General features: G+C 38.3%; 2 protein-coding genes across 2 annotated transcripts; both read left to right on the forward strand.

Moving 5' to 3' along the window:
- The first annotated feature begins 30,413 nt into the window (after window positions 1-30,413).
- On the forward strand, window positions 30,414-38,883 carry LOC128855425 (probable protein phosphatase DDB_G0279461). Its single transcript, XM_054090318.1, has 2 exons — window positions 30,414-31,443; window positions 38,084-38,883. Exons 1-2 carry the CDS (start codon window positions 30,414-30,416, stop codon window positions 38,650-38,652), a joined length of 1,599 nt encoding a protein of 532 aa, XP_053946293.1. The 3' UTR covers window positions 38,653-38,883.
- A 10,892-nt stretch (window positions 38,884-49,775) lies between these two features.
- On the forward strand, window positions 49,776-57,762 carry LOC128860078 (uncharacterized). The gene is made up of 2 exons (XM_054097329.1): window positions 49,776-49,966; window positions 57,213-57,762. Exons 1-2 carry the CDS (start codon window positions 49,795-49,797, stop codon window positions 57,749-57,751), a joined length of 711 nt encoding a protein of 236 aa, XP_053953304.1. The 5' UTR covers window positions 49,776-49,794; the 3' UTR covers window positions 57,752-57,762.
- Window positions 57,763-72,089: the final 14,327 nt, after the last annotated feature.

Here is a 72,089-nt window from a genome sequence, read left to right on the forward strand (position 1 = left end):
AAACTGAGGAAATTAGTGTTGGCGAGAGAAAAATTATCCTCAAACTTAGAAATGAAGGCAGATCTATCCGCGTAATTGGGCAAATCATAGGAAGAAGTCACTCTTCTGTGCAGTATGTCGTGCAAACATACAATTCAACTGCTTCAATTGTGTCAAAGCCACTTTCTGGTCACTTAGCAAGTTAACCGTACGTGAAAAACGAACCATGTTGCAATCGCTGAAAAATAGTCCTCGAATTACGGCTTCTCAAATATGTAAAAACATTTCAAATTCCTTTGGCAATGAGTGCAAATTTAGTCCTAAAGTTTTCCCCATAGAAAGGGTAAAAATTTCGAAGACTTCTTCGGGCAACATTAAAGCTTATCCACTCAAGTAGATCTGGGCAGTCGACGATGCCTTTAACAACACTGAAAATTAAGGAAAGTGAAAGGACTGTCCTTCTCTTTTTAAGACATTCTAGATTAATTAGCTTTAGCCGAGAATTATAGGATGGAACGGGCGACTCAAAGGGAACGTAATGATTGCTTAAGAAATATTTTTTAACGCGTTCTATTCTCTTAACCGAGAGTTGGTCGTATGGTCTCCAAATTAATGATAACAGCGAACTCTATGTGAGAATGAACAAGAGACTTAAACAGCTGTTTGTAGGTATACAGTTAAGAAAATTCAGTTGTATTCCGACGGATGAAGCCTAGAACCGAATACGATTTTAAAAGAATAAAATTAATGTGGCCACTGAAGGAAAATTTTGTATCGAAAAAAACTCCAAGAACCTTAAACTCTGGCACACTTTATAGACAACATTTGAAATAGTGCAGGATGTCCTTAAATGCATTCACGCCTCGAAAATGTGAAATGAAAACAATTTTTATTATTTAAGGACAGATGCGATCTTTTGCACCAACGATGAAGATTGTTAAAGTCGAGTTGAAGCTTTTGAGCATTAATTTAGAAAAGAGCAGAGAAATTAGAAAAAGTAAAACATTTGCTTATGTCATTGATAAAAATGACAAAAAGAAGTGGCACTAAGATGCTCCCTTAGGCGACACCTGAAGTGGCAACAAAGTGGTTCGCTAAAACTCCATCAATTTGTATCACACACCATCTGTCCGTCAAATATGACTTAAGCCATTGCAGAAAGGTGGAGTGAAAGCCCAAGTAAGCCAACTTGTTTACTCAAAAATCTCGTGCGACACTTTGTCAAATGCCTTAGAGAAGTCAGTGTAGACGCAATCAACTTGGAGCCCTTTTAAAAACAATGAAATACAAAATTCGCTAAAAACAACAAGATTAGTAGCTGTAGAACGGCCAGTTACAAAACCATGTGGATTTGGGTTAATAAAGACTTAACCGCAAAATAAATCTTTGTCCTTTACAATGCATTCAAGCAGTTTAGAGATGATTGATGAATTAGAAATCGGCCTATAATTACGAACATCATTTTTTCTTACACTTTTAAAAGAAGCTGTAATGATTGCAAACTTCCAGTCATTTAAGAAAGTGCCCGTAGGTAAAGATTTATTAAAAATAATCTCTAGAGGAACTGCTAACGCTGGACAATTCTTAAGCAAAATAGCTGAAAGACCATCAGCATCTGTATGTGACGACGGTTTAAGAGGAAGCATCCTCATGTAAATGTCATCAGATGAGATGTGCAAATTGCCAAAATTTAGAGATTAGGATATCAGGGCAAGTAAGTCAACTTAAACTTAATGAGACATAAAAAAGTCTGCAAATAAGTTAGCTACTTCAGCAGCTGTACTTGCTAATTTATTATCCAGCATCATCGAAGCAGGAATACTCGAACTCGACTTTTTAAATTTAACAAAATTCCAAAGTGACTTCGGATTAGCTTTGATGTTTCGCTCAGTATTAAGTATATAATGGGAGGTTGAATTAGTTTTAAAGGTGACACACAGATGGCGCTATTTATCACTTTATCGCGTTGGCAATACTGAATATATATTCATGACAAAGCCTCATCCCTAGGCTTTGTTTATCAGTATCTGTCATTTCGCTGAAGTATAAACAACGCAGTGTTTTCGTGCTCCGAGTATGTCAACTTTCGTGCCGTCGAAACGCAATTTGCGGGAAGCTTTGCTTTTCTGCTTCAATTTGAAAAAAAATACAGCCCAAGCCCGTGAATTGCTGCAGGAGGCCTACCCAGACCATACTCCGTCGATTTCAATATGTGAGTACTGGTTTCGACGATTCAAAAGTGGTGATTTTCACACCGAAGACAAGGAGCGTCTTGGCCAGCCCAAAAAGTTCGAGGTCGCGGAATTGGGGGAATTGGTAAACGAGGACCAGTGCCAAACCCAAGAAGAGCTTGCTGAATCATTGGGCGTTGATAAATCAACCGTTTGCAAGCGTCTAAAAGCGATGGGAATGATCCAAAAGCAAGGACATTGGGTCCCGTACGAGTTGAAGCTGCGCTACGTCGAACGGCGATTTTTTACGTGCGAATTGCTGATCGAGCGACAAAATCGGAAGGGTTTTTTGCATCGGGTGGTAACTGGCGACGAAAAATGGATCCACTACGATAACCCAAAACGCAAAAAATCATGGGGTTTGCCCGGCCACGCATCAACGTCGACGGCCAAGCAGAATATTCACGGCAAGAAAATCATGCTCTGCATTTGGTGGGTTCTGTCCTATGAACCAAATATACTTTTTCGGAAAGGGGATAAAAAATAAAAATACTCGTGTGTCGGCGATTTTCATGTACACGTCACAATTTTTTTTTTTTGTATTTTATAACTTTAAACGAGCAATTCTTGTATGCATATCTGTATAGCCACACGATCTCAGGATTAGCTTAACGGATTTGAATGAAATTGGGCACACTGATAGTGTATCACATTTCTAGACTTTTCACCTAGGTGTTGCCACTGACAATGATTCACAGGGTTGCCACCTGTTCGAAATTAAAAAAAAAATTCCATGAGATATGCCGATGTGGGTATCAAAAGAAAGGTATTTCACTCCGCATTACAATAGAGATATAAAACCCCGAATCTTTTTATTAATTTTATTATATTAAAATTAAAATTTGTTACATTAAAAATTGTAATGCTTTTAAAGAAACTTAGGCCTTTTATTTTTGCGTTTGTAAGCATTTGTGTCAGTATCGCGACAAATAGACCAACAGTATTCGCCAAGCATATGCGTAATGTCTTGTCCTTTAAAGCGCTTTCCAATAGCCGCAATGCCCTGATGGAACCTTTCGCCATGTTCATCGCTTCAAGCTCCTAAATCACCAGGGAAACAATCTAAATGATTGTGAAGGAAATGGATCTTTAGCGACATTAATATACCCATTTCGCCGAAATCATTTCTGCAACAATATTTTTGTAATTGTCAGCTCGTTTGTTGCCAAGAAACTGCTCAATAACGGCAACTGTGCCTTTCCATGCACGTTGTTCGATAGCATTCAATTTTGATGAAAATTCATAACTTGGAACTATTTTTTTTATCTGCGGACCACAGAAAACACCTTAAATTATGCACATCATTAAAAAAACAAAGTTACTAAAAGCCTTCGTAAAAAAATACCTGCATGAGTCTTTGCGCCGCTCAGTTTCGGAAAAATATTGTGCAAACTGGCAATCGCCTCGCCCTCACGATCCAGTTTTTTAACAAAATTTGATACGACACCGAGCTTAATGTGTAGTGATGGCAAAATGATTTGAGATGGCTGCACTAATGGTAGATTTTCTATACTTTCTACGCCTACTTTGTAGCATGTTCGCGGCTTCCACTTAAATTCAGTATAATGCTGATCTCTTTTGCGACCTTCCCATGTACACAAAAAGCACTGGTGGGTTGGCAATCCGCGCTTAACACCCATGAGTAATCCGACCACTTTTAGATCGCAGCATATTTTCCAATTATGCTGTTGGTAGTTTATCAGCTGTAATATTAATTCCATGCCTTCGTATGTTTCTTTGAGGTTGGTGGCATATGCGATCGGGACAGCTGGATGTTTGTTACCGATATGAAGCAGCACTACTTTAAGGCAGTTGACCGATGTATCGATGAAAAGTCGCCACTCCTCTGAAATATGAGGGTAACCAATTTTTTCAAACATCGAATCAATATCACAACAATAAGCCAGGTTTTTTTCCCGATCTTCGTGCAATTTAAAAAATTCGTCATATGGAATACTGCTACGTCGATCACGAGCGGCTGTTATTTTAAAATCAGCCGCCACTATATTCCACTGCTTAAAGCGTGATGCAAAGAGTTCGGCTGTTCTCTTTGACAAATTTCCTTCTCGTACAAGGTCATTGAAGACGGCTTGCGTTACTAAATGCGGCACTGCAGTCCCAAATTCACTGGGTGTTGGTACAAATTCCGATACTTCTGGTTCCCCGCATCTCGCATTCGATGCAAGAAATGTTGATAGCATTGTTGGTGCTACTGTTGGTTCTCCATCCCTTAATTCGGGAACATCATCAAAAATCTCCATTGAAGCCGCTATACGTTCTTCTGGTGAGTACAGAACCGCTGGAATAACCGATTATACATTAGAGTAGCAAATTTTGTTGCGGCGAAAGTATTGGTACCCTTTAGTTTGAGTAAAAGATACGCAAAAGTAGCACAGCTCACTGCAGTGCTCCGTACGTGGTAGCCAAATTGTTGGTACATAGTACTTTATTGGAGGATGGTTCCATGTGTAGAAGTCCACGCAAGTGGGGAAAGTTACTGATCGCCATTCACTTGGGAGTGGCCAGGACGATTCTTCTACATATGGTTCAAGCAGCTCACAACGGCCGGGATTAGCCCACGTATCCTCTGGGTAGCTTCCGAACACCCGTTCGGGAGTGAGCTAAAGTGAGAAGGCGAAACATTCCAGGATAGCTGGTTGTGCGTTGGGTTTGGGACCCGCCACTTAAAAATCGCCCCCAATGAAAACTTTAAAAAAGCCTCGGATGAGACCTCCCTATACTGATGACGACCCCTGCAAACGAACTAAGGACTATGATTTGAGGGCATGCACCTGGAATGTCCGGTCCCTTAATGGGGAGGGTGCCTCTGCCCGGCTGGTTGATGTCCTCGTGAGAGTAAAGGCTGACATCACTGCCATCCAAGAGATGCGATGGACGGGGCAAGGAAAGAAAACCATAGGACCTTGCGACGTCTACTACAGCTGCCATGTAAAGGAGCGCAAATTCGGTGTCGGATTTGTTGTGGGAGAGAGACTTCGTCGCCAAGTACTGTCGTTCACTCCGGTGGACGAGCGTCTCGCAACAATCCGCATCAAAGCCCGTTTTTTTAACATATCGCTAATTTGCGCCCACGCCCCGACGGAAGAGAAGGACGATGCGACCAAAGATTCTTTCTATGAGCGCCTGGAACGTTCCTATGAGCGCTGCCCCCGCCACGACATAAAAATCGTGCTTGGCGACTTCAACGCCAGGGTGGGCAAGGAGGGAATTTTCGGTCCCACAGTCGGAAAATTCAGCCTGCACAACGAAACATCCGGTAACGGACAGAGGCTGATCGACTTCGCCGGGGCCCGAAACATGGTAGTCTGCAGCACCAGATTCCAGCATAAAAAGATACACCAAGCTACCTGGCTGTCCCCTGATCGAAAAACGCGAAACCAGATCGATCATGTTGTGATAGATGGAAGACACGCTTCTAGTGTATTAGATGTACGTACGATCCGAGGACCCAACATTGACTCGGATCACTACCTTGTTGCAGCCAAGCTGCGCACGCGCCTCTGTGCAGCAAAAAACGTGCATCTACCTACGCAAAGAATGTTCGACTTCGAAAAGCTGCAATCACAACAGACAGCCAGAAGATTCGCCACTCGACTCTCACTCCTGCTCTCAGAGAGTACTGCCCAACAAACCGGCATACACGAACAATGGAGCAACATTTCTCGTTCACTACGTACCGCCGCCGAAGAAGAAATCGGATTCCGGCGAGCCCGAAAAAACAATTGGTACGACGAGGAATGTCATGCTGCCGCAGAAAGAAAGGATGCCGCCTATAGAGCCACGCTGCGATCGGGCGCAACGCGAGCCATGTGGGATCGCTACAGAGAGCTGAAAAAGGAAGAGAGACGTATTATCCGACAGAAGAAACGAGAGGCCGAAATACGTGAGTGCGAAGAGCTTGAGATGCTGGCCAACAGGAACAACGCCCGAAAATTCTACCAGAAAGTTCGGCGGCTTACAGAAGGTTTTAAGACCGGGGCGTTTTCCTGTAAGAACAAAGACGGCGAACTGGTGACCGACGTACAGAGCAATCTTAAATTATGGAGGGAACACTTCTCGAACCTATTAAACAGTGACAGCTGCGCATGTCACCGAGAAAGTGAAGATCCCGATACCCCAATCGTTGACGACGGAATTGTCGTTCCGCTACCCGATCATGACGAGGTGAGAATAGCGATAACGCGGCTAAAGAACAACAAAGCCGCGGGCGCCGACGGACTGCCGGGTGAGCTATTCAAACATGGCGGCGAGGAGCTGGTAAGGTGCATGCATCAGCTCCTATGCAAAATATGGTCGGATGAAAGCATGCCTGCCGATTGGAATTTAAGTGTGCTCTGCCCAATCCATAAGAAGGGCGATCCTGCAATTTGTGCCAATTACCGCGGGATTAGTCTTCTAAATATCGCCTATAAGGTTCTAGCGAGCGTATTGTGTGAAAGGCTGAAGCCCACCGTCAACCAACTGATTGGACCTTATCAGTGTGGCTTCAGACCTGGAAAGTCTACCATCGACCAAATATTCTCAATACGCCAAATCTTGGAAAAGACCCATGAAAGGAGAATCGACACACACCATCTTTTCGTCGACTTCAAAGCTGCATTCGACAGTACGGAAAGGAGTTACCTGTATGCCGCGATGTCTGAATTTGGTATCCCCGCAAAACTAATACGGCTATGTAAGATGACGTTGCTCAACACCAACAGCGCCGTCAGAATTGGAAAGGACCTCTCCGAGCCGTTTGATACCAAACGAGGTTTCAGACAGGGTGACTCCCTGTCGTGTGACTTCTTTAACCTGATGTTGGAGAGCATCGTGCGAGCCGCAGAACTTAATCGCTCAGGCACAATTTTTTATAAGAGCGTACAATTGCTGGCGTATGCCGATGATATTGACATCATCGGCCTTAACAACCGCGCTGTTAGTTCTGCCTTCTCCAAACTGGATAAAGAGGCAAAGCGAATGGGTCTGGTGGTGAACGAGGACAAAACGAAGTACCTCCTGTCTTCAAACAAACAGTCGGCGCACTCGCGTATCGGCACCCACGTCACTGTTGACAGTTATAATTTTGAGGTTGTAAAAGACTTCGTCTATTTAGGAACCAGCATTAACACCGATAACAATGTCAGCCTTGAAATCCAACGTAGAATCTCTCTTGCCAACAAGTGCTACTTTGGACTAAGTAGGCAATTGAGTAGTAAAGTCCTCTCTCGACGAACAAAACTAACACTCTACAAGACTCTCATCATGCCCGTCCTAACTTATGGCGCAGAAGCTTGGACGATGACAACATCCGATGAAGCGACGCTTGGAGTGTTCGAGAGAAAGATTCTGCGTAAGATTTTTGGACCTTTGCACGTTGGCAACGGCGAATATCGCAGGCGATGGAACGATGAGCTGTATGAGCTTTACGACGACATAGACATAGCGCAGCGAATAAAGATCCAGCGGCTACGTTGGCTGGGTCATGTCGTCCGAATGGATACAAACGCTCCGGCTTTGAAAGTATTCGATGCGGTACCAGCTGGTGGTAGCAGAGGAAGAGGGCGGCCTCCTCTGCGTTGGAAAGATCAGGTGGAGAAGGACTTGGCTTCACTTGGTGTGTCCAACTGGCGCCGGTTAGCACGAGAAAGAAACGACTGGCGCGCTTTGTTAAACTCGGCCAAAATCGCGTAAGCGGTTATAGCGCCAATTAAGAAGAAGAAGTACTTTATTGTTGACCTTCCATCAGTAAACTTGCATAAATTTCTATAGCAATAGTCGCACACGACTGCCGGAGTATACCACAAGTAAGGAACATAAGCAGTCTTGAATATTTTCTGAAAAGAATTAACCATTGTTTTCGTAATATTTTTAAAATTTTTACTTGGTGCGAATAAGCCACAAACGTAACAAAAGTTATTTCGAGTCGGGCACTGCATTTTTCGTAAGATGAAATATACAGAAAGACGTTTTCGCGCAATAGAACTTAAAACAATTGTCAAGTATACGTCTCCTAGTAGCGCAACTGTCAGATGATCGGAACTTCCGGAACTGGAACAAACACACAAACGGCACAGAGTGTGTTGTATGAAACAATAAATTAAAGGCTAATAAGTTGTTTAAAAATTTGGAGTCCCTTCAAGTTATGCCGAAAATTTAGAAAAAAATTTTTTTTTTTTAGAAAAAAAAATTCAAGAAAATCTGAGAATTGATAAAATTTTTTTTTTTATTTTACATAATAAAAACATTTCCACGAGTCTGCCTGCAGAAATTCAGGGCGACTGGATCACGGAAAAAGGGTTAAAAATTTATCCAAAGTTTTTCACACAGGCGGACTACAAGCTCTATATTTTATACATAAAAAAAAAATTCTGACGTGTACATGAAAATCGCCGATACACGTGTATTTTTATTTTTTCTCTCCTTTCCGAAAAAGTGTATTTGGTTGATAGGACAGAAAAAAAGTTCGTTTTTGTAACGCAGTGTAATGATCCCAAGCCTTTTGCATATAATGTTAAGCCCTGGTAGCTGTAGGTATAACGCAAATCACCCACCCCAACCCCCATTGAGCATTTGTAGGACTTACTGGAGCGCAGGCTCCTTCAGCTCAGGATAACCTCTAAGGAAATGCTTAAAAATGTAATAATTAAGGAATGAATCAAAATTTCCAAAGAGGATACTTCTAAATAGGTCCATTCCATGCCACGTCGACTTGCGGAGTTCCACAAGTTACTAACACTGTATTTTTTTTTTTTTTGTTAAATTGGAATACTTTAACTGTACATTGCAACGTATGAATACTTTTTCTGTTTCGTTGGAGCGAAGTTTATCCTTTTTGTTTTGTAAAATTTAATTTTCAAAGATGTTCTTAGGAAAAAAATGTACAGAAATTGTAGCAAAATTACTGACTAAAGATTTCTCTTAAAAGTTTAAAATGCTTCGTTTTTGTTTACCATGAATTTCTTAATTTGTTGCTTTCACTCCTTTGTGTACGGGTCCTTTTTCTGGTAAGTGTATATATCTTGGTATATATACAATAATATAATTGTGCGTTTCTTTCTCTTTATTTGCTGAATGCGGCGTTTTGACCGCAAGGTTTTAAAGAAGTAAATTATACACGAAGTTAAAAATAACAACAACATTTCCTAGAAATTTAGTGCCTAAATTCTGCTAGTCCTTGAAAATTATGCAGGACATATGGCAGACGAAACTAAGTAGCTAATTATGTTTTAAGCTCATAACAAAAGTTACTGACCAGAAATGGTAAAAGTTCCACCATTTCAGCGATGTGTTTGGAAGGGCTGTAGACAAATGTGTGAAGGAAATTTGCTAATAAAGCCAAAATATTCTATGAAAACAAAAAATTGTGTACCCTGTTACTGTACCATCTACTTGTATGAAATCCATTATAAACTTCGTAGTGACTCCATAAACTTTAAAGTACTTTTATAACAGCAATTTTGCAGTACAGGTATGAGTTATTTGGTTCAACCAGCGCCTGTTTGCATGCTATGTTATACTTTGTTATTTTTAGGTAATTTTTGGTAATGTGGGCGTAAGTAAGCGCCTGAAACTACGCTAAGTTAACAGAGTTAATACTGTGGGAGGCTACTCAAATTGCTACCTACGTTGGTATTTCGCATTTGTGGAACGTAACTGTAGTTGAGTCTCTCAAAACGCAACCAAATTGTCCGAATAGTGGGTGCAAATAGCGAAAAGTTGCATTTATTGGACGAATTTAAAAAACATTTTTTAGTACAATCGCTTTTTATTGATAAAAAGGTGTATTTTATATTTAAAACGGGAGAATTTCATATACAAAATTATTCATATTTCACTTAAAATAAAATCATTACACAGGAATATAAATATTTCATTAAAAAGTTACTATAAATTGTAGATCTGTCACTGGGTTGAAGCAGTAAGTAAGTCTAACTTAGGTTTTTGATTTTGAGTTCGAATGAGTGTTAACAGTAGAACTACCACGCGAGGCAAAATGACTGGTTTTGCAATTTTGTTTAAAGATTCCTAACATTTTTCTGGCAACAATAAAATGTCAATTTTGATGGAGTTTTCGGTAATTACTGATTTTTGGCGGCTCGTATGTTCATTATCATTTATGTCCTCACAACCGTCTCTGAAACGTGTAAACTACTCATGAACTCTGGCACGAGATAGACTTTCCATAAACTTTTTTCGTCAATTCAAACGTTTCGGTAAACGTTTTACCGATTTTAAAACAAAGTTGTTAATAGCAAATCTTTGTTCGAAACTCATTTTTGGACCGATGACACAAATATACTGACACTTTAGACGCAATAACTTCGCTTCCATGGAACCGAATATCACCATGCTTCAGCTAGGGATTAACTTCCAACGCACCAACTCATTAAAAGATGGCGCCATCAAAAACGTTTTTATGACACCAGTCTTGTTTATTTTGGACTTCATCTTCTATACTGCGGCTGTTTAGTTCACAAATGTCAATGTGACAAATATGAGTACCGTACGACGTATTTGCAAAAATTATAAATCCAATAGAATTATTGACTTGACCAAAGTAGTTTGATATATAAATTGGGCGAAATCTGTCAACAGCAACGGCCATATTTCATTTCCGATAACCTCAAACACATCATACTCGAATATAAATGATTCAAAATCACTCATATTTGGTAAATTTAAATAATGAGCTTAAAAACATAAATACAATGCAAGAGAAAATATTGGAAAATGGGAGGTGACATAACCACTTTTGGGTTAACATCTCAAGAAGATTTTCCCAATTTCATACCCTTATTGCTTCCCACCTGATTTAGACGTGACCTAAATATTATTGAAATCGCTTTTAACCACGCCTACTTTTTTATATCTTAATATTAAATTTCCATGGATCTGTAAGTTTAACTCTTACTGTCTTTGAGTTCATTCGATATCAAAAGTTTCAGATATCAAAAAGTAACAGCCAGCTCAAATTAAATTGTGCGCTTGTAGATAAATAAATCCCGATCCGGACTGAATTCAGCTCTTCTTCACTTTTTTCGCATATTTATGTAAAATACATTGAACCAAATTGAAAACAAAAATAATCATCAATAATCGAAGAACAATACCACAAAACGCATTGGGCTGTAAACATATGTATTTGTGTATGTATGTACATATGAAATGCTTGCGTGTATCCGTACATGCATGTGTCTGTATATGTATATGTACTCGTACGTGCACTCACACATGAGAGAGTTTCTTCCAAACGGTCAATCTTGTTACATCAACGGCGCTTTACAGTTAGTAGTAATAAAATTTAAATGCGATGAACCGGCGCAATTCGTCAAACTTCTGTATTGACAGTATGAAACGGAAATATTTAAATGAGCATAAAAACGTTTATACATACACATACACATATGTACATATGTACGTTTACACGAATGTGTGTGTGCGTATTAAAGCTTCAACTGAACGGGAGCTGCGGATAAATATAGAATAAAGAAGCTGCAGTTAGCGCGTGCCAATAAATATTACGGAAACTATTAAAGAGACTTGAATGGCTGTGCTGAAGAGGCAGTCATTCTATACTTCAAGTCTTTGCCCTGCTGAAAAATCCACTAGCGAATTTTGAACCAAGACTAGTTAGCTTATCATCTACTTTTCATATAAGTTATGAGTGAATTTCTTGCGATGTTCTACTCTTTGGTCTTTCACCGAGATTCGAACCTATGTTTTTTCTGAATTCTTAATGGTAGTCATGCACCAACCCATTATTGAGAGGTCTTAGTATCTTAAAAATGGCACATTCAAAGAAAAAATGCTTAAAAATTTGGTGCATTTTTAGCTGCATGAGAAACTTCGATATCGATAACGAATGGCTGAGAATGGCAAACTATGTTGATATTTCGTGTCCTCAAGATCCCTACAGTCGCTGAAGAAATTAAAACCAAGCAGTCGGCCACTCCCTCAGGCTTCAAAGGCAAGTGAATGAGGAAGCTAACAAACTCCTCAACACCTCAGGTCTAACCCGACGACTCCATCGAATCAAACCACATGATCTGGCATGATGGCTGTTAACTCAAGGAAGGGACTATGAAAATCTCTTCAACAAATTCTCTTTATGTTCCCAAAATTGTACTACTCGTTAGTTTATGTGTAATTAGTTGCGGTGTCAACAAGCAGTGTTATGTTTAATATTTTAAATATATTTAATTGTTTTTACTAGAAAAAAAACAAAAAGAAATGTGTGATAAGTCATCATGAATAGTTTAGTGCCAGAACAACGCTTCTAAATTTCGGAAATTTGTTTTGAAAAAAAAAAAAGCAAATCTCTTCGCGACGTTCATAGCGCACTGGCGGCCTCATCGGTATTTATTTCTTTCGCAATGAGGAAGAAGCTGCGATTACGGTGAATGTAGAGCGCCCTGGAGCCATGCTAACTGAACTTTTTTTCCCAAAAATTAAGTAGTTAAACATCCACAATATTTGGTTCCAACAAGACGCGCCTGGCCATGCAATGGATTTATTAAACTATTCAAGGCACCAGATCTACCAGATTATTATACAAAAAATCATTCCAACAATATATTTTTGATATTTTTGTACAAGCGGGTTTTTCCAAATATTTCGATGTATCAAACAACGCTACTTACACCTATAAATATTTTTTTTATTTTTTTAGTTTTATTTATCGGATTGCTCAGAAGTGAGAAGCCCAACGATAAGTGTTTTAATCGTAATCTAATTTGGTAAATTAAATATTTTCCAAATTTTTATTGATTACCAAAATTTGCTTGTCAAATTCTTCTTAATTCACTAGCAGTTCATATTTATTATTAGAAAAAGTTGTGTTGCCACTATAAATTAGAAATTGCAACTGCTTCATCGAAGAGAGTAGTGTAATAATACGTTCACATATAAGTAGATGATCTACTTTTTCGGGCTTAACTGAAAATCCGCGATTAAAAACCGCGATTTCCCATACAAAATTTCTCTCCCACAATCTGAGACTCTAAAATAATCCTAATCCAATAACACTGAAATATTCCACCAAAATAATTTCTATGAAGAAAAACCTCTGAAAGCACTATTGACAGCTGATTGTCAATTTTGCAGGTAATCTGCCATATGTGAACGGGTAGATTTTAATTTGGTAGATGTATAGGCGATTAATGCATATGTGAACGTATTATAACCGCCACTATATTTGTATTATTTAAAAAAAAATGTTTAAGCGTAGCAATAAAAGAGTTTTTTTAGTATTTTGATTTCATTTCTTCCGCAACTTAAATGTCCTAACCTCTTGAGCTAGATTAGATTTTCAAAAAATGGAAATAAATAATCTTCTTATTCCGATCAATGTTTTAGTATTTTTGAGTGTTGCCTCTACATCCCCGGCATGAAAGAAATTACAATAACTCTAACTGACTCGAAATTACATAGCAACCCAGCACGAAAAGGAGAATGCAGAAAAGGCATTATAATCTGACCAATGTGAATGCCCTCTGTCAGGAGCGGGAAGAGGTGCATCACTCTTATTGTTGTTACTTTAATAAATCAAGGAACTGCATAATCATTAAACCGCTCAGACTTCCAAATGAAATGCTTAGAATTTTAACCCTGCCCTGTTATCGCAGAAGCGAAATATCAAATATTAGAGATGTTTCGATTGTATTGGCTTATATTTGAATCCTCACTTCGTCATATCAACCGTTTGCACAGAGGGCGCCCTTCCTTAGCTACGATCACACTTGAGAAGCAGATAGTTTTTCGGTCTTTTTTTTTGCTTAAACGAGCTCCTATAGATCATGCGATCACGAGACTACCCAATCTTTTCTTGAGTGCACAAATCATGTTTTACTGCTACGGTATATATTCGTCAATCTTTATAGCGAGGTTCCTCTCTTCATTTTCAGCATTTCGATATCCAGTTAGGAAGCGACACCTTCCAATATTTCCTAGTCGATATTCTGGTGCAGCAGTATCCTCATTTAACACGTTGGCTGCCACGTATCACATGTGATCACAAAAAAAATCTACTGCCCAGGTGCCAAGCAAAAAAAGTCATGTTCCCGTTTGAATTTTAACGAGATATTTTTACCAGGAATAAAAGTCACGCTCCTGACACGTATGAGCACTTTTTTGTGCTGTGTTCACCGGTGACCACTTGCCGTTTTTTAAAACTATTCTTATTTTTTTTGAAATGTGATCACCGGTGACCACATTTCGAAGAAGTAAATCAAAATAAATCAGTATCAAACTTGAGTTCATAGCGAGCAGTTGGTTGCAAATTACAGTGAAAAATGGTGAAGTGAAGTTGTGAAGTTATGTATTCCGATGAAATACGAGACGCGTTGAATTCAATGGAAAATTCCTGTGTTAGTGGCCGGGGATTTTAGTCCAGATTCAGGCAGTGATACAAGGAGTGATGACAGTATTGATGAAGACCTCAATGTTAGTGCTACAAATGTTAATAATACTGCTGATGAAGAACAGATGGAAACTACGACAGCATGGACCTCGCCTGCTATCGGAGAGATTTTGAAGAATTTAGAAGAATTTACCAATCCACCCCAGGTTTTGCAATATGATGCCGGTACGCCATTTCAATATTACAGAAAATTTTTGACCGATAAGATATTGGATATTATTGTTGAAGAGACAAATAGGAATGCAAACTCTCAAGTAACTGGCATCGGTACTCGCAGCAGCAGTAGGATGAATATGTGAAAAGATACTGATCGCCAGGAGATCATGGAGTTTCTGGCCATAGTCATGTACATGGGAATGGTAAAATACCCTGCAATAACCGACTATTGAAAACCAAGCACATTGTTCATAAATGCATTCGTCCCACAAGGTATGGCTCGTAACCGGTTCCAAATCTTGCTCAAATTCATTCACTTCGCAGATAATGCCCAGTCCTCTGAAACAGTGTCAAAAACTTATAAAGTTGACAAGGTCTTGCAGGAATTAATTCTGGCCTTTAAACAAAATAGACCAGCTAGCCAAAAACTAGTTATCGAAGAAAGTATGATACCTTTCCTTGGTCGTCTGGGTTTTCGACAATACCTTCCTGGTAAGGCCCATAAATATGGTATTAAGGTGTTCAAATTAGCAGACACTACCGGTTACATATATAATTTGAAACTGTATACCGGAAAATCAGACACAACAACAGGGTTTTCTCTTGCAACAAATATTTGTCTTCAACTGATGGAAGGTTATTTTAGACAGAACCGAACACTCACGGTGGACAATTATTATACTTCTATCGAGTTGGGCAATAATCTGCTAAGAGCAAGACTCAAATGTAACAGACGTCAACTGATAGCTCGACAGTTATCTCTGTAGCGTTGCATATGACAGATGTTTCTCAAACTGAAGAGAACTCTTTACTATGTAAGTATCTAATTTCTTGTTGCAAATAATAATAATGGCGCCGAAAATAATTTTTCTATTATAATATGAATGTACTCAAACTTATTAATCTATATTTTTTCTTGCATAAATTTAATAATTTAAATTTTATTAAAATAAAAAGGTGCAAAAGAACTCGAAATCCATTTCAGACTATTTCCAGCTGCAAACGAACCTCCGTCAACTCACGAGTTCACGATCGAAAAATGCTAGTTTTTTTTTTAAATACTAATTCACTATTTGTGGAACAACATCACGACGGTCATCACAAATAGGACAAGGAGCTCAATCAAACACCTAGAAAGGGTATAAGTGCCAGTTATATATTTATAAAATAAATATTTATTTAAATCGATAGTACAGTCCATATAATTTAATGTTTGAAGATTATTTCATAAAAATGTTGACCCCGACTGCGCTTCAAATGGTCCATCCGCTTAGTCCAATTTTGGCGTACTCTTTCCAATGTTTCGGACGGTATCTCACATAAAAATTTAATTGAAACAGGCTTGTCGGAATAGACATGAGCTTTAACATAGCCCCACAAAGAATAATCTAAAGGCGTTATATCGCACGATCTGCGTGGCCAACTGACAGGTGCCGAACGTGAAATAAAATGTTCACCGAACTCGCCTCTCAACAAGTCCATTGTTACGCGTGCTGTGTGGCATGTGGCACCGTCTTGCTGAAACCACATGTCGTGCAAGTCAAGCTCTTGCATTTTGGGCAAAAAAATTGGATCTCATTTCACGGTAGCGCTCACCATTCACAGTTACGTTACGATTCGCAGCATCTTTGAAGAAGTACGGTCCAATGATACCTGCAGCCCATAAACCGCACCAAACTGTGACCTTTTCTCGATACATTGGTAGCTCTTGCAATTCTTCTGGCTGATCTTCACTCCGAAATCGACAATTCTGCTTATTTACGTACCCATTGATCCAAAAAAGAGATTCGTCGCTGAACACAATTTTTCGATAAAAAGTGGATCTTGGCCAAATTTCCAAGAGCCCATTCACCAAAAATTCTGCATTGCGGTAGGTCGTTCGGCTTCAATTCTTGCACCAGCTGTATTTTGAAAGGCTTCACACCTACATCCTTTCACAAAACTGTCCACGTTGTTGAGTAACAGAGGCCCAATTGCTGCGAACGGCGACGAATCGATAATTGATGGTCATCATTAACACTGGCCAATACAGCTGCGATATTTTCTTCAGTTCGCACTCTATGTAAGCGTGTTGGTGATTTGATGTCCAATAATGTCAATTTGGTTCTAAATTTAGTCACAATAGCTCGAATAGCCGCTTCAATGGGTCGATTAAACTGACCATAAAATGAAAGAAGCGCGCGATAAACTTTCTTAACAGAATACGCATTTTTATAAAACAATAAAATTCAATGATTTGCGAGCGTTGTTCGTTTGTAAGACGATTCATGGTTAAATTATAGACCAAACTGAAGATGTTTGACAGTGAAACAAAACACGAAACGTGCGTCAGCTGTTCAAACCAACTGGTTAAAAAGATAATTGGTAAAAAATCACTCGTTATATATATATGTATATAAGTACGTAATTCACTGTTTACCTGCAGGCTGAGTATACGAGTAGTCGCACATGCACACACAAATACCGACTGAAAAATGTTTTCCACGCCTTGTTATTCAAATTTCACGTCAAAAAGATAAGTATAAAATATTTAACATTTCCAACTATACGAACTTTCAACCAACAAATTACCAACAATAACTCCGCGCAATAAAAATAAATATTAGCGTATTTTCCCCAAAACTATGGTAATTTGGCGACAGTTGCATTCATTTTGCACTTGGGCGGAAAAGCAGATCGCAATTTTCCGCGGTTAGAGATCTCCACTCGCCTTCAATTATGCCCATTGAGTAATTGTCGCCTTTTGCAAATAGACAAATATGTTTGTAACTAATTCCCTTGCCACTCTGCGTTAGACAAACCGCCACAAATTGCTGCTCTGTTGTGCTCAATTGTGGCCTGTTAATGACTGCTTGTGGTACAGTGGTCCAGCTAGGCGGCTGTATTTCGTTTCACTTAATTATGGTAAAATATTTCATAAAACTAACTTACGTACACACACACATAAATACATATAAGCATATGCAAGTATTTATTTCTTTTTTTCGCATTTTTGATACCTAAACTATTTTCCACGCTTTTACTTGCATTAGGAAAATTGCAATACCAAATATAAAATGCAACTCAAAATTTCAGTTCAGTTAGTTGAATATTAGACGTTGTAGGGTATTGAAATATGGTGTGTCATATACCGTTATTGGCGTTTGAAAAATTCGAAAACATTTTTTTTTAGTCTGAAAGTCTACGAAACAAATAAATTCTACCTTTTTCAATTCGTTCAATTGAGGTAAAAATAAAAAAAAAAAACTTTACAACCTCAAACGAGGCGAAAAATGTAGAAATTACGCCGACAAGTGAAACTTAATTTTTTTACACATGAATGAATTCTATGCATTTGTGATAGGGCATAAATTCTCTAAACTGTTATTAAAAGTGGAAAAAAATCAGATCTTCGGCATAAAAAATTACTGCATACCGGTGAAATTGCTTTAAAATTGTGAAGATGAATTGAAAAAAGGGTTCACTAAAATGAAAATTTAAACTAATGAATGAAAATTCTAATGCACCAACATAAATTTTGTAAGTTGATTTGAATAAGTGTGACGCTGACTGTGTTAAAGGGAATTTCAGTTGAAATTTTACTATCAGGTCAGTCCATTAGTACGTGCGTTTTTTAAAGGTGGTTTTAAAATTAATAAAAAAGATGTTTAACGTATTTATTAATCAATAATATATTTTCCCTCATTATTTACAATGTCTTCCCAACGTTTAGGCAAATTTTTACAATAATTCCCTGCTCAAAAAACTGTTTGTCCTTGGAGCCAAAATACGCTTCGATATCCCTTTTTATAGCTTCTTTTGAGGAGTAGTTCTTGTTGTTCATATGGGATTGAAGTCCACAGAAAAGATGATAATCACAAGGTGCAATATCCGGAGAGTATGGTGGATGCGGCATTAGCTCCCATCCGTTCGTTCAGCTTGCCTAATGTTTGCCTTGCGGTATGAGGTCTTGCGTTGTCGTGGTGAAACAAAACTTTGCGTCTATTCTCCAAAGACGGTCGATTTTTGTTAAGTGCCTCATTCAGGTTTGGTAGCTGATGGGAATAATAATCAGCAGTTATCATCTGGTTTGGTTCCAGAAGTTCATAACAAACAATATCCACCAAATAGACAGGAGAGTCTTCTTGGGGTGGAGCCCATCTCTAGGGGTCGGTTCTGGTGTTTCATCTTTATCTAACCATTGGCGTTTGCGAACAGTATTATTGTAAAGGACACATTTTCCATCACCAGTAACGATACGGTTAAAAAAACTTTTATTTTCAAGCCGTTGCAGCAGCTGAGAACACACATTCACTCTCTACTGAAGGTTGGCGTCGAAAAGCCTATGCGGAACCTATTCTCCCAGCTTTGAGACCTTTCCCAACTGAACCAGGTGCCTGTGAACTGTTCCATGCGATGAATTTAACCTCTGAGCTATCATATCGACTGTCAAATTTGGCTCAGCTTTCACGAGTTCGAGCAAGGCGTCGGAGTTAAAGACTTAAGGACGACCAGCGCGCGGGGCATCCTCCACGTCGCAGTTACCACTTCGAAATATTGGAAACCACTTTTGCGCAGTCCTTACACTCACGGTATCCTCTCCGTGAACAGTATTTATTTCTGCAGCAGCAGTTGTTGCATTTTTACCACTTTTAAAAAAAAAATGCCGCTCCTTCGATTGCTCGCTGAAATGAAATTACGAGTTTGGAAATCAAGTTACAAATTTCCAATATTTAAAACCTGTGGTAGGTTCTCGATTAGTCCATAGAATGAGTAATCGTATTAAGGACTAGATTGTCGAAATATGATGAAAGGGTGCCAGATAAAACTGAAATTGACATGGAATAACTTTTAGTGATTTTCGAACGGCCAGTCCTTGGTTGAGCAAGCAACAGCGATTCTCCTTATTGAAGAACACCGATGCGATGTTTGCTTTAGGCTCTGTGAAATTTTTTGTTCAACAATCGTTAACAATTTTCAACTTCTAATTAGGGAAAATTCCGTGCACACCTTTGTCAGTGATTTTGTGACTTTGATTTAATTATTTTATTTTGCTAAAATGTATTGGCGGCTGCGGTGAATTACTAAAAAAAACGTGGAGGAATACTTTTAATATAAAACAGCTCATTACTTTGTTGTCATTTGGAGGTGATCAGTATGAAATCGAAATTTACTGAACCATGTACCAATAACTACCACGTCTGGGTTAAAATTGACTTTAGACAAACTCATCACAACTTTTGTAAGGTTAAAACGAATTATTACGAATTAGGTGATCAGACGAAATTTGTGCAACAAACTTTTAATTGGAAAAACTTCCACTACAAAAGAGAATTTAATTAGAAAATTTAGGGAAAAGATGTTTTTTGTTACTCTACCTTTTTCTTGCAAATATTCATATATGTAGAGATATGTAAGTATGTAATAGAAGTTTGAAAACTCTTGACTCGACTTCATTGGCAAATGAGGAAAATAAGTAATCGCAGCTCAGTTACCAAATTATTAACCTTTTAAATCCACTTTCCATTGGAAACAACACAACCCTTCTTGCTCACCTTGTAATTCAAGTAACGCATGCACCCACCTTCCTAAAAATAAATTCATTCATTACATTTTGGGCAAACTAACCAACAACAAAGCTGATTCGATAATTTCCATGTCTTTTGATGAACGCTTTCAAGCTATCTAAATATTACCACAGAAACAATAAATAATGCGGATTGCCTGTATTCTTCTCCTCATCACAGCATCAGCGGCAGATTAAACATCATAAGTTTGTGCTTATTTTTAAATGGCCCGCGAAGCATTCAACTGTAAACAAATTGAAATTGAAGGATTTCGTAACGGCACGCAGAAGCCATAGCTATTAGGGTCAAGCGCCAGAAAACAGAAACATAAACATAAAAAAGGAAATTAGTGAATAAAAACAGTTACAGAAATAAACAGCTATTTGGTATAGCGAAAAATTAAAAGGGGTATTCACGAAATGACTTAATTATTTAGATGAATATTTCATTGAACACAAAAAAAGTAGATTTGTTTTTATATAAAACGTATGCGTGTGAATGGCACTGGACTGGAACCCGCGAGGGAGCAGAGGTCGTGGTCGCCCAAAGATCACTTGGCGAAGGTCGATGTTGCGCGAATTAGCAGATGCCGTCATTATATGGGACGACGCAAAAACAACAGCCCAGAACAGTGTACGATGGAGTAGTCTTGTCGAGACCCTAGGCTTCCGAGCGGAGTGAATAAGGATATAAAAAAATGTGGCAATAATATATAAAAAAATGTCTGAACTCGTCTATGAGATCTTTAGACTCAATTAAGCACAAATTATAAGCACACACATTTGTCTAATCTCTGCATCTTAAAGCAATCACCATCATAGCAATTACAGCTCGCGGAAAGCCAGTGCTTCCTTTACAATATCTCTCCATACGCCTCGGTTCATTACATCGCTCCTTCTAGCATTTATGCGCGGTAGGTCTGTAGGTGAATATCATCAATCCATCTTCTTGGAAGTCTTCCGCATTTTCTACTGCGCTTCATATAAGAGTTAAGGGTCTTTCTCGTTATCCTGTTGTCGTCCACACCGAATAGATGTTATCGTAACCTCTGTGCCTTAGCAAAGCGCACAATGTTTCGGCCTGTTTTCAGTTGCCCTATTTCGTTTTTGTATCTTGTTCTATAAGCCCCATCAGCTTCCTTTACTGGACCAAACAGTCTCCTCAGTATCTTTCGCTCAACGCGTAGGAGAGAGTGTTTAAAGTTAGTAGTCATAACCCATGCTTCGCAGCCATAAATTGATATTGGTCTTATTAGGCACTTGTAGACCTGCAGCTTAAATAGTACATAGGAGCAGGTCGTCCATAGCAGCTGTTTGTTTCTGAGCAGTGTAAGATGTAAAAAATAACTTACACTGGCAGCTTGAATTCCATGGCTTACGCAGATTAGGAGGTCCGCTATGCTGCTAAAGCTTATTGCTTTCTTGCAACAATAGCAAGATCTTCAGCATAGCCACAAATCTGAATGCTCTTCGTGAGCATTGTTACACCAGAGCCGATTTCGCAGATAACAAAGGCTAAAACCAAATTAAAAAAAAGAGTCGTCGGTTTACTGACGATAGTTTAACGTGACAACGTCATAAGAAAATATTGATGTAAGGGTTGCAATTTTCAAAACAAAATTTTAATTTTATTTGTTTGATAGATATTTTGTATGGATATAGAGGAGGGGATAAATTGAATTGCAATGGAATAGGTCAAGTTACATTTACACAAACGTGAAAAATGACGAAACATTTATCAAATTCATGAAAGATATCTCCAATTTTGATTGTGCATCAGACGTTAATAAGTCAACAACACTAAGAGGCACCATCATCGATTTGCCTTTTTCAAGACACTTTACACTCGAAACACTCCCTTTCATTTCCTACTTTTTCTATCATCGTCCTATTCTCAACAGAGAAATGGTTCATTACCATGCACACAGGAAGAAGGCATATGCAAATACAAGTATGTGAATTTATATACAAAGGCGCATATACATACATATACATACATATATATACTCACTCAAGTAGGACAGAGCCAGATGTCGAGCGTTGCCGAACGCGGGGGCCGATTGTGCTCTTGGTCGTTCGTTCCGCGCTCTCGCTTGCAGTTCAAGCACATTAGCTTACATTTGCTTGCGTACGGAATAGATTCGTATATTTGATATGTCCATATGATTTGTATGCATCTTTGCATATAGATTTGTTCTTTTTGAAAATTGCGCGAAATTCTATATGTATATGCATGTTTATATACATATACTAGCAAACCCCGCCCGCTTCGCTGGGCACACTAAAATAGAATAGATATGGTTTAGAACAGAAAAGATATGGTTTTCATATTATTTATTTCGTTATTCTTTATTCAAGCGCTTTGGCATAAACAATATTTTTTGTTTTTCTATTTGTTTTTGAGTAAATATATAATGCTGTTGGCTTCCCAACACGTGAACGGCCAACGTATAGTTGACCATGGGTGAATACTGGTTCTTCTAAATTCATCCCGCATATTTCTAAAGTTTGCCCTTATGATTTATTGATAGTTATTGCAAATGCTAAACGAATGGGCAGTTGCAAACGCTTGAATTCAAATGGCAATTCAGGTGGAATCATTGGAATTCTCGGTATTAGAACGTCTTCATTCTTGAATTTGCCAATTAAAATAGTTTCTTCGATAACATTATTCATCAATCGTTTGACTACAAGTCTAGTTCCGTTACATAGCAGCTTTGTTCAAATTGATGTCCCTTGGTCGATTTGATCTGGACCGTGCCATTCGTTGCCGATTTGCTTCATTTTCTTCTTGACGTTCTTCTGATGTCGCGTTATTCCGAGCATTTCTCATGCGCCTATTATTATTTGTCAAGCGACTAATATGAATACGCAATTGTCTTGGCATTTGTACTGTAATAAACATTATTGTAATTATGGTATTCTGAAATTTTGTGGATTATATTTTTTGTTTTTTTATCTTTTTTTTATCATTTGATTCACTCATGGTGCAACGTAGTTTATCGCTTATGAACCGAAAAAATAAATCCTCTAAATTTGATGAAAACTTACATTAATTAATTCCAATTTACCACGTGAAAATTCCTAAATGTATAAGAAAAATATAAGCACGTGAGCGATTGTCAATTGCAAAAATAAATTTCTTTTTTCTTTTCGACGATTGTCTCTTAGTATTAATTTGCGTTGATTTGAAATTTAAAAAAAATCTTCTTTTTTCATGATCATCAAGTGTTAACAATGTGTGTAAGTTTGGTTTAATTCGGCGCAAAGACACGGCGGGTCCACGTTTTGGCATATATTTCGAGACCCTAGTCATCAATAGGTATGAAAATTACCCCGTATTAAAGCACTTATCGACAGCTTTCATTTGATGCCCATATTGTACATACACAACCAAAGGTTTCCCGGCTCCACGTTTTGACCTATATCTCCAGACTCCAGTTACGGAGCGGCATGAAAAATACTCTGTACTAAAGCATTCACCAACAGCTTCAATTTGATATCCATATTGTACAAACACATACTAGGCTCCCCGTTTGGTCTCTATCTCGAGACCCTAGTCACGGAGCGGCATGAAAAATACTCTGTACTAAAGCATTCACCAACAGCTTCCATCTGATACCCATATTGTACATACACATCCGAAGGTTACCCGGGTCCACGTTTTGACCTATATCTCGAACCCTATCCACCAATAGGCATCCAAACTATACGTAAACCATCTTCAATACCTACTTAACAATGTGTGTAAGTTTGGTTTAATTCGGTGCAAAGACACGGCCGGTTAGCGAACACACACAAAAAGTTGACTTTATTTTATATATAAGATTAGTATACAACATATCTTATACGGTATATGGTAAATATTACCATACATTTTTTCCTTCATATATAACAATAATAATAACATTAAAACAACAGGTATTATTAACAAACTTGGTTTTATTTTAAATTCTTCAAGTAAATCAAATTAATAATAATCAATAAGAAGGCATATGCAAATACAAATACGTGAATTTATATATGTACATATGCGCATATACATACATATATACGCTCACTTAAGTAGGAGAGAGCAAGATGTCGAACGTTGCCATTCGTTTGCTTTGTTTGCTTTGTCGTTCGTTCCGCGCTTTCGCTTGCAGTTCATTCAAGGTAACGGCAATAAGCAAGGTAACGACAAATGAGCAAGGTAACACTAATGAGCAAGGTAACACTAATGAGCAAGGTAACGACACATTTTTTCGTGCGTGCAGCCTGTTAAATCGAATTATAAGACGTTATCACGCCAAAACTATAGTAGATAGCGTACATTTGGGCTTGACACCAGTGTTAACATCGAAAGAATCCGTGGTTTTTCCTTGTATCATTACATTAGACACTGTTCCTGCCAAGATCATAGATACCAGCGAAGCGAGTTTCATTAGTACACCGTGCCGACGAAGAACTTAAAAAATAAGGTCCCAAAATATGTATGTATGTATGCTAATAAGTATGCATAAAATGCTGAGATCTGCGTAGGTACTTTTACATTTTGAAGCTAGTCTCTCTTGAAAGGTTCTTATCAAGAAAAATTGCATAAAATTGCAAAAAAGGAGCGTCTAAACCAAAATGTTTTAAAAAATCATTAATTTACTGTTCAAACTACAACTTATCAAAAATGGCTCAATCGATTGAAGGGCAGAAATCTGCCCTAATACTTGAAATTGCTAGCAATAATTTTCTGTAACTGTAAAAATTTTGTAAGGAAAAGGCATATTTGCCCAAAAAACTGTTGTCGTTCCATTAAGCGAGAATGGACTGCCAAAGAAAAGATGAAAGATGTATGCTTTCTGATTAATATATATCTGCTGATTTGTTACGAGGGTTAACTTTTATACGTCTAATATATTAATAAAAAAAATACGTCAATAATAAAAAAAAAAAACAATATAATAATAATGAAAATCGCTTTATTTTTATTTTTTTCTAAATATTTTCCGCGGAAATCAATCCACTTCCTCTTTGCAAAGCTTACGCTTATTCCTTTGTACTCCTCAACTAAGTACCATTCAAAATATAAATATAATACAATATATGTATGAAAAAATGTAAATACTTCACGGGTTTTTACCGTTTGAACGCTATAATAATGAGAACTTCTCTATTGTATTGTAGTTGAATTAAATCAAGAATCCGAAATGCTTAAAGCTCTTAGGGTGAATAACGTCCGAGCCTGTCATGAGATGGAACTACAAACTGTCAACAGAAGCTACTAAGTAGCCAGCTAGGCAGCTAAGGAATACATAAATGAAAATTAGCTCATGAAATAATATAAATATAAGGTGGCACAAAATTAACCATCCTATCGGAAGATCTATAATTTTTGCAAATGCGTCGTACGTCACTCATATTTGACAGTGCTGCAGTGCACAAATGGACAAGCAATAAAACGCGTCAAGTCAAAATTAAGATTTCCATTAAGTAGGTAGGTAGGGGAAATGGTTGAAATGCTGCTCTGGCCCTCCTCAAGTAGTTTAAACCACCGTTTTCATATCATTATGACAGATATCTGCAGCCAGCCAGAGCTGTTGATGTAATGGAGAAATTGATGGGATTTAGATTGGCGCATTGCCCCAGGCTTACGAAGAAAAGAGCACCCAGTGCTCTTAGTCGTCTAGCTGCCAAACCCGCACATTTACAGAGAAAGTGCTCAACAGTCTCTTGTAACTTGTGCAATTCCCCTTTAACAACAGTCGGTGGGATTCCGATGGCCGGGAAGAGACCTCCCCTGATTCCAATTCGGTGCCCTTTCTGGCAAGCTCATCAGCAATTTTATTTTCCTCCATATTTCTATGTCCTGCAATCCAGATCAGAGAAATGTTACCTACACATACAAGAGATTTGATCTCCTCCTTACAGGAGTTGACTAGTTTGGATCAACCCCATGGCGTCGTCAGAGCTTTGTTCGCGGTTTGACTATTGGAAAAAATGTTAATATTTCCCTCGCTCCTACCTTTCCTAAGCGTTTTGCGTACCTGCATGATCGCAGACTTCTGCCTGTAAACACTAGAAGTATTCGGCAATTTTAAGGAGATAGATAAATTGGCTGACTTAGAGAAAACTACTGCTCCGACTCCCAATTCCATCTTGGAGCCGTCAGTGAAGACAGAAGTACCAGCTTCAATGCAGACTTTACGCTCGTTCCAATCCTGCCTACTTGGAAAGATAGCCCTGGCACGACCCTCAAACTTTAGTTTGCAGATAGAGAGATATATACGAAGTTGCGAGAAATGCGGTATTAACTGCCTAAAAATTCTACTATGTCCCTTGAGAGGTTGCTTCAAGAGGGTAACCTCCTTCAACCTGATTGCACTTTGAGGAGCGACGGAGATAAAGTAAAAGTCGATGGGAAGTAAATGTAAAACACTATTCAGGGCAGCATTGGGGCAAGTTCCACATGCTCGGGTGATGCCAATATAAGAAGTCATTTGCACCCTCTCCAGTTTAGTGGTATTATAGCTTTTACAAAGAACTTCGCACGACACCAGGCATCCATACGTTAAGGTATTCTATTACTGAAAATCATTTTTTTTTAGTAAAAAAGTTATTCAGAAATAAAAGTGGATGGTTAATTGTGTTCCACCTTTTAATAAAATTTTATGGTAGAGTATAATTCTTCATTAAGTAATAACTACGACATCCGTTCAAATTTGGAAAATATTTTTTTGGGACCCTTTTGTATACTCGAATCATGTGATTATTAAATTGTTTTGCTTAAGTTTCAAGTTATAAATGAAAAAAGTGACTTACTTATTTTGAACGGAAAGTGAAATAAACCCTTTTTACGGAGGTGGCGGTGATATTTTTAATATAGCCATAATATTTTGACAATAAGTTACTTTTTTTACTTTTTTTTTATACTCTCTTACTGTATGTTTCTCTCCAAATATTGATATATTGATACTAATATTCACATTATTATTCACAATATTACTGGTTGGATGTGCAAATTTGAAACCTTGTTGCTTATCCAAAAGTATCATATCTAACTTTTAAATTCGAAGTAAAGGCCACTGGCCCTCCTGCCACACTCTGGCTATGTCATTTTGCATAAGTATTGCGATACATTTTTACATGTTAGTAGTTATGCAACATTTGCGCATCTCCAATCAATCAATAAATTAGTCAATCAAAGAAATGAGATCGAAAATATTATATAAACAAAGAGAATATACAGGGTGAGGCATTCAAAAGTAATGTCAATGAGAATTAACCTACTTTTTGTAAATAGTGCCTAAGGTTATTATCCTTTGACTTTTATGTTACAGACAGGCATAAAATTTGTGCAAATTAATTGTACCAATTTCCGATTTGTTGTCGGCGTAAAGTTCGTCCAAGTTTTTCTGATTATTCTGCAATATGCGCGCACACAATCGATCATATGGCTGAAAGTTTTGTGAAAATTGGATCCACTAGAGATGTCGCAAGAATTGATCAGCCCGTGCTGCTTTTTTTGGCACAAAGTCGACAAAAATCGAGTAAAAGCCTACAGACAGTGGCCACAAGCCTCGACCATAAAACAAAGCAAGCAATTTGGGATTCGCTACCGTTCATTTCAACCAATTCTGGTGGAAGAGTTGAATAAGTTTGCTTACGAAATGGAAACCATTCACTTATTGTCGTCTGCTGACCGTCGAGTACTGTCAACAACTTACTTCCGCGCTCTGTTCAAACTGGTAAAAAACATTAAATCTGTCCCACCCTATATGAAATGGTACGCGAAATTTATTTGTAATTGCGATTTCATAACTTTTTCGTACATAAATATTTTTATTGCCTGCTACTTTATCACTTAAACTGTCACAAAGAATATAATAACAGCAAATTTTAATGCCTTTCTCAAAATTATTGTATTTTTTTCAAATATATACTTAGGCATGCCACTTTTTATTATTATTGCTGTTTTTTTTTTTCTTATTTTTATTGACAATATTTTGCTTTTACTTGCTCATTCGTAAGTTCATTTTCTCACAATAATATATTACAATAATAATGTGTAGACGGCGCATTCAATTATGAAAGCTTTATATTTAGTTCACAGTGTTGCCAGATGTAAGGAATTTTGCCCTTAATAATCCATAAAATCTGAAACACTTAAACATTGAAACGAAAACAAAATTCCATGCAATAAGGTTTTAATGGTGCACATGTCTCGAAGCACACGGATACGTTTCCAATAGTAGGGAGAAATTTCTCCGTTTCATCAACTGCGTAATAAATGGTTCAATGCGAAATTAGGGCAGCTAGAAATCTACATAAGTACTTAATTTTACTTATCAAAAATTGAGATCCCGAGCTTTTGTAAATTTAAATCACCGGCCACCGTAGCCGAGTGCGTGATCTCCGTGCATGAAACAGTAAAATTATAGAAAAGTTTTCGGCCATGAAAAAGCTCTTCATAAAAACATAATTTGCCGTTCGGAGTCGGCTTAAAACTGTAGGTCCCTCTATTTGTAGGACAACATCAAGACACGCACCACAAACAGGAGGAGGCCAAGTCCCTCTCCACGTGATCCAACGCAGGGGTGGCCTTCCTTTGCTTCTGCTTCCACCAGCTATTACCACTTCGAATACTTTCAGAACCGGATCGTTTTTTGCCATTCGGACGACATGACCGAGTAAACGGAGCCACTGGATCTTTATGTACCTAACAAAGTCTAAAAGGTCGATAGTTCAAATCCCAAACCACCTGCAAATTGTCTAATGCATTTTCTGCTATGACTATAGCAGATTCCTTTTTGAGCAAATTGGACTTTAGCGGGGTGAATATCATTCACACTCGTCTGCGGCGGTTTTTTCATCAACTGAATTGGATAGTCTTTGAGTATTATTATAAGAATATTTGAGGCTTTTAAGAACACTCTAACTAGCATTGCAGCCTATGAAACCCATAACACACCGGTAACACATGAATTAGATTGAATTTTTTATTTTTGAAAGGTTTAAAAGCAAAGGGGATTTATTAATGAATGTTGAAAGTGTATACGGACTTTTCGTTATCAATTAGTACAGTAGGAAGATATGAGCCCACCAGGACGTCCAAAAACAGCAACAACACCAGAATTCCCAAAAAAAATACAGGGAATACATAAAGTGCTTTTCAAATAAAAATCATTGGAGAAAAGAACATTCAAGCCAATAAAATTCATCTCTTTTGCAGGGCGACGGAACCCAATTAATGACCGCTTCGCTAAGCTCGATTGACCCATTTATATCTATGAACCAAATACAAATGCGATTGCGTGCGTATGATCAGAAAAAAAAAGAATGAATTATATTGTGAATCGAGGTGGTGACTGGCCGCTTGATGGAGTACGAAAGATACAAATACTAAATTAGATTTTCGATCATTACTATTTCTTCTATTTATATTTATATCACTTTTCTTGTTTTATTTTTATTTTGTATTCTGTTTTATTTTTTATTTCTTATATCTTATTTTTTTATTACTATTTTTTTTTTTTCTTTTTGTGCGCTGCGGTGCGTTGCGGCTGGGCGGTGAGTGGCAATGTTTATTTTGATACGCATCTTCAGTTTGTTCGAACCCTGAAGCCTTTCTCTTTATAGTCAAAGTGTTGATGTTATTTTTTAAGAGGTTTTAAGTTAAAAGTGAATTTCCTTTATTTAGTATATAATTTCATGAATTTCTATTTTTGTTTTCATTTCTCACTGTGCGATATAGTTGGTGATGACCAGCACTCACCGCAACATTCGAATAGAAGTCAACCAAACCGACTTGCCAACAACAAACAACACAAACTTAATTATAAATGTAATAAAATGAAAAGCATCTTCAGGGCATGTGGCGGCAAGTTGATAAAATGTCGAGCAAACCGCCAGCTTGGTTTAATTGCGAAACAACTCTGAACGAGCGATGATGAACTGCGTCGGTGTAAATTGTCAAACAACTGCAACGGTTAGTGAAAACGCGAGAGTGTAGAAAAAAGCAATTAATTTAGTTCAGTGTGTGTTACTTCATAATTAATTTAGCTTAGAAATAAAATAAGAATAGAACAAAAAAAAAAAACAAATGTGCAATATGTTGCTGCTTACGTTTATTTGGCTTGCATCACACATCTGCTTGCAGGCCCAAGCGAATTCACACTACAATAAAATTAAATCCATCACCAAGGCGTCAACTGCTGCAACCTACACTCCCTCCTACTCCACCTCTGCCGGCTTATTGCCAGCCGGCACTCAGCTAACCGCAGGGACAGCATACGCAAGCGAGCAGGTAGCATGGCCGCCCACACTAACGCACAACAATTGGTTTATCCTCCAGGCAACTGCCAAAGCTGCGGTTGCTGCCGATTCTGCAGCAACAGGCGCTGATATGGCTAATCAACCACAGCAGCGCTTTACAGAGACAGAAGCAAGGGCTGGGCGAGAGCAAACAGCGCACAGTCTAACGCGCAACAACTATGCTGCACATATTAAACAAAAACAACAACAACAGCAGAAACTTCCGGTAAGGTATTACGCTTACAATAATAGCAACAGCGGAAATTACCGTTCGCCGGCACAGGATGTGCGCATTGTCGAACCTTATGCTTTGGCGTTCAACAATCAGCGCCGCCAGCTGATGGCTGTAGACGAGCAGGACCATAGGCGTGTACTGCGCGTCAACGTCAACACCGACAGAGCTGTCAATAAAGCCGACAATCATGCCGGGTATGTCAACACCAAAAGCAATAATCACAACAACGATGACAACAACAAAAATCAGAGTGAACATAATCAGGACAGCAAGAATGCAAATATCGCACAAAGCAACGCAAACAATGCCAGCAATATTGTTTCACAACCACAATTCCCGGGATTGTTTGACTGGAAGGATATTGCACACGACAGCTACCGGTATAACAGTGGCGATGGCAATAACAACGATAACAGTAATGAAAATCTTGTTGATGTTGATGCTGATGATGATGATGACGAGAGGGCGGAGATAGGCAGTGTGGAGGAGGCACAGCTTGACGAAGTAGTCAAGCCATTGGCAAGGGTTTTGGACAAAATAAAGCAATTTTGTGATATCTGGAAGCAAATCATCAGCGAGGAAAATGAGCCAGGTAATTCTTTCAAATGCACAGAATTGAATACATACGAGGTGTGACAATTAAGTAACAAGACATAGAAAGGCATACATTTCGTCAAAAAAGTACCGGGAATTAATTCAATACAACGCAAAATAATTGTTTAATCATCAACATGTATTTTGTCGCCTTCAAAATAGGATCCATTTTAAGCAATACACCAACGTCAAAAGCCAACGATTAGTCCAGTCATCAAAGTACCTTTTAAACACGTTTGAAGAGATCTTCTTCAGCTCCTTCAGCGAATTCTCCTTAACGGCCTCTATCGACTCAAAGCGGCGTCCGCGGAGTGGCAATTTAAGTAAGGGGGCTAAATCCGTTGAATACGGTGGTTATTCGATGATATTTGTGGAGCTTTTGCTCTTAAAGAGTTCACAATATGAGCCTTGTGAGACGGTGCGTTCTCATGGTGCAAGATTCATGAGTTTTCTTTCCACAAATTGGGCCGTTTCTGACGCAAATTCTCTTTCAAATGTCGCATAACTTCCAAATAGTATTCTTTATTTACGGTAGAATAATTTGGAATGAATTCCGAGTGCACAGCACCAGGCTAATCAAAGAAAACGAGTAGCACGACTTTCACTTTTGACTGACTTTGACGGTCATGTGTATAGCGCTATTCAGCCGCCTGTTGACTGGTTTGTATGGCAAACTCATATTTCTCACGTTTCATCACCTGTTAAGAAGCGCTGGATAAACGTTGGGTCCGAATTCACTTGCTCAAGCTTGTCTTCAGCCACCTTCTTGCGATGCATTTTTTGAAAGAAATTCAACTCTTTTGGAACGAGTCGAGCAGCCACGCGTCTCATGCCCAATTGATGGTGTAAAATGTTGCCAATTGATTCATGGGACTAGCTAAGGTCACGAGCTACCTCCCTCAAACTAAAATGACGGTTTTCCAGCACCATTTCCTTGACTTTGTCGACGTTTTCATCCGTTGATGAGCGACCAGATCGGGGCAAATCTTCCGCGACTTCTCGGCCCTCTGCAAAAGCCTCTCCCACTCGTAGACCCGTGTTTTTGATAAAGCACACTCGCCATGGACTTTCTGCGACATTTTCGACGATTCTCCACACGAAATCCTGTTCAAAACACAGAATTTAAGACAAATTCTTTGTTCGATATTTTTATCTATAGTGAAAATCACAGGGCACATCTGCGGTTGACTAATATAATTAAATGCCAAGAACAAGCTGATTGACAGAAACTCTGGCAAACTCTGCGAAACTATAGTGGACCGTTGCACCAACATCATATATATATATGGGTTGGGTGTTTGGCCGAGTTCCTCCTCCTATTTGTGGTGTGCGTCTTGATGTTGTTCAACAAATGGTTGTGGAAAAGTTGCGCCAACATTCCAGTAAAAAAATATTTAGACATGCTTGAATGTGTAACGCACGCTTTTTAAATGATGTTTTTTTTTTGACAGAATGTATTTTATATTGATTTGATACACATACTCATATTTACTTGTATATATCGGGTATTTTTAAGAGCTAGAGATCTTGGTATGATACTACAAACTAAAACTTTTGTAAGTAATTTTTTTATATTATAATCTGGTAAATAATTGCATGGCATTTTTTTTTGAATATGATATTCAGCATATATCCGCTGTGGCTACGAGTTATGTGGTTTTTTATGGCAAGTTGGGCCATCTTGATGGTACTATAAGTAGCTGATTAATGTTTAGCTGATTAATTTTTGCAATTCGCCCGTCGTGGCTACGTGTTACATGTTCCTTTCGATCAGTCCAATTTTTGACTACTTTTTCCAATAAACCCGGCCGTATTGCATGAATGGTGACTTGGATATTGCAATAAATCGATTGTGAAGCGCGCTGAACGAGTATGGCAAGCTGCAACGTCTTGCTGGAACCAAATGTCGTGGATGCTTCGAGGTTTAGCTGTTTCCAAAAATTAAGTCAGCATGGCTCGATAGCGCTCGCCATTCACCGCAACAGCCATTCCTCATTTCGAAAGATGATGGCGCAACACAATGGGAATTTTTCGACACATTTTCTTGAAAAATTCTAGAGTAGACAATTTTGGCCAATTTTTTTATATTTATTTTTTCTTAAAATGGTAGTAAATGGTTTCAGAAGAGATTATCTGTGCCCGAAATTCAATTATTTTTTAATATTAAAACACCCCAAACAAAGAGGTATTTTTATGAAAAATTCAGAAAAACTTAAAAAACCAGAAATTATTTGAGTTCAAATTCGGTTTGGGACTTTTTTTATTATAGTTCTAATCAACGGTAATACACAGGAAGTACGCAAATTTCCAACCGCCCTTAATGGGTGAAATTATCCCCTAAATACCGACATAGTACTTGAAAACTATTTTTTTTTTCAGGACAATCTTCGAATTTTCAAAGTAAAAATTAAAAACAAAATTGACATATACGTTTTTGAGGCTGCTGAATCAGAATTCGTTATCCGTTTGTCATTGAAAGGTCAAATATCGATATCGATAGTTCTAATACCGTTCAAATGAACATCCGGTACAACCACTCCATATTAAATACAACAGAAAGTGGCGATTTCCTGCAATATCGAATTCGATTTTGCTTAATGCTCTAAATATATGCAGACTGATGAAAACGGGCTTAAAAAATTAAAAAAAAAAAAAAAAAATTTCCAGAAGTTATGATGGCGGCTAAAATCAAAAAAGTCCTTAACAAGAGGTAGCTTCCGAACACTCGTTCGGGAGTAAGCTTACGTGAGAAGGCGAAGCATCCCAGGATAGCTGGTTGTGCGCTGGGTTTGGGACCCGTCACTTAAAAAGCTCCGCCCAATGAAAACATGTACAAAGCCTCGGCCACTAAAATCATATGTAAGCCAAAATTTTCTGATCCGATTTATATACATAAATGAAGTATTATTGAAGAGGTAATAAGCAAAAAAATTTTTCGGTTTGATTATCTTCATAATTTTCTTCACACGAATTTTTTAAAAGGTTCTACTTTTTAATTGTAAAAATTTTCTCCAACATTGCCAAACCTTTTTTGATTGACCTATAGAAGCCAAAAGATAAAAATTACCCTTTAATTAGTAAATTTTACAATATTAAATCTCAACGGCTTCAGAAGTCATTACAGTTTAAGCAAAATAATTGTGAGTGAATATCTAGAAAAGTGCCAGGTCATGTCGTCCAAATGGACACAAATGCTCCAGCTAAGAAAGTATGTGATGCAGTACCTACAGGTGGTAGCAGAGAAAGAGGAATTCCTCCTTTACGTTAGCAAAATCTGGTTGCGAAGGGATTGGCTTCAGCTGATATATCCCACTGGCCCCGACTAGCACGAGAAAGAAACGACTGGCGCACTATTTCAAACTCGGCTAAAATAGCTAAAGCGGTTATCGCGCCTATTAAGATGAATAAGAAGACCTCCCCAAGAAAATTAAACTCTTTGTAGATTTGATATGACAGTTTTTTTTTATTCCTTCATTATTTCAGTTGGGAACATAGGGATTCAACAAAACATTTAAATACTATTCTATTAATTGCCGCTCTCTTTACTACATCCCAAATTTGGGATGGCTAGAACGCCTTCAAGTATTTCGTGGACGACCGGGTCCTCAGTGTCCTTGTGTATTCCATTCCAATGCTGTTCTACTAATGCTTTCCCTGTCCTTTCAGAGAGTGTGCCCGATCCATCTCCATTTATAACCTCTTATCACCTTTTGGTTTGGATCTCGCTCGGTGATCTGTCACAAGTCCGTATTTCGGATAGTGTTCGGCCAAATAACTTTACATAAATCCGAAGGCATTTATTTGTGAAGCTTTGTAGATATGCGATGTGAGAGTTAGGAAGGATTTATTTTCAAATATTGTAATCTAAAAGTAGAGGCGGTAAGATTTAATTGGAAATTGAGTGCTTACTTTCTTGCCTTTGAACTAAAAACTGTTTCTTTTAATTATGGATTTTTTTTCCTTGATAAAATTGGAAAGATCGGAAGTTGATTGAGTTAGCAATAGACTGATTTCCTCCCGAGCGCATCGTGAAACAACAAGAGTAGTACCTTAATTTAGTAAGGTTAATTTACGGTGGTTGCCACTCTCCATAAGAGCGCAGAGGGGGACCACTTAAACCTAAAGGCCTATTTTAATACCACTAGTTTGGACTCAAGTTGCCCCGCTAATTGCCAATGTGATGGAAAACCTTCGCCTCTCAAACAAACGATAAAATACTGTGGATGGCTACCAATTCCAACTCTGCTAGACATCCAAAGAAGTAAAAGTTTAGACAGCAATATCGCGTTCTGACGAGACGGGATAGTGGCAGAGAAAGTGTTTAACGCTCCCAACCTCTCTCTCGCTTCTGCAGCTGCGGCACAGAAGTAATTTCAGCGAAACCCCATAAGTTCCCATATGCAGTGCCCGGTGATGATACCAACCACCATACTAATGGAAGGCCGATCTAAGCTGATGAGAGATCTAGCTCTGCGTTCATTTCTTGTAGGTTTAACTTGTCTAGTTAGCTCAGAAGTGAGTTCCATGGTCAACCTACTACTTCTTATACAATGGTAGGATAAAGGAAGGCTCACATATTGGACAGAATTGACTAATCTAAGATCAGTTCCCTATTAGCCAGCTTATACACGATACTATTTTCAGAGATATCTCTGTGTCCAGGAACACAGACACCGTTCGTAGGGCACCGCTTAGCCAGCTCATCAAGAATAGCTCTACATTCACTTACTACTATCGAAGAAGTATTATTGCACTGTATAGATTTTAAGACAGCTTGACTGTCCGCGTAAATATGTATAGGTTGTGCTGCAACAGACGAGTTCCTGACCCACAAAAAGTCTCCTTTAAAGCTATTAACTCAGCCTGAAAGACGCTGCAGAAGTGTAACACCATTCATTTAGAAATAAATGATAGAGAGGATAGAGATGTGGTGTGGATGATGATGGAAAGTTTGGGTTATGAAAAAGCAAAGAAACCCAAAAAATAACCAATTCAGCTCCGATCCATTCGTGTCGCTTCTTCTTTCACAGCTTCAACGAATTCAAATATTCTTCGTTTTAATATAGATTCCCTCTTAAGAGCCAAAATAAAAGCTACACAGCGCAAGATTCCACAAAAGAGACTCTAGAATGGTGAAATTCACTAAAAGCCTCATAAGAAGCAATGCGGTATGATCCGGCACATAACGTGGATTTATTGTTATAGTGAACAATTTGGAAAAATTTTGGAAAAATTAAAATAAACACTAATCCGAACGAAGACCGATTTATTTGCCGAAGCGAAAAAACAATACATTCAGAGAATAAGGTTGCACACTGCGCAATCTTTTTTGCAAGCGATTGGTGCACACGTAGATGTCTAGGAGCATAGGTACAGTCTGTGTCTGAAAAAAGGAACAGCGATTATTCATGACGTATAAAAGATATATATTTAAATTTTTTTTTTTTTCATGAAAGTATGTATAAAACTACGAGTCACAATTACTCGATAAGCCGTGTAATCTCCATCATTGTCGAGTATAGCCTGGCATCTTCTTCAGGCTTTGAATCAGCTTTTCTGCGTAGCTCGTCGACAAACAGGTCTAGATTTTGCGAATTTGACGCACGAGTTGCTTTAAATCATGGACTGGCCATCCGGCAAGAGGCGTTTTCATAGTTCCCCACATATTTTCAATGGGGTTGGCGTCTGGGGACTGGGAAGGCCTGTCCAATACTGTGACGCCATTTTCTTATTTTGTTGTTTTTCAATGTGTTTTTCTGAAAGCTGTGGTTTTGATGATATGGGACGGTAGGATATTTTCGCCTCCTTCAGTCGCCAACCGATGAAGAACTGATAATCCTTGGCGTAGTCGCAAAGAAGAGTCCCGCCTAAAAAGTTGCAGCAAAAATCAGAACGAAGTATATCTTGAAGCTACAAGAAAAAAAATTGGTTCCCTTCTTCTGACACAGACTGCATCTCTATAGTAATATCACTCTCGATATTTATTTTCCAAACCTTGTATTTTTTGTTTTGTTTTAATTTGATCCTTGGATGCACAATTGTCTTATGATAACCTCTTTCGAGACAAAGCTTTGGATTCGCTTAGCAGAGTATGACCTCTTTGGTGTTTCATGTCTGCAGTGGGTATCAAACCCAGGTCACACCAATTACCGACTTCCATGCCATGCATAAGTCCACTAAATATGTATCATAACTGGAGCGTACATCCTTTGTCTGGTGTTTAGTCGCACTTTTCCTCCAATCGCTAACAGTTGAACCAATGAAGAGACTTATGATAAAGTTTCTTATGAGAAAAATAAGAAATATTCTGTCATTAAATGCTTCGTGTTCACAGTAGATCTCGAATCCGTGGCCTACCGATTGACAGTCACGCCATTCAGGCGCATTCGGTTAGGGCAGCCATCTGTCCCAACATATTTACATTACTGACAGAACTTGGCACTACACCCGCATGCAACCCATTCTAATTTCGCTTACTCCACATTCAAGTCATTTAATCCACAGTAGTTAACTGCCTTGACTAATTAACTGCTAAACTAATACTATGCATATTTAATTAAACCTACCCCGCAACATCATAACAGTTGGTTACTAATTTAAAACTTTTCTCAAACTCAACTTTTTAACTATATTAGCAGGCTTAGCAAACAGCAGCAGCCACAGTATCGCCGATGGCGGCGAAACTTTCGGGCAGGCAGCATCCGCAACAACAGTGCACGCAACAAATCCAGACACAACCATTCCGGCTGGTGACACAACCGCACAGCTGCTGGCGGCTGAAGTTCAAGGTCGGCGGAGCGCACCCACCGTTAAAGCAGGCACTGCACATTCAGTCATGCAACTATCTCGAACAGCTGCTTTTGCGGTTACAGTATCACCAACAACAACTACAACAAGACTTACTACAAAAAATCCAGCATCAGCCACCGCCACAGCCAAAGTCATAGCAAAATCATTAACATCGGCTGCGTTGGTCATTGGACGCGGGAAAAAGTGGAAAAAGAAACTAAAAAAATTAATATTGCCATTGTTGTTGGCATATAAGTTGAAATTCATGGCATTAGTGCCGTTGTTAATTGGTGGCCTAACGCTGCTTGTCGGCAGTACCGGCCTGGCCGGCTTCTTCTTCGCGCTCTTTTTGACAGTGATGAGTTTAAAGAGTGGCGGCAACGCCAACAAATCGATTATAATCAAGAAAGATTGGTGAATATGCACAGCTTGGTAACAAATTTGAGGTTAATCGGGGCGATGAGCGCAGACAAGCGATTAATTAATCGCGTTTTTGGGTTCACATCCACGGTCGGCTCTTTCCAACTTAATAAGTGGGTAAAAGTAAAAAAAATTGCACAACTCGACATTTGCGATTTTGTAATTTAGGAAATGTTGATTACTACATACGCACACACACACATGCATACACACATGAATAAATAAAATGTTAACGCCATGTTTTATGTTAAGTTATAAAACAATAAACAAATTGCTATGTCTTTTTTTTACTTCTTTTTACTTGTAAGATACTTTTTTGTACAGGATTTGCATTTTTTTTAAATTTTTTTATTGCTGCTTATGCATGCAACTGCTGCACTGGACTGCATGCCAAACCGGATACAACAACTACTCACCTTAACGCCGCTAATTTACGTCAATTACCGTCATAACAAAAGTTGCCAAACGCTTGGAACATGTCTTCAATAAACAAATACATACATATGTACGTACTTGCATATACATATCTACTTGCATAAAACTCGAGCAATGCTGTGCAGCCGCATTGGGCTTATTTTCATGTGCGCGCTACGGTAGAAAGTGACGGTCATTTTAGTGCTCGAAGAGTAATGCAGTCTAGTGAAAAAAAAAAAATCTTTTTATCCAGTTATAAGAAGAGTTTCGAATACAGAACGGATGTTCTTTTAGAGGTAAAGGTAGATAGGTATGTCGGTAGTTTGGGTGGCTGCCGTAATGACACACTTAAAGCTGTTGTAGATCCATTGCGATACCACTGGAACTTATCCTTACACTATGGGTTCCTTTACAGGACACAGCCCATGGGGTCAGCATATGATCACCATTGGAATCATTGAGGACCCAATGTGCCTATCGTGCCTAGAGGAAGCGGATAGCACTGAGCACTTTCTCTGTGAGTGTTTTGCCTTTGCTAGAGCACGGCTACGGGTTTTGGGTTCCGATGTCGTGAGAATGAGTAATATTCGTTCTCTAAAACTGTAGGATATTTACAGATTTGCCAAAGAATCTGGAAAATTCTCACAGGACTAACTATCTCTATCTCTGTCTCTGTCTCTATTCTTTCCTATTTCTTTCTCTGATACTTTTCTCCTTCCCTCCTTGACTATCTATCCTCTTTCCACAGCTTTAATGCACTGCAATGATCAGGTAGGCGAAATGATTGGCTAACTCCAAGTTTATCGGAGTAAACCCCTCCACCTACTTTGTTATCGACTTTTGAGCCATCTGTATAGATGTTTATATAATTTTCTCTAACAATAAGTCCGTTATCCCATCCTAACGCCGTAGTGAAGGATTTATTTAAGTCAATGTCCTTGGTCCAGGAATAAAAAACAAAAAAAAAATGATTGGTGCTTACACTTCTGTTAGGTGTTTGGCCGAGCTCCTCCTCCTATTTGTGGTGTGCGTCTTGATGTTGTTCCACAAATGGAGGGACCTACTGTTTCAAGCCGACTCCGAACGACAGATATTTTTATGAGGAGCTTTTTCATGGCAGAAATACACTCGGAGGTTTGCAACGCAGATGCAAAGACTGGTCATCCTTTGTACATGTTCCATAGTTTTTTTTATTATTTCTTATCTAAAGCCGGCCTCCATACACTGACCGACAAATCCCTTCAATATAATTCATAGCGCTCTTTTCAAACTCCATTTCTTGATAGACAACCGGGTTACGCTGAGGGTCCTTGGAATGGTGATGATTAACTTGAAATCTGGTCGAGAATATAGAAAATTCCTGCTTTCTCTATGAAAGTATAGAGTCAATTTGTCCTGGACAATATGATTTTCAGGAAAAGATAAAGCAGGCAGGTGTATGAGGAAAGGGTCTGAGACAAATCTTAAAAAATCGAGACAAAACTTATAAACGCCTTTTGGTTTCCTTATTTCACAAATTTTGGAAAGGGCTACTATAGACCAGCTACTAACATTAGGTGGATTAATTTGGATACCTGAAGTGTATTGTTGGAAAGATGGTTCCATATGTAGAAGTCCTCACAAGCGGGGAAAGTTATTGATCGCCATTTACTTGAGAGTGGCCAGGACTATTCTCCTACATATAGTTCAAGCAGCTCACAACCCTCGGCATTATCCCAAGTATCCTCTGAGTAGCTTCCGAACACCCGTCCGGTAGCGAGCCAACGTGAGTAGGCAAAGCATCCCAGGATAGCTGATTGTACGCTGGGTTTGGGTCCTGAGACGTAAAAATCCCCCCCAGTGTATTGTTGCCTGCCTGTTCGGAGCCTCGCCTAACGAGAAAGGCGTAGCAGCTGTAGAGGTAAAAGAAAGATAGGGACTATTCATAATGGCCAATATTAAATATTAGAAAAACCTTTTTTCTGTTATTTAAAGTTTTATAGTGGACTTTGAACCACGGACCAACCAGTTTTTAAACTTGGTACTTTATCTAAAGCTAAATGCCAATCAATGAGGAATTAATCGATTTTTGTATCGCGGAATTCTTTCTATAAATTCTGTGAAAATTTTTACAAAGTATACGGCGAAAACAAATTTGAAGAAAAAAATCCCGTTATTTTGCTTTGGTTTTACTCATAAATTATTTTCGCTTGTTACAATGGAGTGGGGAGCTAAAGAGGGACGAATCGTTTTTCCCAAACGTCTGAAGTGACAGACAGAAAAAGAAGTGGTCGTTCTCGCGTGGTTCGAACCAGAGCAGCCATAAAATCCGTTCGAGAAAGGATTCACAGAAATCCCCTTAGTAAGCAGAAAATCATGTCCAGCAAAATGAATGTATGAGCTCCACATAAAAGCCTTCCGTCGCTCAACAGGTTATCTTGCGCTTGAAAAGAAGAAAGCAAATTAGACCCGACAGATGCAGACACCTTCTTCGGTGGCGCGCGGTCAACGGCCATGCAAATATTCTTTTCACAGACGAGCAAACATTCACTCTTGAAAAAGTTTTTAATAAGCAAAACGACAAAATCTATGCTAAAACTTCTAAAGACGCAAGGATTGTTGCTGTTGCCTGTTGTTCCAAGGATTCAGCGTGGCCACCATCCGGCCGTCGTAATGGTTTGCTGGGCAGTGTTTTGTAAAGGCGTTACATCTCTTAATTTCTGCGAAAAAGGGGTTAAGACTGGGGCAAAAGTGTACCAAGAGGATATCTTAGAAGGCGTGGTGAAGCAGTTAAGCAGTACTTTCTTCAATGAGAGCGTTGGATCTTCGAGCAAAATTCCGCTCAAGCCCATAAGGCAAATAAAAACAACCAGTGGCTAAAAAAAATAATATTCCAGGGTTCATGGCCGCAGAAGTTGGCTGTCTGGAAGTCCAGATCTGAATCCATTGGACTACAGTTTGTGGTCAGAATTGGCGAACAGGGCCTGTAGAAGACTTCATAGAATGTTGGAGAGTCACAAACAATCTTCCTGCTGCAATACCTGAATGACCCAATCGTATGAAGACTTGGTGGTGATGGTGACCATTTCGATTTTTTTATGATAATTATATATTGTACATGATTGAATATAACTACCGTCATTAAAATCTATAACGTCATATCTATAACGGACCTAACTTTTAACAGAACTTCTGGCAGAAGTAAGGACGTGTATACGAATATTTCTTTAAAAAATATAAGGTGCGCAACTAAGTTCCCGCTGTTTGTCAATAGATGTCGCCAGCAGTGTGTACTAGTCGATTCTAACATAATCTAAACGTCATAAACCAAGCCTAGACATATGGTAAACAAACTGATTCGGCACATTAGTGATTTTGTTTTGGTATTATATACTTTTGATTTTGTGAAAATGTCTGATTTTGTGCCGAATAATCGTCATTTGCGGGAAGTGTTGATTGTCCTCTTTCATTCGAAAAAAACGGCGGCTGAAGCGCATCGAGAGCTACAAAAAGTTTATGGAGATGCTGCTTTAAGTGAAACAATGTGCCTAGGTTGATTCCGTCGCTTCAAAGACGGTGATTTTAATGTTGACGAGCGTCCGCGTGAAGGAAGGCCAAAAACCTCCGAAGACGCTGAATTGGAGGCATTGCTCAATGAGAATGCATGTCAAACCCAAGAAGAGCTTGCTTCACTATTAAGAGTTACCCGCCAATCCGTTTCCAAGCGATTGCATGTTTTGGGAAGAAGCAGGGGACTTGGGTTCCTTATGTGTTAAAACCAAGGGATGTTGAACGTCGTTTTTTCGCCTGTGAACAACTGCTCCAGCGGCAAAAAAGGAAGGGTTTTTTTCATCGCAACGTGACGAGTGGTGAAAAATGGATTCATTACAGCAGCCCAAATGAAATGGGAATCCTACCCCACCCGCCATATTCTCCAGCTATTGCGCCGACCGATTATCACCTGTTCCGATCGATGGCACTTGGTCTAGCTGACCAGCAGACCAGCAGTTCCATTCATATGAAGACATCAAAAAATGGCTTGATCCGTGGATAGCCTCAAAAGATGAACAGTTTCACTGCGACGGTATACGAGATCTACCAGAAAGATGGAAAAAAGTAGTGGCCAGCGATGGGCAATACTTTCAATGATTCACTTGTAACCATTTTTATCTCAAAAATTCTAGACACCTCACCCAAACATCGGGTGAATGAGAAAATGAGAAATAGGAATATGTTTTAAAAACTTACAAATTACAATAGTCAGGAATATTAAAACAAAAAGTTTTTAAAATATGTTCATTTTTCCTATAATCCATATTTGAAGATAACTGAATTGTGTGGTAAACTAAAATGCCGCTTCTAGCGCAATGATCAAAGTTATAATAATATTTATGTAACGGCAATGTTTCCGTTATGCTTACTAGCTTTTACAGTATGTTCGAATTAAATGCATAAGTGCGTATGCGCGCACAAGTACACCTCATTTCACATAACAAATCACGCAAGCAAGGCGACGGCCAAGTTTGCGTAATAAATAGCGCATTGGCAACTGTGAGGCAAATATAGTCCACATACATATACACGAATGTGCATTACAACATACATACATGTGTAAGTATGCCCACGAAGGTGCGAATATGATTTTCAAATTGTTCATTTGTATGTCTGCAAAACTTTTACACGTTTACACCAGCGCCTTGGCTCATCAACTTCGCTTCCCTATCAAAGCAATCAAATTTGAATACAAATTAGTGAACAGCTATGAAATGAAACAAATAAAAACTCTGGCATGACAATTTCGCGTGCCAAAACTTTAACAAATAGTTGACATGATTTTTGCACAAACTATTCGCAAAGGAGGGCAGGCACTCACACTGAAATAGCATATTTTGGGTGGTCGCGGTTGAACGAACGGACAAATATTTTGAATAAAATGCAATTGCAGTGGGGTGTAACGAAATGTCACAGAAAATGTTATCGAAGCGAAGGTTAGGAGCGAATGATTAAGTGATGTGATACCAAATACAAAACATGTTAGCTCACAAAAAATGATATGAAAACAATGACGAATAAAAACTGAATGAATTTTTAACAGCTTGCAAATCGCCAACACCAATTATACACAGATACCTCTGCATTAGTTTGGGGGGAAAAAAAAACATTATTATTATTATTTTTCGTTTTTTTTTTGTATGGTCAATCTGTAGCTCCTGGGCTCTGATACGACTACTAACATGCCAGTCAACTTCGATTATTTCTGTGATTCTACCTGCATTATCGACATTTACTTAAAAATCAAAAATGCCGGAACGGAGTCGGCGAAACCAAAATTGCCCGTAATTAGCTGCTACAGAATCGGTATCGTAAACACCATTCACAATTTCAGCGGCCTGGTATGCATTTTCGCCTTTATAAAAGAAACAATGTGAAATGCATCGAATTTTCTCTGTGTTGGTTTCCATTGTGAACACCCTGTAATTCACAACTGAATGGAACAAACAAAAAACAGCAAACGATTTTTTTTAGTGGGCACATCATCTTGACAATGTGGATAAACTTTAAAATGTCTGATCGATACTTTACGAGATATCGACCACTACAGACAACTACCGAGAAAATAATGAATTTCCTTTTCCCCGTAGCCGAATGGTTTGGTGCGTGACTACCATTCGGAGTTCAGAGAGAACGCGGGTTCGAATCTCGCTGAAAGACCAAACTGAAGATAAAGTTTTTTCTAATAGCAGTCGCCCCTCGGCGGGCAATGGCAAACCTTCGAGTGTATTTCTGCCATGAAAAAGCTCCTCATAAAAATATCTGCCGTTCGGAGTCGGTTTGAAACTGTAGGTCCCTACATTCATGGAACAACATCAAAACGCACACCACAAATAGGAGGAAAGGGTGTACTTGCCAATTATATATATATTTCGCGATTTTGGCCGAGTTTATCAAAGTGCGCCAGTCGTTTTTTTTCTCGTGCTAACCGGTGCCAGTTAGACACACGAAGTGGAGCAATGTCCTTCTCCACCTAATCTCTCCAACGCAGAGGAGACTCTCCTCTTCTTCTGCTACCACCAGCTGGTACCGGAGCGTTTGTATCACTTCGGACGACATGACCCAACCAACGTAGCCACTGGATCTTTATTCGCTGCGCTTTGTCTCTATCGTCGTAAAGCTCATACAGCTCATTGTTCATCGCCTGCGATATTCGCCGTTGTCAACGAGCAAAGGTACAAACATCTTATGCAGAATTTTTCTCTCAAACACTCCAAGTGACTCCTCATCGGATATTGGCATCAGTGGACTCTCAATTACGTACTTGGTCTAAAGTAGCACTTGTTTGCAAGAGAGATTCTACGTTGCATTTGCAGGCTGACATTTTTATCGGTGTTAATGCTGGTTTCTAAATAAACGAAGCCTTTTACAACCTCGAAATCAAAACTGTCAACAGTGACGTGGGTGCCGATACGCGAGTGCGCCAACGGTTTGTTTGATGATTGGAGGTACTTTGTTTTGTCCTCGTTCACAACCCGATCCATTCGCTTTGCCTCCTTATCCAGCATGGAAAAGGTAGAACTAATAACACGGATGTTGAGGTCGATGATGTCAATGTCATTTTCATACGCCAACAATTGTACGCTCTTATAAAAAATTCTGACGGAGCGATTAAGTTGTGCGGCTCGTACGCTCCTCTCCAACATCAGGTTGAAGAAGTCACACGACAGCGAGTTACCCAGCCTGAAACCTCGTTCGGTATCAAACGACTCGGAGAGGTCCTTCCCAATTCTGACGGCGCTGCTGGTATTGAGTAACGCCATATTAGTTTTGTGGGGATACCAAATTCAGACATTGGTCCATACATAACTCCTTTTCGTACTATCGTACAGCTTTGAAATCGACTAAAAGATAGTGTGTGTTGATTCTCCTTTTTCCAAGGCTTGGCGTATTGTGAATATCTAGTCGATGGTGGACTTTCCAGGTCTAAAGCTACATTAATCCAATCGTCCTATCAGTTAGTTGATTGTGGGCTTCAGCCTTTCACACAATACGGTCGCTAGAAGACTAATCCCGCGATAATTGGCACAGATTGCAGAGTCCTCCTTCTTATGGATTAGGAAGAGCAGACTTAAATTCCATTCGGCAGACAAGCTTTGATCCGACCATATTTCGCTTAGAAGCTGATGCATGCACCTTAACAGCTCCTCGCCGCTATGTTTGTATGTATAGCTCAGGCGGCTGTCCGTCGGCGCCCGCGTATTTATTGTTCTTTAGGCGCGTTATCGCTTTTCTCACCTCGTCATGGTCGGGTAGCGGTACGGCAGTTCCGTCGTCAACAATCGGGTATCGGGATCTTCACATTCTCTGTGACATTCGCAGCTGTTACTCTGAAAGGCTTAGATGCCCAAAATGCAGAGTTGAAGGTTGATTTAAAGAGTGATCTAAAAGGTGGCAATAATCTAAATTACTATCATTCAGAACTAAATTAATAGGAATATGAATAAGTTCGTGCGGTTTTACAACAGATGGCGTAACTTGATTATTATTCCATCGATCCACATTTCCAAACATTCATTGGAGAGCTACTGTCGTAAGGCACAAACGTCAGTATAAGTTTTTTATTTGAAGCGTAAACAACAATATTTTTACCACACTTGAAAATGTCGAATTTCGTGCCAAATAATGTGTTTTTGCGGGGAATTCTTCTTCATTATTTTAATATGAAGAAAAAAGCAGCCGAAAGTCATCGTATCTTGGTGGAAGTTTATGGTGAGCATGCTCTATCTGAGCGAACGTGCCAGAAGTGGTTTGCACGCTTTAAAAGTGGTGATTTTGGCTTGGAAGACGAAGAACGCGAGGGTGCGCCGCCAAAGTTCATGGATACCGAATTGGAGGAATTGCTCGATCAAGATCCGGCTCAAACGCAAGAAGAGGTTGCAAAAACTTTGGGATATGATCAATCAACCATTTCCAAACGTTTAAAAGCCATGGGAATGATCCGAAAGGTAGGCCATTGGGTGCCGTATGAATTGAAGCCAAGAGACGTTGAACGCCGTTTTATGGCATGCGAACAACTGCTTCAACGGCACAAAAGAAAGGGTTTTTTGCATCGAATTGTGACTGGCGATGAAAAGTGGGTCCATTACGACAATCCAAAACGTCGGGCAACGTATGGATACCCTGGTCATGCTTCAACATCGACGTCGGCGCAGAATATTCATGGCCTGAAGGTTATGCTGTGTATCTGGTGGGACCAGCTGGGTGTTGTGTATTATGAGCTACTGAAACCGAATGAAACGATTACGGGGGATGTCTACCGACGACAATTGATGCGTTTGAGCCGAGCACTGCGAGAAAAACGGCCGCAATACGCCGATAGACACGACAAAGTTATTTTGCAACATGACAATGCTCGGCCACATGTTGCACAAGTGGTCAAAACATACTTAGAAACGCTCAAATGGGATGTCCTACCCCACCCGCCGTATAGTCCAGACCTTGCGCCATCCGATTACTATCTCTTCGGATCGATGCAACATGGCCTGGCTGACCAGCACTTCCGTAATTACGATGAAGTCAAAAAATGGATCGATTCGTGGATTGCGGCAAAACCGACCGAATTTTTCACAAAGGGAATCCGTGAATTGCCAGAAAGATGGGAAAAAGTAGTAGTAAGCGATGGACAATATTTTGAATATTAAATTTGTAACCATTTTACGTCAATAAAGTTTCAAATTTCGAAAAAAACCGCACGAACTTATTCATAGTCCATTAGATTGGAAAAATTCTTCGATTGGCTACTTTAGATTGACTACTTTGAATGGTGTGTTGGCAGATTTACTATCAATATAGCAGATAGAACATTACTGCACGGTTTCTTCGATTTAATGTAGTCTCAAAAAGTCGACATTTTTTACGAGTAGATTTAATGATCTCTTTAACGCTGAGTATGTAATTATTGGAAGAAAAATTGGGCAAGCACCTGATTTTTTTAACCTTTCGTAAGTCGTTGGTATAACATGGGAGTTTGGGGGATTTTTTCGCGTTAAGGGAATATTTTTTAATTCAATTTCGAAAACTTGAGATTTGAATGTGAACCAACCTATGTACGTCCCAAAGAGCTATTCACTATCTCTCGCTTTCCACGCGGAACTGTCAAAAAGTTAGTACCTCACGGGGCTGGTTAGCTCATAAGCTTCTATTATTGCTGACGTGTACGTCAACATTCTTCGGGGGGTGTATGAAATATTTTGTTAGATAAAAAATGGGATTGAAAAATACTTTAGAGGCAGCATCACGGGAAATATCTAATCATAATATAATTTCATATCGCCTAATAAGTCCAATATCGCCCACTAAGTGATGCTAATATGTATATGAAAACGTAAATACACACACACACAAATGTACTCGTATACAGGTGTAACAGCATCTACTCAATCCATAAAATGTCCCACTTTCGTTCACCTATTTATTCACTTTTTAGACCACAAATTTTCTATACAGGGCAATTTGCCACACCCATCATTTCAAATTTTAATTTAACAACATTAACAACAACAACAGCTGGAAAGGCAATAAATAGACGCGCACACATAAAAGTACAATATAAACCACTTAATAACTTTCCATGACGAGACAAGTGCTTAGCTGCTGACTCTAATCGCTTTACGAAGCCAATTTTCATTAAAGAAACTTTTGAAATTGACTAACTGACGAATTTGTTGACTGATTGGGCGAGTGAGTGACATTGATGCCACTTCTGGTGAATGGTGTGTTGGTGAATGAGCAGATATGAACACGTGCCAGAGGACGAAATTCAATTTCACTTCGGCTTCCATGACGCGTGGAATCATCAGCCATCTGCCAAATGCCTACTTGTAAACGGGGGTTTTGTGTCTGTCGTTTTCAGACTATCTGGGTTGGCAAAATACTGATGGCAATAACTCAATTGTAGCGCAATTGCTTCACTTTTCATTCAAAATTTTTTCTCCAAGTTTAGTAATTGAAGTAAATCAGTGCAGCGTAGACCAAACCACAACCTAAATAACAGAAATTACAAATTCTATTTGAATGCCTATGGAAAATTGCTCTTGTTGAAAATATAGCACAGTAGTGGAGGACTCTGCATATGCATAGGTAGGTAATGTAAGTTGCTACACTGAACATACAATTCATAATGTGGCAGCAACACGCGCCGAACACCAGCAACTGCCACTCACACGCAGCCAGTAGCCTGGAGCTACCAGCCAATAACCAGCTGCCACATTCTGACAATCAACCTGAAAACTGAATGAACAAAGTTTTACGGTATATAGTCAGCGCGCAACGAAGCGTTTTAAAGTGCAGCACTCACGCCACCCCCCTCGGCATGTGTGAGCACCGTAAGTTCAAGTGCGATTGCAACTTCTGCCTCGTGCATCAGTTGCCGTGTGCACTGCAGGCGCAACACCTACGGCCAATGCATTTCCATTTTCAGTTAGAATTGCGCCGACGTGCGCAACGGTTTGCAAATTGTGGTTATATTTTTGTATATACAATTTTTTTCACTTTGCTTTTTCAGTTATAAAATTAAATTCAGTTTAAAACTTTTCGTGCGCTTTTCATACGAAAAAATACTTGCAAAAAAATGTTCAGTTTATTTTTGTTCGTTTATAGTTTATCCTGCGGTTATAGTTTGCTGCGGTCCTCTGCCTATGCAACTCCCCTGCCGTCTGCGATACAATTGAGCAAATCTACTGTGATTGCAGTTATGTCTACAGTTCCAACTCAAACGGTGGTGAGGATGAAAAATTCGGAAAACGATTCACTACCAAAGGCAAAGGTGGCAGTTCATCAAATTGGTTCGGGAATTCAAAAGCTAAATGGGATTCATAATGACGGTTTGGCGCCTTTGGAGAGTTTGACAAAGGCGTTTAATGAAGGTGAGTTTGTACTAAAAGTTTTGTTGAATAAAATAAGATACAAAAGGGGTGATTTGAGGGGGTTTGTGTAAAGTTGCATGAATAGCACAGAGTGGTTCAAAAAATCCGAAGGTTTTCTGTTATAAATAGAGCTTAACCGATAAGTTTTTTTCCATCATGGTTTTTGGTTAATGATATTTACATTTGTGGTCCCATAATGGCCTGGAAGTGCCTTTATTTTCCACAGTATTTCCTATATTTTTCTTGCTGAATTATTTTGCTGCTCTTTTATTGAAATGTAGCTCGTTGTATAAAAAAAAGCTTTATAAATCAAAGCTCCAAACTTTGTACAAAATTCAAATAAATTTTACAAATTTCAAAAAATGTGATAAAAATGTTCAACTTTTTAAACAGAATCTTTAGAATACCCCTTTTTTCTGGTATGACGCCCGTCAAGAGGAAACTCTCATGAGTACTGGTATATCGGCATAGCAGCAAGAATGATAGAAACAAGATTGCGCCCATCAGAGAGTGCATGCCGTCACAATAGCCAAGTTGTGCAATTTTGTTCACCCTTTGCTTTTTGCAATAAATTTAGTGCTTTTTCATACCCAAAATGCGAAAATTTTTGAGTTTGGGGTTTGTTTCTTTTTCCTAATTTAAAGCTACTAAAATGGTAAGTTAAAAAAAAAAAAAAAATTTGTATAATTAGAAAAAAAATGTCTACTTTGTATGAGCGAATCTCATTTTTTGCTCCTTTCGAGGTTATGCAAGAATAATGGAACTACTTCTCTCAACTATCCTCAACATTTAGAGCCCTTTTATAAATTTTCAAAAGCCTTTGAATTGTCTGAATACAAATTAAAATCATAGAGGTGCAATTATAGTTAAAAAAAATACCAGATAATACTGAAGCACCCGATACGACCTTTACCTTATCTAGTGACATAACCTCAAAAATAGCAAAAAAGTGTTTTTCGGCCCTTTTCGTTTTAAGTACGAAAAATTAATTTTTTTCAACGCAGTCTATTGTATATAACCATAACACTTATATTTAAAAAAAAACACTCACTGCGTGCGATATGAACAATAGACTGTATTGAAAAAATGGAGTCTTCAAAATCCTTCCTTCTATGTTAAGAGAATCGCTTTAAAAAAGGGCCGAAAAGCACTTTTTGTAGTATTTGAGGCTATGTAAGGTAATGGTAATGGTAATGATTGTACGGGTTAGGCTAAGGCCTTTATGCACTGCGACCAGATTGATCTATTGTGCGCCCCTAATTACTTAATTATAATTATTAGTAATTTAGTATACCGAGGAATCCAGCCAGCTCCTTAGTAGGGAGCAATTGTAGGTATTCCTCATCTAGTAGGTACGAGTCCAGGATTCTGTGTCTCCTGTGGCCTAATGCCTCACAGTTGGTGATTAAGTGTTCCATAGACTCCTCTTCATCACAGCAGATCCTGCATGATCTTGTACTAGATAACCCTATTGTGTTAAAGTGTTTATTACAGGCAAAGTGACCTGCAAGTGCTTCACAGAGTAATCTGAGGCCCTTTTTATCTAGGGTTAGCGCAGATTTTTCTCAGTTGGCTTTGAAGTTCAAAAACTTTTTGGAGTGATTAAGGCTGCTTGTGCCGTTCCAGTGTTCCCTGAATTTTGTTTGTATCCATTTTTTCCTGATTCCTGTTTTATAATAGGTCTATTTATAAGTTCGTGCGGTTTTACAACAGATGGCGTAACTTGATTATTATTCCATCGATCCACATTTCCAAACATTCATTGGAGAGCTACTGTCGTAAGGCACAAACGTCAGTATAAGTTTTTTATTTGAAGCGTAAACAACAATATTTTTACCACACTTGAAAATGTCGAATTTCGTGCCAAATAATGTGTTTTTGCGGGGAATTCTTCTTCATTATTTTAATATGAAGAAAAAAGCAGCCGAAAGTCATCGTATCTTGGTGGAAGTTTATGGTGAGCATGCTCTATCTGAGCGAACGTGCCAGAAGTGGTTTGCACGCTTTAAAAGTGGTGATTTTGGCTTGGAAGACGAAGAACGCGAGGGTGCGCCGCCAAAGTTCATGGATACCGAATTGGAGGAATTGCTCGATCAAGATCCGGCTCAAACGCAAGAAGAGGTTGCAAAAACTTTGGGAGTTGATCAATCAACCATTTCCAAACGTTTAAAAGCCATGGGAATGATCCGAAAGGTAGGCCATTGGGTGCCGTATGAATTGAAGCCAAGAGACGTTGAACGCCGTTTTATGGCATGCGAACAACTGCTTCAACGGCACAAAAGAAAGGGTTTTTTGCATCGAATTGTGACTGGCGATGAAAAGTGGGTCCATTACGACAATCCAAAACGTCGGGCAACGTATGGATACCCTGGCCATGCTTCAACATTGACGTCGGCGCAGAATATTCATGGCCTGAAGGTTATGCTGTGTATCTGGTGGGACCAGCTGGGTGTTGTGTATTATGAGCTACTGAAACCGAATGAAACGATTACGGGGGATGTCTACCGACGACAATTGATGCGTTTGAGCCGAGCACTGCGAGAAAAACGGCCGCAATACGCCGATAGACACGACAAAGTTATTTTGCAACATGACAATGCTCGGCCACATGTTGCACAAGTGGTCAAAACATACTTAGAAACGCTCAAATGGGATGTCCTACCCCACCCGCCGTATAGTCCAGACCTTGCGCCATCCGATTACTATCTCTTCCGATCGATGCAACATGGCCTGGCTGACCAGCACTTCCGTAATTACGATGAAGTCAAAAAATGGATCGATTCGTGGATTGCGGCAAAACCGACCGAATTTTTCACAAAGGGAATCCGTGAATTGCCAGAAAGATGGGAAAAAGTAGTAGTAAGCGATGGACAATATTTTGAATATTAAATTTGTAACCATTTTACGTCAATAAAGTTTCAAATTTCGAAAAAAAACCGCACGAACTTATTCATAGTCCTATTACTATTTTTGTTAAAGCCGAATTGCACTTCTGCCCATTTTTTGGCATACAAGTCTGCCTTCTCGTTCCTTCCGTTTTGACTTGAATGTGAAGCTATTCAAGGCTTTGAGAACTGATTGGCTGTCCGAAAGTATTTTGATTTTAACTTTCGCAAACCCTTTTTTGGATATGATTTCCACTGCTTCCATTATGGCGCGTGAAAAATTGTAGTATATGTACTTAGTGTTAGAGATTTGTGTGTTCTAGGCCCCACCATTCCTGCTTCTACTCCTTGGAGCGTTTTGGAACCATCTTTGTACCATTTTTGTGAGCCATCATTTATCCGTGTTGGCTTAGTGTTCCACTCTTCCCTAGACGGGAAGATAACCTAGTATCTCTTAATAAAATCTCCGTGTGATCATTCACCTGGGTTATGAATACTGCATGTTGAACCCTATTGGAGATATTGAGGTTTTCAGTAAGAGATCTTGATTTAAGTTCTTCTTTCATATGAAAAGAGAGTACTTGCATAGTAGCTTCCTCTTGAATTGCTAAATGTAGCGGTGGTAAATTTAAAAGCGCTACCGTGCCAGCAGTTAGGGTAGTTCTCATGGTCCCCGTTATGCTTAGGCACGCCAGCCATTGCAGTTTACACAGTTTTGTTGTAGCAGTAGTTTGATTTGTTTTAACCCACCATATCAAAGCCCCATATAGTTCAATAGGTCTTACCATTTGGGTGTAGATCCAGAAGGTCGTTTTAGGGTTCCGACCCCAGGATTTACCCAAGAGTTGTTTCGTCGTCCAAAGGTTTTTCGTTTACTTTTTTATATTACTGAATTGAAGTGGTCATCCCAAGTGAGTTGTTATTTAAGATAATTCATAGATATTTAACCTCTTCCTCTAGAGGTACCTCTATTCCATTTATTCCCAGGGTGGGTTTATTTAGAAACCTTTTCCTGGTAAAAGGGATAATAGTAGTTTTGGAAGGGTTGATTGATAATCCCTCTTTTCTACACCACTCCCAGGTTATATTTAAGACATCCTGCATTAAGTTCTTTATGGTCCTTTCGTGGTTACCTTTAATAATTACAGAAATGTCATCTGCATACCCTATTGTTTTATACCCTTTTTTGACGTGATAACGTCTTATAATTCGATTTAACAGGCTGCACGCACGAAAAAATGTGTCGTTACCTTGCTCATTAGTGTTACCTTGCTCATTGCCGTTACCTTGATCATGTGTCGTTACCTTGCTCATTGCCGTTACCTTGAATGAACTGCAAGCGAAAGCGCGGAACGAACGACAAAGCAAACAAAGCAAACGAACGGCAACGTTCGACATCTTGCTCTCTCCTACTTAAGTGAGCGTATATGTGTATGTATATGCGCATATGTACATATATAAATTCACGTATTTGTATTTGCATATGCCTTCTTATTGATTATTATTAATTTGATTTACTTGAAGAACTTAAAATAAAACCAAGTTTGTTAATAATACCTGTTGTTTTAATGTTATTATTATTTTTTGACGTGATAACGTCTTATAATTCTATGTAGCCGGCTGCACGCACCAAAAAATGCGTCGTTATCTTGCTCATGCGTCGTTACCTTGCTTGAACAGCATGTTATGTTATGTTATGATATGTTATGTTATGTTATGTTATGTTATGTTATGTTATGTTATGTTATGTTATGTTATGTTATGTTATGTTATGTTATGTTATGTTATGTTATGTTATGTTATGTTATGTTATGTTATGTTATGTTATGTTATGTTATGTTATGTTATGTTATGTTATGTTATGTTATGTTATGTTATGTTATGTTATGTTATGTTATGTTATGTTATGTTATGCTATGATATGTTATGTTATGATATGTTATGTTATGTTATGTTATGTTATGTTATGTTATGTTATGTTATGTTATGTTATGTTATGTTATGTTATGTTATGTTATGTTATGTTATGTTATGTTATGTTATGGTATGTTATGTTAAAGTATATTACGTTATGTTAATGTTAACTCATTCTCTATATCCATACAAAATATCTATCAAACAAATAAAATTCAAATTTTCTTTTGAAAAATGCAACCATTCAATCAGTATTTTCTTATGACGTTATCACGTTAAACTATCGTCAGTAAACCGACTTCACAGACAACCTCTTTTTGATAAGGTTTTGTACCAAATCGTCAGCCGGGATAGATCAGAGCAATGGCGATGGTAAACTTAGGGTAACTTGCCCAAGAGAAGCTGTGAGTATCCTTTGGTTTAGCACGTTGCTTAACCATTTAACAATTGCTGGATCGGCTCCCCTATTGAAGAATGTCAGTTGTATTGCTTGAAAGTTCATATTATCAAATGCACCCTCAATTTTCTTTTATTAAGTCAATGGCCCTTTTCTATATCGCGAGGTTATGTCATAAGATAAGGTACTCCTTTTTCAAAAAAGTCTTGTTATGGCTTCTTCAATATTATCAGCTATTTTTGTGTATATTTCTGATTGAATGAATACACTTCTCGCATTCAGTAAGTTCAAAAGCTTTTTCAAATTTACATTTTAAAGGTTTTAAATGTTAAGAAGAGTTGAGAGAAGAATATCTAATATTCTTTCATAACCTCAAAAGGAGCAAAATTTGCACTTTCAAAACATCAAATTTTATAAAAATCAATAAGTTCTCATTAGCACTAAAATTTTCACAGAAGTACCTTTTTACCCTTTTTTGAATTATATGTACAAATTTGGTTTTTTAACTTGCAGTTTTGTTAGCTTGAAACTAAAACAATCAAAAAACACAAAGTTTGCATTTTTACTATGATATAAAAAAACACTAAATTTGTTTCGAAGAGCAACTAGGCTAGTGTGACGTCACGCACTCTCTGATGGGCACAATCTTGTTTTTACATACCATTCTTGAGTTCATTCCACAACAAATGCCATATAAGCGAAAGTTTCAAACTTTGTTCAAAATTTATGAGAACTTGGCAAATTTTCATCGAAATTTCAGACGTTTTATGCGGAACTAAATGAAATTGCCGATGAACTTGCTAGGAAGGGGACGACAGAACCGGTTTCAGCTGTCCCCCTCTCAGACATCGGTGTCCCTTTGTCCGTTGTTAAAGGGAAACTACACAATTTCTTTCTAAGAAAAGCGCAAGACAGATGGAGGTCGGTCTCATCGTGTGCTATTTCGAAAACACTATGGTCCCAAAACGATAGACACAGAACGCTTAAGGTGATGGGAGTCCCCCGCCATTCAATTTCTAAACTCATTGCGGTGTTCACTGGTCACTGGGTGATCGGTACTCATGCGGAGAAGCTTGGAATTCCGTACAACCCCCATTGCAGAAGCTGTGGGGATCCCACAGAGAAAGAGACTGTGGAACATTTTCTCTGCAAATATCCGGCTCTGCCGGCTAGGCGCTTGGGATTCCTTAGCGTGCCCTTTGGGGATGAATTGAAGAAATTCGCCAGCCTAGATCCCTCCACTACATCAGTAGCGCTGGATGGCTTTAGATGGTTTTCTTTTCCCAAAATTGTCTCGCAGGTAGTGGTCCACATTATGGTATCAAAACGGCTCGTAAGTGCTACTTGTAGTGTACCTGGGGTACTCTTGCCATCTAACCTAATGAACCTATACGGAACTAAAAACAAAAATTGAGTACGTAGTTGTATAGCCCTTTACATTTTAGTACAAAAAAATACATGCATTGGTTATATGCAGAAAATGCGCACCACGGCTAGGGAAAATTATCAAAAGTCACCGCGAATTTTGAGCTACTCACAATTTATTGTTCTTTTAAATGTTTATGCTCAAGCAAAAATCAACATCACCTCCCCCCACTTCACTTTTAACCTACACTTCTTTTAATGCAATGCCTTAATTAATTTTTCAGCCAAACGAATTCGCAATAAATGCATTTCTGATTTATTTTCTGTAGAAAAATCCTGTCAAAATACCTTAGCTTTCCGACTGCGTGCTCACAAATATCCTTCAACTATTTCGCTTTTAATTACTCCTCACAAATTTATCAGCCTTCTGTCATTTCCGCTTTCCTGCACAGAAAACCCTGTGTGAAAAGCAATTTTAATTTTAATTCTCATTTGCCACACTTCGTGGTTTTAAACGAACTTATATATTCATGCAACGCGCAGTAATAACTTAAGGAAGTCAATATTTACAGATGTAAATGTATGTATGTGATATGTGCATGCATGTGTGTGTATATCAACCAATGATCTGAATAATTAAATTGCTTTTTTTTATTCTTCTCCTCGTTCATCCATAATTACTCAGGTCGCGGCAGATACAAGCGCCGGAAAATGCTCAAGTATTTGCAACCGCTGCTGATTGGTGTTTTAATAGTAAAGTTCATCTTATTGCCGCTCATTTTGAAAACGTTGACAGCACTCTCAACATCCTCATTTGTGATAAGTAAAATTGCTTTGGCAACTGCCGGACTGGTACTACTAAAATGGCTACTCACGGGATCCAGTGATGGTGGCGGCTACGATGGTGGCGCCAAAGAGCGCACACATTTGGAAATTGTACATTTACCAATACCTTTAACGAAACCCTATCAACGGGGGAATGTAGGGGTTGGGGTCGTAGGAAGTTGGGATGATTTATCGGGAAGTGGCAGCAACAAACTATTGGCTATAAAACATGCGAACAAGCCACACAAATATATACCAGTTAACGGTGCGAAGGAAATGGCACATATGGTAGCAGCAGCGGTGGCGGCGGATAGTGTTGGTGTTGGCGGGACTTATCGAAACACGCGTCCTCATACGCGCCCTTACGACGCCGCTTTGGATGGCAAACCATTTTTGTGAGAGCCTTTTCCACGCTGAGGCGATTTCCCAACGATTACACAAGCACGCGCATTTACATAGACTTACTGCAATATGTGGGTACTTTTATTAAATAAATATGAATATGTAAGGTTGTAGCAATAAGCCCGCATGTTTTTTAAATAGAAAAAAGCTAAATATTTATTTTGAAACTTCTGTTGTTTTTCTTGTAATAAAGTTTGCAGATAATGAATACATTTGAGCCGATTTTGTGTTATGATTTTCTATTTATTGTGTAAAATTTATGAGCCAAAAGGACTTCTTCGCATTCGCTATACTTTATTATTTGAGGAAACATATTCGAGAATACTTTGCATATAAAATTTATAGGAAAGTAATGTGCGATGCAAGTAATTGGATTCGAAGTGGAAAGTAACGTCAAGAAACAATTGAATTAGTTTTTAAATTTACATAAATAAGCCATTAAAAGCAGTTTTATTTTGTATGTAAAGATATTTTCTATGATAGTTTTATACTGATATTTTTATATTCCCTATCGAGTCTCGAAGTACCTAAGGCTCCTCTTTATTGGGAGACTTATGCCAAAATATTGTATGAATTCTCATTCCTACATTTTTGATATACCGGAACAGTTTTTTACTATCAAAAGAGCATTACAATTCTCCCTCAATAAATGATTTACAAAATATTTGGTAAGGGAATAAGTTTCCTTCCTTTCTTAGCCAAAGTTACGAAATATTTAAACAATTAAATAATATAGGATATTATGTGAAGTATATGACATTGGAAGCTACAACTTTACTCCAGTTCTTTTGACTTGTCCATTCATTGAGCCAGTTCGCGATGCTCTCGTAAGAAATGAACCACTATCCAATAAGGGCTGATTGCATTGATCGGCACAGATGGTAATCCGAAGGTGCAATGTCTGGTGAATACAATGGGTGGGGAAAGATTTTCCAATTCAGTCGCTATAAATATTTCTGGACCGATTTAGCAACGTGTGGCCTGGCGTTGTCAAGCAGCAAAATCAGTTTGCCATTTCTACCGTCCTACCATCCCATTCCGGCTGCTTTTCTTTGAGAGCTCGTTTCAAACGCACTAGCTCCAGTCGGTAACGATCGCCCGTGATAGTTTCAGATAGTTTAAGGAGTTTATTAATATATATAGCGTTTTTCAATAGGTGCGCTTCAACTTTTTTCCGATAGGGAGGGCGAACGACGCAATATTTTTTATTTTTCGCTTGTTATTTGTAAACTTCATTAGTATACATTTCATCGTGGAACGCTACACACTTGAGCAACGATTGCAAATCGTGCAAATTTTTTATGAAAATAATCGTTCTGTTGCTCTTCTTCAGTGTTGCTCTGCTTCAGTGTGTTCATCTTCAGTGATGAAGCTCACTTTTGGATCAATGGCTTTGTCAACAAGCAAAATATGCATTACTGGGCAGAAAGCAATCCACACGTGATTCATGAGGCACCGTTGCATCCCGAAAAAATCACTGTTTGGTGCGGTTTACATGCCGGCGGCGTAATTGGCCCATATTTTTTCGTTGACGAGAACGATCGCCACGTTACTGTGAATGGAAATCGATACCGCGACATGATAAACGATTATTTTTGGCCGCAATTGAATGGTATGGACTTAGACGACATCTGGTTTCAACAGGACGGGGCCACAAGCTACACAGCACACGCTACAATTGATTTGTTGAAGAGTAAGTTCGATGAGCGCATTATTTCCAGAAATGGACCGGTCGAATGGACACCGCGCTCGTGTGATTTGACGCCTCTAGACTATTTTCTTTAGGGTTATGTGAAGTCATTGGTCTACAGTAACAAGCCGGCGACGATTTGTGAGCTCAGAGCCAATATTGAACGCGAAATTGCTGGAATTTCGGCCGATTTACGCAAAAGAGTGGTCGAAAATTGGGTTCAACGATTGGACTTCGTAAAACGTGCACGCGGTGGTCATGCAAAAGAAATCGAATTTCATACTTAAATGTATATGTTCAAACTCGATAATAAAAAAAAAATTAGTTAAAAAAGTCAAACCGTTTGTGTTTTATTAAAAAAAAAAGTTGAAGCGCTCTTACTGAAAAACGCTTTAGATGACACCCTTCTGATCCCACCAGATGCACAACATAACCTTTGAAGCATGAATATTTTCTTTCGTCTATGGACCTGGTAGACCTGGCTGGCTCCAACATTTTCGACACTTTCGGTTATCATAATAGATCAATTTTTCATCGCCAGTGACTATTCGATACAGAAAACCCACCTTTTATTTTCTGCCGTTCTAGAAGCATTTCACACGTCACCAAACTTCTCTCGTTATCCCTTTCCGTCAATTTATGTGGCACCCAATTACCTGCTTTCTGGACAATTAGCATCGCGTGCAAACATTTACCGACGGTTGATCTGTCAACATCCAACTCTTTAGACATACCTATCATCAAGGGTTCGACATGCGGCTTCATCCAATAATTGTTGTAGTTGAACATCTTCGAAGTTTTTCGGTGCCTTTCGGAAGCGTCGAAACCGCTCTTTACAAGTTGTATTTGATGGAGTATAATTACCGTAAATGTTGATCAATATACGACACGTTCCACCTGCACTTTTCTTTAAAAAGTAACGGTGAAGAATGACTTCCCGCAAATGCGGTTTTTCCGGGCCAAGCGCAGACATTTTTGACGTCGTATAAGAAAAGATCTTTACGCTTCAAAGGAATGTCAACTACTGCGTTTGAGACCTCACATATACACCTTCAAATCACCAGTATATTACTAGATCGACCACAAAAATAATATCAGCAGCGACTCCTCATTTACGAGGTGTGATTCGGGTACTTCCGGTAACGCGAAACCGGTAGCTTACATTTAAATCGCAAAATGTTTTTAAACAGCAAAAATTTGCTAAAAAGTAGTCGATTAATTCATTTAGGTTTTGAAAATGCGTGAAATCACATTTTTGACGCATTAGAAATGCCATTACATGGCATGAAAAGCGGCCGAGCAACAAAGATGAATGACAACTTCGCTGTAGGCTTTGCTGCTTTTGGTAGTAATTTCGATTTTGGACTGCTTGAAAATATCTGTTGGAAATTAATGGGTAATGTATGCCTATTATATACCCGCTTATACAAATTTCATGCCTTTTTGTTGCTGCATTACATAAAGTGAAGAGTAAAGTAAAGTGATGGATCTGCAACTTGATGCTGCGGGCGCAAGCACTAAACAGCCAATTGAAATAATTGCCAGTCATCAAAACCAGGCATCGATTTCGGGTGAACCCTATTTTTTTGCTTTTGTTTTTACTTTTTAATAATTTAATAAAATAATAGGCGTGAGAATTTGGCTTCCATGTACGAACAAAATCAAAAATCCGTAGGAACGCATTAATTGGATAAATCATTTTATTCGGCCGAACTGGTATCCATTTATTTATTTATATAATACGAGGGTTGCCCTTTATATTTTGGGCCCAATAATGAAAACATAATAAAATAATAATGAAAATAGCTTTATTGTTTTTCAAAATAGGTACTTCCCTTGAAAGTCAATGCACTTCTGCATTCACCTGTACCCATTTTCAAAGCACTCTTGCCACTCTGAAGTGGATACCCAGCTTCTTTAGATTTTCACAACAGGAATGTAGTTTGTAATGTAAGACTAATCGTGACTTGAAAGTCAAAACTGCAAACTTACGTGGGCAAAGGGTAGTAGAGTACAGGGTCCGGCACTCGAAGTTCAACCAACCTTAGACCGTTAGCGCAGCTGTGTACGGGCATCAGCTATCTGTTAGTTGGCTAAATGGCAGTCCAGAGTATTGTTTACAAGCGCACGGAAATATTTTGCTGAGAGTAAACACAAAAAATAAAATCAGTAATGGATTTCAAACGTAATAGTGTAATTGCATTATATTTGGCTGAGAAGTCACAACCAGCCCTTGTTCGTGACTTCGAGCACCTTAAAGTAAATAAAATTTTTGTTTATCGCACCATTACTAGTCACAATGATACTGGTGGCATCGCGAAACGTCATGGAAACGTCATCATCAAAAGACTGCAACGTCACGTGAAATCGTTCGAAAAGTGGGGAAGTCAAGTCGCTACCAATCAACAAAGTACCAATCAAATGGCGAAAGAACTGAAAATATCTGTCCATAGCATCCGCCGCATACTGAAAAATGAACTCAAAGTCAAACCTTACACGATCCAAAAGGGGCATTATCCCACACCAAAGCAGCAACAAGTCAGACTTGAGAGAGCGAAGGAGTTGTTTCGCTTGGCCGAAAGTGGTCGTTTTCCGAACATTGTGTTTTCTGACTAGACAAATTGAACAATGCGTAAACTCCCAAAACGATAGAGTTTATTTGACCGACCGTTCATAGGAGGATTTGAGTCATCCTCCATCATTGGCCACCAGGAGGCAGCACCCGCCACAGGTAATGGCCGCTGTAACTGCAGATGGCGCCTTCCAATGGGTTTCATCGAGCCTGGTGTCAAGGTAAATGCCAAATATTAACGGGAAAATATTCTGAAGGTTGCTTTGAAGTCGTGGGTAGACAAACATTTCGGTGGCAGATCATGGACGTTTCAACAGGACTCGGTGAGTGAACCAAGAATGACTAAAAATGTGTAGAGCAAGGTCTGAACTTAAAGCTGCGCCAGTCTCGAGGCGCTGAAAAAAGCCATTGACCGCGAGTGGACCAAAATACCTGCAAGTAACACTCGAGCAAAAGTAAATTGATTCTTAATTTTGTAATAATTATTATAATTATTATTCTCACACATGCTTTTACTTTGGATTGAATAAAAGTAATTTTCCAAACTAAATTTATGGCCTTTTTAATTGGTTACACTTCGAGTGCCGGACCCTGTAAGGCAGTGTTTCCCACAGGGGGGCAATTTGATAGTTAAGGGGGGCAATTTTAAAATGGACTCGACACGTCTTTAACCCTTTCGCTTTGGGTTATTTAAATGCAATGCTAAATATCGGTGACAAATTTAACAAAAAAGGCAAATTCTTAAAAAAATGCTGTAAATAATTATTAGGTATAATTTCGTTTGACGTTACCAAAATATCAACTGGGTAATTAGAGTCGTCAAGTAAACTGATTTCCCAACATGGATGATGCAGCCAATATTAGTGGATTTGTCTGATATATCAAATATGCAGTATCAAGACGAACTCGCAGAATTGCAAAATTATGAATCCGTAAAAACTTTATTTAATATAAAAGAAGCGATGGCATGGCTTTGTGAAGAAACTGAAACTAAATACCCAAATGCAACCAAATGTGCAAGAAAACTTTTACTACCGTTTCCATCTTCATATTTAGCTGAATGTGGATTTAGTGCTGTAAATGATTTACTAATAAAAAAAAGAAATCGACTTGATATAACACAACGTGGAGACTTGAGATTAAAGCTAAGTAAATTGGAACCTAATATAAAATCTCTGTGCTGCAAGCATCAAGCGCAAGGATCGCACTAAATGAATATAAAAAAATCAATATTAAAATTATTTTGAATTTCAGTTTTTCATTATATGTTTTGAAATTTTACTTACGATGTTTTGATAACAATTTCATAGTGATTCCTTCCTAAAACTTATCATTTATATTTCTTAAGGGAACAAAACAATTTTTAAAGATTAAAAATTATGTATGGGGGCATAAAAATTTTAGAAATGTTAAGGTGGGGCATGGCCTAAAAAAGGTTGGGAAACACTGCTGTAAGGTGTAAGTGTATTCAAAATTTGTTTTTAGTCAATAACATTTATTATGAATCCATTTCTTCTACGAAAGAATTCATTATGACCCAATATTGCTTAGGTAACATAATAGTTTCATATTGGCGAGACTTTGCAACTTCGCGATTGGTTTTTAATTTAAAAATTAGTTCACAAAATATAATTATTCAATAAATTTAAATTGTTGTTAAAAAGTTAAATTGCCCAAAAAATGTTTTATTTACTTTTAAATATTAATTAAAATTAATTTTTTATACTGGTCGCAATTTGTTGCTATTTAAGTAAAAAACAAATACTTTTTCGCTACCACTTTTACCATTAAGAATTTGATATTTTCCACTTTCTTCACCTACTTAAAGGCAACCTTTTGTAAGGGAGTGTAAAAAATCAGATGTCACTAGCGTGCAAACCTTTAATAATTGAATCGTGCACATGGCGGACATTAAAACGATGTCGTTTTTCGTTAAGAGCCGTGCTTCGAATAAAAATAGTGAAATCTAAAAGAATTTTAATTTTTACTTGTTTTATTTTAAAACAAAATTTTGGCGCATCTTCTGAGAGGAGCGTTGAAACTGGCGCAGATTTTTGGCCTCTACCCAAGCCAACTAAATGACTGTAGAGTCACAGAAGGAGAGGAATTTAATAAAAAAGAAGTAAAACAATTCCTAAAGACATAAAACGGCGAAGACGAAGAAAACAATTACGAAAATGTAAGGCTTGAATGGAAAACCTGCAATACAAGCGGCATAACTGCAACTGCAGCAAAAGCAGCAACCACAGCGAAACAGATCAAGATAAAAAATGCGCTCAGCGACTGAAGAGGTAGAAGAAGAAGCATTAACAATAATCACAACAACTACAATAAGGACCCCTATCAGTATTGGCAATTAACAATGCCACCGTTGCAAATGACTTCCCGAATTTTATAGTTTTTCATTGTCAGTGAAAGTTTCAGACAAGCGACTGACGGACGGGTGCGCATGCATACATCATATTGTATGTGCGTATGGGCGTATGTATGCATGTGTGTACCATATTAATGCGTAGCGGAAACGCGTAAAGACATCGCTGTTACTCAACATTTACGCGGGTACGCACAGCACCGCTGCTTAAACTTTTCATTCACGTGCATATCAAATGAGTGAATCGTCAAACCGACAAAAATGTTGTGCTATTCAATGAAAACTACTTAAATCGGATTTTGTCGTTTTGCAGAATAGCGATTTTGAAATTTAAATTTTATAACTTACATACTTAGGCTAAGTGAGTTGGCTATTCTAAACTGACTACCACAAAATCCTAACCTAACCTAACCTATATACTTACTAAAGATCGTTAAAAAAAGTAAAAGTAAGTAAAAGAAGAAAGGAAGGCTAAAATCAGTCTCTGTAAATATTGTATATTCGCGCTCATTTTTAGTAAAATTTGAATTTCGCTGGTGGTTAATTTTTGGAATCAAACTAGCCCATATACATTGAGCGCTATAACTTAAAATATCGCATTTACCCAAAAATAAGTGTCACTGCGCATTAAAAAAAAAAATTCTTATATCGTATTTTTATTTTTTGAAGTGAAACTTCTTAGGCCTCGATGGACGAGCGAGAATGGAGAGAAAAATTCCAAGGCCATGCAACGTTTTGGGCATTTTCGTTCCGCGAGAGAGAAAAAAGATATAACGTAGAGGAAAACGAGAAGGAAAAAAAAATATATCTTATATATAATATATCTTAGATACACTTTAGGATACTTTTCCTGAGTTTTTCCTTGTGGTTGCTAATTTCTAGTGAAACAACACTGCCTACTTTTTAGCGCTTGTTTGTTAGTGCACACTTGTGGGAAATATATTTCTGATGCCTACTTTTTGACGTTATAGGTATTTCCTTGGTGCCTACTGTTTGGGGCGTTTTTTGTCCCAATTTTTTTTTGCTTTTTTTTGTGCCTACTTTTTCGCGCTTATTTTCGTTTCCTGGCTAGTGCTTGTGCGTACTATAAAGTGCTATCCATTCCGGCGTCGGATTTATTGGTATTGCCTAGCGGTAATTTGTGCCGTTGCTGCGGTCTTGGAATCGCTTTGTGCTGGTGATAAATGCTCGGAGTGGTGCGCGTTGTTGCCACGGTTCGTGTCCGGCGTTTACCTACACCGGTCGACCCTTCTCCGTAAATTTTGTCTATTTGTATTCTCTGCAAATGTTGTGAATTGATTTAGATATATATTCTTTCTCTCTCTCTCTGTCCCATTCTCTCTCGAGTCTCTCCCTCTTTCTTTGTCTGCCTTGAAAGTTTCACTTCTGTTATGTGTACTACGCTACACGCACTTTTTTTTTAATTTATCACATGTGAACCGTGAACACCAATTTTGAATGACTCACTGGAGAACTTCGGTCGGATCTCGTGACCACAAAACTTTTAGACTTTACATACCTCTACAAAAAGAAGTCCAAAGGTGTGATATCACACCATCTTGGTGACCAATGCACTGGCCCGAAACGGGATACAAATTGCCCACCGCAACGACGACGCAGTAAATCCATTGTTTCACGAGCCCTATGGCAAGTAGCGCCATCTTCCGTCTTGTTGGAACCAAATGTTGTGGAAACCACGGGCTTCAATTTTCGACTTGAAAGAAACGTGTGTCATGACGCGTACAGCATTCACTCCTACAATGGTGCCAGACTCATCTTTGAAGAAATATGAGTCGATGATTCCCCCACCCCATGAGCCGCACCAAACGGTTGTTTTCAATGGATGTTCTTGAATGATTTCGGGTTGCTCTTCAGCCTATACGGAAATTTTACTTATTGACGTAGCCATTAAGCCAAAAATGGGCCTCATGCCTGAACACCATAAATTGGCCTGAACGCGCGATGAACACTTTTCGCAGAGCGCCGATTTTCGTAATGGAATTTAACGATTTGTAAGCGATGTTGAGGCGTAAGTCTTTCCATGATGAAATGTTAATAAATACTGACAAAATTATATATTTAGTTTGACAGTAGTCACGCATGATCTGCCAAAAAACCCCTATTGGAAAGAGTACCTACAATCTGATCACCCTTTACTATAGGTATGCGGGGAGTATATAGGGGGAAAAACATAGCAATTAGTTGTAGTAACTTTAAGTCAACATAAAATTAGTAGAGTAGAATGGGGTAAGATAGGTCATTTTTTTTTGGAGAGCTCTTGCTACGGTGTTTTTGCATTGATTTTGAAAAATAAGCAAGATTTTGAAAGGTTATTTATCTGCTAACATTTTGGTTATACTGACTTATGTTTACATACATTAAATGCACTGCACCGTAGAATAAAAAAAATGCTATGTCGGAGAAAAGCTCACAAAAAACTAAACGACGCCAGAACTAGGATAACTAATGAATGGTGACGGCCGAAATGACAGTCGCAAACGTTGTTCCCCACCACGTATTCAATTCACATAAGACGAGTGACTTCTGCAAAAACAGTGCGACGAAAACCCCACCTACCTATTGTGCCCCCATACCTATCTTACCCCATTCTACTCTAAATCAAATAATATTATAACAAATAAATACATGTTATGAGATATACTTTCTTCAGCTCAGAACTCAGAAGTGTGAAAAATAAAAAATGCTGAAGAATTTTTTCTTTGCGATCTAAAAAATTAAGTATACCTACGTATTAGTGAGAAAATCACCATCATCATTCCTGGCTGGACAACCCTGTTCGGGTCTTCGTCAGCTGCAGCATTTTCCGAGAATTGACTCGGTTACGGTCCTGCGTCTTCCATTCCTGAAATCCTCAAAACCATGCGTCTTCATCTACACCGACAATTTATCTGAGCGGCGAGCGGCCGCTTCTTCTCTGGCCGTGACACTTTTCAAAGAGTATTTGTTAGTAATCGGTAATAGACCATAATATGTGGCCTAGCCATCTCAATCAGTTTATCATCATTGTGGTCACAGGAGAAAGTACAGTTTTTCGAGTTCATGCTTCCGCCATTCGCCTTAATCACAAATCGCAAAGACTTTTCGCAAAACTCTCATCTCAAAAACCAGCAGCATCTACTTATGCGTATCCGGCTTCAGTACCGTATAGCAAGGTGGGGAAAATAATTTAGTAGTACAGTAAAATTCTCGTTCTTCTGTCTAGAAGGTGGCTCTTTAGGTGATTGCACAAAGAGAAATAGCAGCGGTGAGCCATAAGTGTCCTGTAAGCAATTTCTGCAGAAAATTTGTTGATTGTTTTTGTTGCTGATTAGAGGTTACTTCTAGGTACTTAAATTCCTTCATTACTTCAAAACTATAATTATCGAATTTAAATATTTTACCCCCATTCTCTTTCCCCGCGTCCGCTGACGTTGGAAAAATAAGTTTCACCAAGGGGCGTAACTTAAAGTTGGTTCCAGACGACCAAGAAAGGCCATCCTTGAGGATGCACATCGCATTAAACAGGTCTCGCTTTAAGAACTGGTTCAAAATAGCTGAAGCATCAGGAGTGAGTTTAAGCAAACTTGCATGGCGGCTGCTGCACAAGCCCAACTTGCTGCCCGTCGTCCAACCAAAAAGCCACTGTTGACATTTAAAATGCGGTATTTTAAAGGCACAAAGCATAGAACATAGGAGATTGGATGAAAGCAGTACTGTTGAACGAAGAAAGTCAAACAAAGGAAAAAGCTTTCTATTGCCTCGCGTTTAGTTTGAAACTAAATAGATCCATCACACATTTTGTTTTAACGATAACTTACGCTTTTCTTCACTGAAGAACCATTTTATCGAAATTAAAAATAAGTTCTTTTTTTTACAAAAATTTCATTTTTTTGTTTTTGGAGCGGAGAAGCGTTTGCTTGATATGACACCTTTTGCGTTGACTTTGGCCTTGCGACGGTCCAGAAACGAAATGTGACTTGCAGATATTTTGGCCCACTCGCTGACAATGGCTTTTTTCAGCGCCTCCGGACTGGTGAATATTTTAGTTCGGACCTTACTCTCCAAAATGGCTCAAAGGTAAAGGAAAATAATCAATCGAATTCGCGTCTGATGAATTTGAGAGTCATTGTGGGGACGTTATGAAGTTCGGAACGTTGTTTTCTAGTCATTTTTAGTATTGGGTATTGTTGAAACGTCCATGGTCTGCCACCGAAATGTTTGTGTACCTACGGCTTCAAAGCAACCTGCGGAATACTTTCCCGATAATTTTTCTCATTTACCTTGACGCCAGACTCGATGAAAACGATTGAAGAGTGTCCATCTGCGGTTACAGTGGCCCAAACCATTACCTGTGACGGGAGCTGCCTCCTGGTGGCCAATGATGGTGGATGACTCAAATTCTCGTAAGAATAGTCGGTCAAATAAGCCCTATCGTTTTGGGAGTTTACGAATTGCTCAATTTGAAAATTTTTTTCGTCAGTAACGAAATGCTCGAAAATTGACCGTGTTCGGCCAAACGGAGCAACTCCTTCGCTCTCTCAAGTCTGACTTGTTTCTGCTTTGAGATCATTTTTTAGTATGCGGCGGATGCATAACGCTTCGCGATGCTGCCAGTAACGAGTATCGAGTAATGGTGCGATAAACAAAAACTTTATTTACTTTTAGGTGCTCGAGCTGGCGAGCAATCGCTGGTTGAGATATTCCAGCCAAATATAATACAATGACACTATCACGCTTGAAATCCATTACCGATTTTCGTTTTTCGCGTTTACTCTCGGCAAAATGCTTTCGCACGCTTATAAATAATACTCTAGACTGTTATTTAGCCAACTAACAGACAGCTGATGTCCGTGCATCAGCTGCGCGAGCGGTCTAAAGTTGATTACACTTCGAGTGCCAGACCCTGTACAGACACAAGATGTCATTATCATTATCATAATCATCATCTATTAGACCGGGGTGGGTTTTAGCTGCCTTAACAATCTTCCTCCATTCAACACGATCCAATTCCAGTTGTTGACGCCTATTTTTTAAGGGTCTCTCTGATGCTATGCAGTTAAGTTATTTTTGGTCTGCCACGGGGTTTTTATCATAAAGGATTGTAGTCCAGCAGAAGTTTTAGTAGCTTACCGTCACCCAAGCGGATGATGTGATGTGTCCATCTGATACGTTGCAACTTGATACATCTTACAAAATCTTAACCATAACAAAAACTTGGTAGCTCTTTATTGTGCCTGATTCTGTACTCGCCATCTTATTCGCGTATTGGGCTAAATACTTCACGCAATATTTGGTGTTCAAATGATGTTGATTTCAGTAGATTTCTTTAAGCGTACTATAAACGATTTGCCGCCATTATCCTGTCAGATATGCGGCCCTGCACAGATGTTCTAGTATAAAATAATTGAAAAAAAAATTGTTTACAATGAAAACATTTCCAAATATTCTTTATAGTTTTGATACGCCCGCTAAAACTTTGCAAAAAAAGAGGTTGTCTGTAAAGTCGGTTTACTGACGATAGTTTAACGTGATAACGTCATAAGAAAATACTGATTGAATGGTTGCATTTTTCAAAAGAAAATTTAAATTTTATTTGTTTGATAGATATTTTGTATGGATATAGAGAAAGAGTTAACATTAACATAACATAATATACTTTAACATAACATAACATAACATAACATAACATAATATAACATAACATAACATTAAATAACATAACATAACATAACATAACATAACATAACATAACATAACATAACATAACATAACATAACATAACATAACATAACATAACATAACATAACATAACATAACATAACATAACATAACATAACATAACATAACATAACATAACATAACATAACATAACATAACATAACATAACATAACATAACATAACATAACATAACATAACATAACATAACATAACATAACATAACATAACATAACATAACATAACATAACATAACATAACATAACATAACATAACATAACATAACATAACATAACATAACATAACATAACATAACATAACATAACATAACATAACATAACATAACATAACATAACATTAAATAACATAACATAACATAACATAACATAACATAACATAACATAACATAACATAACATAACATAACATAACATAACATAACATAACATAACATAACATAACATAACATAACATAACATAACATAACATAACATAACATAACATAACATAACATAACATAACATAACATAACATAACATAACATAACATAACATAACATAACATAACATAACATAACATAACATAACATAACATAACATAACATAACATAACATAACATAACATAACATAACATAACATAACATAACATAACATAACATAACATAACATAACATAACATAACATAACATAACATAACATAACATAACACAACATAACATAACATAACATAACATAACATAACATAACATAACATAACATAACATATCATTAAGCATTCACCAACAGCTTTCATTTGATACCCATATTGTACATACACGTCCGAAGGTTACCCGGGTCCACGTGTTGACCTATATCTCGAGACCCTATCTACCAATAGGTATTCAAACTATACGGAAATCTTCTTCAATACCTACTTAACAATGTGTGTAAGTTTGGTTTAATTCGGTTCAAAGACACGGCGGGTCCACGTTTTGGCATATATTTCGAGACCCTAGTCATCAATAGGTATGAAAATTACCCCGTATTAAAGCACTTATCAACAGCTTTCATTTGATATCCATATTGTACAAACACATTCTAGGGTCCACGTTTTGGTCTCTATCTCGAGACCCTAGTCACGGAGCGGATGGAAATACTCTGAACGAAAGCATTCACCAACAGCTTCCATTTGATACCCATATTGTACATACACATCCGAAGGTTACCCGGGTCCACGTTTTGACCTATATCTCGAGCCCTATTTCCAAAATAAAATATAATCCATGTTACTCGTGGATGATGTACCTTTCGAATGGTGAAAGAATTTTTAAAATCGGTCCAGTAGTTTTTGAGCCTATTCATTACAAACAAACAAAGTTTTCCTCTTTATAATATTAGTATAGACAACATATCTTATAAGGCGTGTGGTAAATATTACCATACATTTTTTCCTTCATATATAATAAAAAAATTAATAATTATAACATTAAAACAACAGGTATTATTAACAAACTTGGTTTTATTTTAAATTCTTCAAGTGAATCAAATTAATAATAATCAATAAGAAGGCATATGCAAATACGAATACGTGAATTTATATATGTACATATGCGCATATACATACATATATACGCTCACTTAAGTAGGAGAGAGCAAGATGTCGAACGTTGCCGTTCGTTTGCTTTGTTCGTTCCGCGCTTTCGCTTGTAGTTCATTCAAGGTAACGGCAATGAGCAAGGTAACGACAAATGAGCAAGGTAACGGCAATGAGCAAGGTAACTACATATGAGCAAGGTAACACTAATGAGAAAGGTAACACTAATGAGCAAGGTAACGACACATTTTTTCGTGCGTGCAGCCTGTTAAATCGAATTATAAGACGTTATCACGTCAAAATCGTACAAAATAGCTAAAATTTTACTTTCTCATTACTTTCCGCTTGCAGTTTGCCATTCTTAGCTCAGTTCATGCGTAAGTCGACTTAAGCCCTTTTCCATAGTCGCTCCAT

Source organism: Anastrepha ludens, chromosome 2, assembly GCF_028408465.1.
Source record: "Anastrepha ludens isolate Willacy chromosome 2, idAnaLude1.1, whole genome shotgun sequence".
Lineage (NCBI taxonomy): Eukaryota > Metazoa > Arthropoda > Insecta > Diptera > Tephritidae > Anastrepha > Anastrepha ludens.

Bases quoted from the DNA above. Each gene is read 5' to 3' on its own strand.
- LOC128855425 (XM_054090318.1), top strand. From the start codon at position 30,414: ATGTTGCTGCTTACGTTTATTTGGCTTGCATCACACATCTGCTTGCAG. The intron at 31,444-38,083 runs GTAATTCTTTCA...CTATATTAGCAG, and splicing joins CAGCGAGGAAAATGAGCCAG to GCTTAGCAAACAGCAGCAGC.
- LOC128860078 (XM_054097329.1), top strand. From the start codon at position 49,795: ATGTCTACAGTTCCAACTCAAACGGTGGTGAGGATGAAAAATTCGGAA. The intron at 49,967-57,212 runs GTGAGTTTGTAC...ATAATTACTCAG, and splicing joins GACAAAGGCGTTTAATGAAG to GTCGCGGCAGATACAAGCGC.